Source organism: Mastigoproctus giganteus, chromosome 11 (assembly GCF_048544385.1).
Source record: "Mastigoproctus giganteus isolate SK-2022 chromosome 11, ASM4854438v1, whole genome shotgun sequence".
Taxonomy (NCBI): Eukaryota; Metazoa; Arthropoda; class Arachnida; order Uropygi; family Thelyphonidae; genus Mastigoproctus; species Mastigoproctus giganteus.
The window spans coordinates 46,387,536-46,459,624 of record NC_143585.1 but is presented as its reverse complement, the minus strand read 5'-3'; the positions used below and the strand labels follow the sequence as shown (position 1 = coordinate 46,459,624).

The following is a 72,089-nucleotide window of genomic DNA, read 5'->3' as shown; positions in this document are numbered from 1 at the left end:
ATTATGCTGCAACCACAGCATGGATTTGTTAAGGGGCAGTCTTGTCTAACCAATTTGATAGGTTACTAGGATGCAGCGAACAAGGAACTGGATGGAAAAAAATATTTTGATATCATATACTTGGATTTCAGGAAAGCTTTTGATACTGCTGCACATAAAAGACTGCTGTATAAACTGAAGCGATGTGGCATTAAGGAAAACATACTGCTATGGATAAAGGGATGGCCTAGTGGAAAAAGAGGGAGAGTGGAAGAAGATGGACAGTGGTGGATTAATATTATCAGTGGAGTTCACCAGTCAGTGATGGTCTTATTTTTATTTTCAATATTTATTAATGATATTGATGAAGGTATATCAGGCTTAATTTGAAATTTTGCTGATGACACAAAGGTTGGCAGGGTGTTTAAAAAGAAACAACAGTAATCAACGACAGTAATCAGGGTGAATTACTACAACAATATCTAGGGAAATTGGGTGAATGGCTGAGAAATGGCAATTGAAGTTTAACATTGACAAATTCAAGGTGCGGCAGGGATAGCAGTTATCCCAGAGTAATTCATCAGCTGTGTAATACTACACTCAGGACAGTGAAAAATGAAGATGTCGTGGTAATTGTGCATTCAGATATGAAAATCTCCCGAGCAGTGCAGATAGCAGATATGCCTTCAGGACAGCTCAAAGATTTTGTCAATAATATAAGGAAACTTTGCTAGCAGGAATAAGTAGGTGTTTTATTCGAGTGTATAAGGCCATGTTTAGTCCCCCATCTAGCGTTCTGTACACAGGTCTGGGGGCCTCACTTTTCGAGGTATGTAGATCTGCTGGAATAAGTGCAGAGAATGCCAAACTGGTGCAGGGAGCAAAAGCTCTTACATACAAGACTTAATTTCTGTAAATTTTAGTGGCTGGAGACTAGGCATCTGTGGGGTGATCTGATTGTGGCGTTTAAGGCGTTGAATGAATTGAATAAGTGAATTACTGACACTACACACACATGAGGGGGCATAAATTCAAGTTGAGGAAGGATGATTGCAGAATAGATGTGCAGAAGTTTGCATTCAGCCAGCGGGTTGTAGATCATTGGAATAGGCTTCCATCTTTTGTTGTGAAACTGGATGGTTTTAATAAATTCAAGGAATAACTACATAAAGTGTGAAGTATGTAGGGTGTTTTTGGCTAATGCTATATAGTCTTCCTTTCTTGCATAATTTGCTACTACTACTGCTCTCAAATGTACATAAGTGGCGACATCTTTGACAAAAGATTTAAAAAAAACAAAAAAAAACAATGCATTAATTTTTCTGCATCTATGATTTTATTTATTTTTTAAAGTTTTAATTAATGTAAATTGATTAATTTTTATTTTATTTCATTAAAGACTCTTCTAGAAAGAAGAATAAACTTCTTCTGAGTTTTAACTTTTGCAATCATCAAGGGCCAAGAAAATCCATTTTTAATTTGTAATAAATAATAAAATACGACGTTTACCGTGATAAGGTTAGCAAAAATACAATCTCTGCCGTGACCAGGATTCGAACCTGGGTTATTGCGGCCACAACGCAATGTCCTAACCACTAGACGATCACGGCCCGTGTTAAAACTTACCTACAGGTCTATTTAATCGATACTAAATGGAGCAAAAGCCAAAATCTAGTTCAAAAACCTAGTCAGGGCAGGTTTTCGATTAAGAGGCGTTTTATCTGTAGCCAAGCGTACAGCTCTGACGTGGAAGACAACTTCGTTGACCCTTACAGTAAAGTTGCGCCATCTGTCGTGAAATATGCTCATAATTAACACTAAAATTAAATGAAACGAAGTCATATTATTTTTTGGATTCATTCGAAATGAAAAATTCTGTCCACTTTTCCAACAACAGGTTGAAATTTATTCTCACAGTCTATTAATTGCTGGCTGAGAGTAAGTTTTTGTACTTCTATTCTGCAGGGATCCAATTGAAGATAAAATGTACCCCTTTGTGTGTTGTCAGAGAAGAGTAGGGATGCCATCAGCATGCAGTTTACTCAAATTCCACTCAATATCGAGAATAAACAGGTGTGGTTCTGTAAGAAATTTGTATGTTTGGCCAAAATAGAGAAATCAGATGTGTGATTTTGATTTTTATTTTAAGTTTCAAACAGGAAATGCAAATACCATTCACAAATGCTTCAGAGGATGTAAGGAAGTAATTTTGAGAGAAATTTCTTATTTATCTTGATTGGAAGGGAAAATCTAAACTTGACAAAAGGTAAATTTACAAAACAAACTCAATAAGCGTTAAAATTAACCACGCATAGTTTGTTCGAATTGTGAGAATACTGTTTAGCAGAGCTGCACAAAAAATACAAGGAGTTCATCGCCTTTCCTTTTATTTTATCATAAGACCTTCCGCTACTAGCAAACTGAAACTTTTCTGGGCATATAACAGCGACGTCTATCGTCAGACACGAGAAAAATACACTGAAAGGACAGAATTAATGGGACATCTGGATCCTGGGTAACGCGGCACTCTCACCCCTCTCGCTTTTAGGGTTTACTTCCCATAAATACAGAAAATTTACAATTGTAACAAAGTGCTTTAAATGTCTAGGTCTCTAGGATATGGTCATTATTGTAGTCACAAAGTGGTTGCATATGGTCATTGCGCTGAGGGTAAAGGGGCATGTATACCGACTTTCAGCGTAGGGACCCTGCTGCGTAAATTGTAAGAGAAGAGGTCGTGACGGTGAACATTCTGTGAGAGATATAAACTGCCCAGAGTATGTTAAAGCCTTAGAGTTAGCAGGACCGCGTATCAATTGTGGGTGCCTCCATAGCCAGGTGGGAAGGAGCAGCAGTGCGTAGTACCCCGTTTCTTGATTAGACCTGTGTTCGAGCCCGTGCCCACCAAATACGGAGGATGTAGAAAGGTCAGGGAATGACCGCCGCATATCCCCGGAGCAATATGGCCTTAGTTGCTAATGCTCCTAAACAACAACAACATATCAATCGTGGATGGTGAATTTTTATCCAAACAGTTGTGGGTTTTACACAGAAATGATAATATTCAAGTGTTAAATAAAGTACAATTGGATGGCCAAAGGTCTCGAATGGTTATGGACGAAATAAGAGTGTTTGCAATTGAAAATCCTTGTGATAATCTCTGTTTACAGAAGCCATACACTTTGATGTACGATCAGTAATTTCAAGTTTATGTAATCAAGACATTGTATGTGTATATGTCGCAACACCCCTAATATCTTTTTATTTATTGTCATTATATTGCTCGCCAACAGACAATATTGAACATTTTATTTTGTGTTTCGAAAGTGCTTTGGCACTTGTTGGCCATCGTGATGTAATTCTAGAGTTTGCTTGTGGCATAGCGGAACATTGGATGCAAGGGGTATTTGGTATGTTGGGGGTATAACGGTTCCTGGGATTTCTCCCATCTCCGCGTATGTTCTCTGTATCGGTCAAGCCAGAGATTTAAAAGTGCGTGGGATATGTATTGTATAGTATGTTGTGCCCATTGTTCATCCGGCCTATTAGCCGCCGGGCCCCTAGTGGGGCCCGACGTTACCAATACCAGCCACGGGGAAGCCGGCCGAGTGTTACCAGTGATTGAATCAGTATTCTGGCAGGTCCTGCCTCCTAATTTCCTAGGATTTCAGTGGCTAGGACCAAAATAAATAAAATAAAAATTAGAAAAATAAATAGTCGCGAGGATGTTTTATTGCGAATTTGGGTTTTTGCTTTAGGAGCACTGTTTGGGGTTTTACGCTGAAGGTCTTGATAAAGCCTAATTGGGTCGGGCAAGAATTTTGGTGTGGCTTAGAATTTTGATGTACGGCTAATCGCTGTGTGAGATGACATATTTGGGTAGGGAGGCAAAAGGCTGGGGGGTAAAATAGGAAGCAGAGGGTTCGATAGGGAAGTTAACCGCCCCCCCCCGTTTTTCAGTGGGACATGCCCATGCCTCACCAGAGGGAAATAGGGTTGGCATGGGGGAAGGGAGCGTGTGTCTCCCCCCCCAGGATTAGGGTTTTAAAGAAATCTCGCAGGTTCGAGATTTGATAGCCAGATAAAATAAATAAATTTTCTGTTTATACTCCGGGACGACAAAACGGTCAGAGGAGTTTACAAGATACACAGAATACAAGAAACAGCATCGTATTCAGCAGTCACGGGCTTTAACCCAATCACTCGAGGCACGTAGCACTTTAGTTCTGATGTCATTCCAGTTTTCATCATTTTCAGGAACTTCGTTGTGGCGCGATTGTATCAAGTCAGACATGGTCGGCCGCAGAATTCTTGCTTTGGTCTCTACCAGAAGGAGCAGCCCTGCGCAGTTCTCTTGAGTTTCAAATGGTGGGTCTATTTCTTCATTTTGGAATTTTATTCTTTTGCTCTTGTTTTGACTCTTCTGTGTCTCTCCTTTATTTTTACTTCGTTCATGAAATTTGGTTTGTTGCATTGCGACATATATCTGTTGGGTGTTATTGTCCTCCCGAGGATCAGGTTACATTGCGATAACTGTTTTCCTTCTTGTGAATAATTGTTTTGCGAAGTTAGTTAGTGCTATCTAATCTTCCTGAGTGTCCAATAGTCGGGACTCTTGGTGGATTGGGTTATACTGAATTCTTACAATAAGACTTGCTCTTATATCTTCATAGTTGTCGCAGTCATGCATAACGTGACTCCAAGTCTCTGGTTCTCCACATGGACAATTCTTGTCTTCTATTATGCTCATTGTGTTTAGTTTATCTTTGAACGGGCCGTGACCTGTTAATAAATAGGTAGTGTTGAGGCCCGGGTATATCCATGCTGGTGCTTTTGGGTACATTTTTGTTACAAGGGGAAGAAATTTGTGGGTTATTTCTCCTTGTGTGGTTTCATTCCACCTTGCCTGCCAAATGTGAGTTAGGTGTGCATCAATTCTTTTTTGCTCCTGCTTCCAATCATTGGTAACATTGAGGATTAAGCCGTAAGTTGTGATTGGTATCGCGTTTTTGTAATAATACATTAATCCAGTTCGTACTACCTCTAAGTCAAGGGGCAGTGCATCAGCAATGACCTGAAGCGCTGCCGTACTAATTGTATTGCTTGCCCTAGTGATTGTTAGTAGTATGTTCCTTTGTATTGTTTCTAATATTTTCCTATTTGTTGCTGTGTTGGTCTTCGTCATCCATACAGGTGAGCCGTAGGTAATTGCTGGTATAAATAAGGCTTTATAATATAAGGAGAGGAGAGGGTCCTTTTTAGTACCCAGTCATTTCTCGTTATTCTTAGTATATTTGCAAATATATATCCTGTATATTTGCGTATTTTCTTCCTGAGGTAATTTAGATGGAGTTTAAATGCGAGATTTAAATGCGAGATTGCGGCATGCAAAAAGATCATCTCGGTCAGCCAAGCTGGACTGGAGGCAGCTAATGAATGCTGCCAACAAACAGGCATATCAGATCGCCCTATCCAACCGCTTCGAGATGCTGGCTGTGCCCGAGGATATAAATGAAGAAGAAAAGCAGATCTCTGATGCCATCCTGGAATGTGCCAAGCCCCTATGTCCACCTGCCCGACGTCGAACACAACCATGGATATCAGACGAGTGCCTCGACCTCGTGGACAAACGGAAACAGGCAAAGTTGGTCGACTTTGAACGGTACCGGCAGCTAAACCGAGAAGTCCGACAAAGAATGACAGCAGAAAGAGAAGCATACTGGAACCAAGTGGCAGACGATCTTGAAGTGGCGGCATCCAAAAACGAGTACCGCACTCTCTACCGCACCCTCAGATGTCTGAGTGGAAAGACCAAATTGACTAGTGACAACATCAAGAATGCTGATGGGACCTTCGTGCGATCACCATCCGAACGCCTGCAACGGTGGAGTGAATTCTTCAAAGCTTTGTATAATCACGACCCACCTCAGGGACCGCCAGCAACAGCACTCTCGATCGACCCCCCTGAGGTCTCCATGGTCGATGTTGAGCCTACAGTAGAAGAAGTGAAAGCAGCCATACAATCCCTGAAGAATGGCAGGGCACCAGGAGTGGACCAAGTCACCACAGAAGCGATCAAAGCCGGGGGAGATGTACTGCTTCGCCGACTACACTCACTCCTCAAAACCATCTGGTGCACTGAACAAATTCCGTTAACATGGAGGAAAGCCATTATCGTACCGATCCACAAGAAAGGTGATAACCGGGACTGCAAGAACTACCGTGGCATCAGCCTCCTTTCCATCATCGGAAAGGTCTTTATGAAGATCATCCAGTCAAGACTGCAAAAACATCGCGAGCAAACCAGTCGAGAAGAACAGGCAGGATTTAGACCCGGGCGAGGATGCTGTGATCAAATCTTTGCCATTCGTCAGCTGATGGAGGAGAGGATCCGGTGTGGACAGCGAACCGTCATTGTTTTCATTGACTTTAAGTCTGCTTTCGACTGTGTTCACCGGCCTGCCTTATGGAAACTACTAGAGGTTGAACATGTACCTCGAAAAGTCATCACACTCCTCCAAACTGCATACAACGGTTTAACCAGCCAGGTGCGCATCCAGAACGATTTATCTGAGGAATTTACCATCCAAACTGGAGTCCGCCAAGGGGATGTAGCCTCCCCGTTGCTTTTCGACATCGTGGTCGACGCCATTATGAGGCAAGCATTCAGAAACAGACAGGGCATACAATATGACAAGGATCACTATGTGACTGACCTGATGTTTGCTGATGATAGTGCTATCCTTGCCGGTAACGACGCTGAAGCCACGGACATCCTCTACGACATTGCCCGCATTGCCCGGCCATACGGTTTGAAGATCAATGCTGGTAAGACAAAGGCCCTGACAACAGATGGGTCGCAAGCCACCATCTATCTCGAAGGCGTCCAGATCGAGCAAGTGCAGGACTTTAAATACCTTGGGTCGCTGGTCCAGGAGAAGAAAGTTGCATCCACCATGGAAATCCACAGCAGAATTGGACAGGCGGCCACTGCGTTCGCCTCGCTCAAATGGTGTCTGTGGAAGAGGACCAACATTTCCACAAAGACTAAAATCCGACTCTTCCGGACTTTGATCCTGCCCATTCTTCTTTACGGATCGGAAACATGGATTTGTCTCAAGTTAGATTTGAACAAACTTGAGGTATTCCAAATGCGATGCCTGCGGCAGATCTTGGGCATCTCTCTTCGCGACCGCATCACTAATGATACCATCCGCGCCAGATGCCAACAGCAACCAACCATTGCCGACCAAATCCAGAAGCGAAGGCTCAGATGGTTTGGCCACGTATGTAGAATGGGCACGAACAGAATACCATCCACACTCCTTTGGAGACAACGACCCACCCAATGGAGCATCCAACGGACCGCGCCTAGGAAAACGTGGGCCAAGCAAGTGGAAGATGACTTGAAGAGCCGACGTCTCGACCTTAACCAGGCCAGGACTGAAGCCATGGATCATAAGGTATGGAAGAACATCACAGAGCAAGTCCGAAACCCTGCGGCACCTACAGCAGCATACTGGTTGCGTGGCCAACCGCCTCCCCCAGCTGCCAGCTAAGGACCAAAGAAGAAGAAGAAGAAGAAGAAATGCGAGATTGCTATCTATAATTATCCCTAGGTACTTTATCTGGTTGGTTAGTCTGACAGTGGTACCTTCTATTTTGATTTGTGGCGGCCTGTTTAATTTAAGCTTTCCTCTAAGAACGACGGAGCTGGTCTTTTTCGGTGCTTTTTTTAGATTGTTTATTTTGACCCACTCCTGTAGGGTTTGCAGTGCTTTGTTTGTTTGCTTTTCCAGATTTGCTCTTGAGTCCGCTGCTGTGGATAAGATCAAATCATCAGCAAAGGCCTGTGCCTCCACATCGCCCAGGTCCTTGTAGAGAAAGTCATCTAGAACAATGTTCCACAGGAGTGGCCCCAAGACCGATCCTTGGGGGGCAGCCCCTACGGACAAGACTGGTGAGGCTAGCATAAGGCGTGAGGATCTACACTTCCCTGTTCGTGAGATAGGATTTTAGGCTGTCATAAAGAATTCGTGGCAAAGGTCTTGCCAGGACGCTCGGCCACCAGAGGGTGTCGAACGTCCCAGCACAGTCCACTGCAATCACAAGAAAATATTTGTTGGTGATATATGTATGGAAGATTTTATCATTTCTAACAATTTATTTGTATTCAATAGGCCTCAATATCTTTATACTTTCAGTAATGTCATTGGCCAAAGTAATATAGATGTAATATTGGCCTCATTTCTGATTTGGCAAAAAGGATTTGTAATTGGTGCGTTGACACTGGTGTTATTAATAGTGATCAGAGAACTATACTCTTTCATGTTAATGTGGGGATATTTAATAAGGTATATAATTTGAGAATTAAAGAGCAGATGAGATTTCTGTATAAAAAGATTAATTTGAACTATTTTGATCAGGTGATACATTCGGTATTGTTTAAAGAGAAATACATGGCTCTGAACACCATGAATGCCACTGAATACTCGTTTTATGTACAAAATGTTCTCTGTGAAGCTTAAAAAGTTTCAGCGAAAAGGAGGAAGATAGATAACATATTTCTTCTATGGTGGTCAGAAGAATTGATAGTACAGAGAAAGGAGGTTTTCTTAGTTAAAAAACCAATTCCAAAGAATTAGAGCTCGTGGTTTGGCAGAAGCGAGCTATTATAGAGAATTATACAGATGTAAAAGGAGAATGTATTATAAGGCTATCTACCAACAGAAGTTAAATGCTGGGCCAAATTTAGTGAAAACAGTAAATGATAACCCATCGGGTCTATTGTATAAATTATCCATAAATAAAAACTTGAACAGATGTTTTCCATACAGTTATTGTAGGCATTAATGAAACTGTTAACTGGGAAATTACTATTCAGACTGTTATTGATAAGCTTTTTCCTGATGATAATGTGGAGCTGGTGATAATGTGAAAATCTTTGATCACTAACGAGGACACTAGTGATCAAAGATTAATAAGGGAGGATAACCGAATTTATTTCAGTGAGGTGGATGTTCCCCTATTTACAGTGCATGAATTAATTAAGGTCAGTAAACAGGTTATCACAGATAAAACTCCGGGAATTGATTTTATTGAAAATAATGTTATCTTAAAGTTAATGGACTTATATCCAAATGTAATGGTAAACATGGACAATAAATGTATATTGGAAGGCACCTTCCGGGCAATCTGGAAGTATGCTCTTCTGAAGTTATTACGAAAACCAAGAAAGGAATTAACAAGTTCCCAAAGTTTTAGACCAATTTCATTATTTTCAAACTTGGGAAAAATTTTTGAAAGTATAATTCTTTTACGCTTAAATGATTTGATGGTAGAAAAGTAATTTGTATGAGAGCATTCTTCACTCATTAAGAAAGATGTGCATTATGTAACATGTAAATAGATATTTTATATATTTGAAAATTTACCAATTATATCAGGTTCAAGCTATTACATATTAAATCTATGTTTATTTTATTTTATTTGTCTATCTATTCATAAAATAATCTACCTGTTTTATCATCTGTGGGAACCAATTCAAAGGGTTGTCACACAAGGGCCCGGTGGTCAAATTGGAGTGCATCTGACTCCAAATCAGAAAGTCCGCTTTGGAATCACGCTCTTCTCATCTTTTATCAACTAATTACACTTCTTGTAAATCCTAAAACCATGTTAAGGGACTCTGAAATCGTGCAATCACTATTTTAACCAGTGTTGTTATAAAGATATTTTCATATTTTACAAATTTTGGAAATTAGTTTAGAATTTCCTTCTGGTGGCAAGGCAAAAGATGGCAGCGCAAGATATGAACATTGAGGACTTCCCATTGATTTTAATTTATATTGCATGGTGCAGTATTTGTTTGTGGTCAGCCCCACTGTTCTAAATTCGTTGTAAGATCAAGTACTATTATTTGAATTGTATAAAAGCACGTTGTTAGATTAACTACCAGCTTTCCTATACCTGTCGTAGTTTTATTTACTCCTCGTGGATATTATACTTGTTAACAATAAATATGCAATTAAAATAAGCAGACAATTCTATCAATTTCTGCATGCACTCATAAGTTTAATTTAAATTTTCGATTCAGTAATATTCAATTATTTTCATTAAATAACGCAAGGTTTAAAATCATTGCTAACACTGATTTTTTCCCCCTCTCCAATAATATACATTGCCTTACCATTAATATCCGGACGCTCCTCCATAGATGGGGAAACAGGTCCTATGCATGAAACACGTCACAGAATCTGCTATAAATATGCACAATGGGCTTCGAACAGACAATTGCAAAAGTGTGAATGCAAGATGGCACGTTCAACAGAATTACCTCAACAGTTCAATAGAATTGATCACCTCAACAAATCCCAGATGCCGATTAACAGTTGTAAGAAGCGTGACTCCTGGACTGTAGAGCAGTGGAAAACAGTCCTATGGACAGACGAGTCGAGGTGCGCACTCTCCCAGTCTGATGGCCGTTCCTGGGCGTGGCAAATTCCTGGGGAACAGTTCCTTCCTGATTGTATCCTCCCTACAATGAAGTTTGGTGGAGGCAATGTCATGGTATGGGGCTGCTTTCATGGTATGGCTTGGGCCCATTAATCGTTATCGACAAAACCATGAATGCTGTGCAATATGGGGCCAACCTGGACAATTATGCATTTCCAACATTATGGCAATACTTCGGGGAAAGCCCATACCTGTATCAGCAAGACAACGCGCCATGCCATATTGCTCGGGTCGTAACAGGGTCGTTTGAGGATATGGGAGTGGAAAAGTTTGATTGGCTAGCCCAGAGAGTGTTGATCGGAACCCTATCGAGCATCTTTGGGATGTATTGGATCGTCGGATATTTGCACGTTGAGATCGCCGAAAGAACAAGGCCCAACTAGTGGCTGCGTTAAAGGACGAGTGGAGGAACACATCAACTGACATTTATAAAAAGCTGGTCGAGAATATGCCGTGATGTTTGAAGGCCATCATAAAAGCAAAAGGTTTCAGCACAAAATTTTAAATGACACAATAAAAGCTCTTTTTTTTTTTTTGTCTAAAGGCAGGTGTCCGGATATTACTGGTAGGGCAGTGCATTTCTAAGCGATTTTAGTAAATTTGGTTATGTGTGAATTTTGATATATATATATATATATATATATATTTTTTTTTTTTTTTTTTTCTAATTAACACCGAAGCTTTTGTTGTTGTCCTTGTGTTAGTATCGGAAAATGATGCATGAAAGGATAAGCCAAAAAAAAAAAAAAACTTCCCACATATCTTTGTACATCGCCTGCAATATTATTATTATTTTCGGGTTACCCGTAAATGATTACATTAACCCGTATTCGTGTCTGTAAATTGCGTGTGTTCTCTGGTCGATTTGCCTGTTTTGCTGGAAGAAAAAACCTCAGTTTCTGAGGGAAAAAACCTTGCTATCTACGCTTGAGACCGACTAACTCAGCCACGGAGTGAAAAAAGCCCACTAAAGTTCCTCGCGTCATCGACGGGATTCGAACTGGTGCCATTTCCACCTGGTGTGGGGAGGACGGTGACAATACCACTGTGCTACCCACGCATACACATTGCCTGCAATAGTTAGTATAGTTTTTCCTTGAATTTATTCAAACCACCCACTTCTAAAACAACAGAGAGAGAGAGATGTTTGTTTCAACAATTAACAACTCGCCGGCTGAACACAAATTTTTTCACATCTATTCTGCAACCATCCTTCCTTAATTTGAATTTTATGCTTGCTCTTGTGTGTAGACTGGGCAAGAGGAAGAATTTCATCAGCATCGAGCTTGCATAACCCACTCATAAACTTAAACACCCCAATCAAATCACCTCGCAGTTTCTTAGTCCACAGACCCCTCAATTTGCGAAATTTAAGCCTTTCTTCTAACGAACTCCTCCTTCCTCTCATCAATAATGTTTTCCTCCCTCCACCCGTTCCACCAGCCATATGCCACCCATATGCCATCCAAACGGCTGACTGGAATCACTTCAAAAGAGGTACTGATCATACGAACTGACAACTTCAATTCCAACGGCCTTAGTCCAGATCAACAGCCACAACAGATAGTGAAAATTATAACGGAAGCCGCAAATGCAGCCATTGAAAAGAAAAATCCTGCTTATAAAGCTATCCCCTAGTAGTCCTGAACTTCAAGAACAAAGGCACCAAGTTAATACCAACCGCAAATCTTTTCAGCGGGCCCAAAGATCGTGGCCTCAGGCATAATTTGGTGTCCTGAGACAGCGCTTCCGTGAGGTCAGGAATGAGTACATTGCCAAAATCAAGCTCCGGAAAAGGCACTCCTGGAAAACTCTCGTCTCCAGGGAGAGAAACACTTACCCTTGGGGAGTGGTGTACAAAGTCACCACCAACAAACTCCTCAGGGAGAAGTGGTCTCGGCCACTAAACTGCCACAAGGATCCTATTAAAAAACATGGAAAGAGTCGATTAATAATAACATGTACACTGTCTTTCTTAGTCCAGTTGACTAAAAAAGACAGTGTACCAGTTGACCTTCACACACCGGAACAGCTAAAACTCTGTGAAGAGAAGGAAACGTACCAAATGCAAACCATAGAAGATACCTTTACACTGGACGAGCTCAACACTACAGCATCCAAAATGCGAAACAAGAAAACACCGTTTGAAGATCAAATCGAATCTGAATTAGCCAAAAAAATCTGTTGAAATCATACCACATAGAATACTTCATATATAATAATAATAATAAGATTCTTTATTAACATAAATTTTATACACTAGTGAATCCTTACACAGAAAGCCAGAGGATCCTTACAATTTGTTGTTTATACAAGTGATTTTGATTTATAAAAAAAAATAATCAAATAAAATAAATAAATAAATAAAATAAAATAATAATAATAACTAAATAATAATTAATAGATCAAAGCAAAGATGATAATCAAAATGTAAAAATGAAGAAGCAATTACAGCGAAAAAGCACTACAAGTTGAGCAGAACATGAAATTACATCGGCTAACTAAGATCGGCACTTACATAAATGTCCTTTACAAACAGCAAGATGGGACAAGATGACATCTCGATATGCCTTGTCTATCGTCCACAGATCGATGTCGATGTTGGGTGAGTTGAGAGTGTCCAGAGTCACATTTGGGAAGTGTCTCTTGAAATTCTGTAACCGCTGGAGCCTTGTGCACAAGGAGGGGTTACTACGGAGATGTCTGCCTGGCAAACGCCAACCAACCGTGTTCCAGATGTTGATGTGATCCTGCTTAGCTGAGCACAGATGAAGGAATGACTTTATTTTTAGCACATGGCCTCTGTGGACTATGGGCCTATATTGCAGGTTGCAGCAGAGAGTAGATTTAGATGTTGTGTAGATCTGGTGCGACCACAAGTTGGCCCACTTCAGCACCCAGAATTCGAGGCCCCATAGTTTCCTGAGGCTGGTGGGTGGTGCCGCCGACCAAACTTCCACGGCATAGGAGAGTACACTACAGAAGTAAGTTGTGAGGTACTTCTTGATTATTTTCTTATTGTGCGTTTTGCACAGATCAATTTTCATTCCCCAGAACGCTTTCAGGGCTTTGGAATACTGTGCTTGGATTTGTTTTTTATATGTGAGGTTGGCATCAAGGATTACTCCTAGGAATTTGACACTGTCTGTGGGAGTCAGGACATTTCCTGCCAATTCCGGAAGTAGAGAAGATGCAGTATCAGTAGACGTGATCCGACTTGACGTAAAGATGAGATAGTTTGACTTCTCTGGATTCACTGACAGGCCAAACAATTTAGCATACTTATAGAATGTATTTAGGTAGCTGTTTACAGATTCATAGGCGGGTTGTCTTTCTTGTGAAGGACCAACATGGCGTTTGCATGGCAAATAGCAAACAATATCATTAGCATACGATAGGAAAGCTGGAATTTGATCCATTAGTAGAACGAAGATTGCTGCAAATAACAAGGCTGAGAGACAACTACTTTGTGGGATCCCTACTTCGACGCTTTTAGTGACTTTAACGCCATCGCCTTTGAAGTGAAGAATTCTCCTAGATAGCAAATTATTGAGGATCTCGAGCATATTTCCGGATATCCCGTAGAATCTCACAAGAAAGGCAAGAAGGGGTGTTATTTGGACTGAGTCGAAAGCAGATTTCATGTCCAGAAAAATGGTGTGGAGATCTTCGTTGTCATTCCAGGCTTCAAGTATTTTCTGTGATAATGACTGTAGGTAGGTTAAGGTAGATCTATTAGGCATGGGATAATGGGTATGTTCTGGCCTATGCGCAAGGATTGCGAGTGCTACATCATTATAGATGCACTTCTCGAGGCATTTCAGGATGGGAGAGGCAATTGATATTGCCTGAAGTCAGCCGGTCTTTTCGCATGAGGCTTTTTCGGAACTGCCACGGCTCTGTATGATAACCAGCTTGAAGGCATCTGTGCAAATTTGAGTACTTTGTTGTAGAGTTGAGTGAGCTCTTTGCTGATGAAATGAGAAGCAATTTTTAGACTAAACAGAGGTATTGCGTCAATTCCTATGGTGGTTTTAATTTATTATTTTTATTAGTTGTTCTTCGAAAATTTCTGTATTACTAGTAGGTGAAGAAATGTTAAACGCTTCGTTCCAAGGATATGCTTCGGACACACGGTGATCTCGCTTAAAACGCAGCACATGCTCACACCATTCCAGGACATCTAAAGATAGAGGGGCGAAAGTATGAGTAGTGGACCACACAGGATTTCTCCTGGATAGCAGGCCGTTCATGAAATTGTCAATAGAAAATTGTTTCTTCTGGAAATCCATCCTTGCTTTGGAAAATCTGGCGTATGACTCTTGTGAAGGCGACTTCTTGTAAGAGGCATGGGCTGCCTGTTTTTCCCTAAAGGCCTTGGTCAGGAGGTCATTCCACCATGGCCTTGAGTGGGTTCAGCGCGTGCGCGTGTAGTGTGTTGACAAGTGATTTGTATGCTCTTCAACTTTTTAAAAAATTTAAATAGTTTCTTCCCGTTTATGAAATCTAAACTTATACTAATAGATGCTTTATTGGATGTTCTTCTCGTCCTTCAACTTATATTATGCAGATTGTCATCAGGTAACCTTTTATTTTGAAATTTTCCTATATGATATGTATATGTGTTAAGACACTCTGTCCGCTGCAGTGTGACACAAGGTCAAAGTTCTCAGCTACAAAAGCTTTACAGTCAACGACGGGAAAACACAAGGTCAAACATTCCTATTTTTCCAGGCGTTAAGAGTGCCATCGTACCTCCCTGCTAATAGCCTTACTTGGGACTGTGGTGACCTTCCGATCTGAAGGCGATTAATTAACGGAACACGACAGTTTATTCTGTCAATCGCAGCGGCCTTGTTTCCAATGCATTTTTCGGGAACAATTTCTTATACTCTAGCAGTGATTAACATTTATTAATTTGATTGCTTGCTGAACTATTTACATAGTGAACTAGCTGTGCTGTGTGTTAAATTATGCAAATCTAGATTAGTTATGGTCTTGAACATTAATTTGAATATGCAAAGCTGCTACGCCCCCTTGCGGATTCAATAGGACTTATTGGAAAATTGGTAGATTATGGTATAACAGCCCAAATATACCATTGATTGCTAATCTTTTGGCTATATGCCACGGACTTGTGGTGGGCATCATTTGCCATCATTTTCAGTGGCCTATCTTACTATCCTACCATACACTTGATAATCCGAACTGTACCGGTTATCCGAATTTCGTGAAATGGAAGGAAGAACAGGAAAACACAATAAATCCCCGGGCCAGAGTGACGACCCTGTTATTGTGGAACCCCAGGACGAAGAGGAGGACTCCCGTTCTGGATCGCAACTAACCAAGCGGAAAAATCGAAATCAAGTGATCCCTAGATTGGGGCGGGAAACACGTTCCCATACAGAAACTAAAGAACAGCCAGAAATAGCCACATCACAAAAAGACCAAAAAGAAGACATACAGCAGGACTCACCCCTCGACCCTGCCATACCGGAGGGTACCATATACGAAAAGACGCTCTTTCTGAAAACCGCACTTGAGAACATTTTCAAGGAAAACTCAAATAGAGTGTCAGCAGCACTCAGATCTGAGATTGTCACAATCTTCCACAAGATGGAGACAATCTTACATGATGAACACCTTGACAGAGAGAGAGCTACTATACGGCTACAGGCCTATATGGAATGCGGGGAAAGTCAAATGCCACAGCGCGCCCCGACATATTCTGATGCGCTGAGGAATCAAACTGCGACAACAATGGCTCTCACAAACACCACCAACACCAAGTCTGCACCCAGGAAGACGCTGCTCCCTACACCACATCTTGTGGTTCTTAAACCAACCACTACTGATACTCTTAAAACTAGCGAAGAGGTCAAGAAGAAAGTCATTGACTCTCTGACCCAAGAATTCAAAACAGCCAAGATTAGAACCATCAGGAAAACGCGTAACACCGGGGTAATAATCGAGACAGAAACAAAAGACGATGCCAACTTGATTATAAATAACGCCAAGATACCGACGCTCGGACTCTCTGCTGAGCTGCCTAGAGAAAAAGGCCCCTCAATTGTTATATTCGGCACAGACCCGGATCTGACCCCCACTTCCATCTGCGAGGAGATATACACACGAAACCTCCAACAACATCTACCAGACAGAGACCACACAAGTCTACTGGTACCTAAACACCAAACCAAGAGCGGGAATGGTAGCTCAATAAACTGGGTGGTCGGACTGGCCCCTGAGGCATGGAGGGTGATAACAAAACAAGAGAGGATATATATAAACTGGAGCTCCCACCGCTTCAGGGAACACATCGCAGTCCCAAAGTGCTTCCGGTGTTGCCGATTCGGCCACACCACCCACACGTGTGTCCAGCAGGAGCCAACTTGTGGACACTGTGCTGAGAAGGGGCACAATTATGCAAACTGTCCAAATAAACAAAGTGATCCAGCCTGCGCAAACTGCAAGTGGCAAAAACTCCCCCACACACATTCAGTCAGAGATAACAAATGCCCGGTATATATTAAAGCAAGAAGCGCCCAACAATCAAGAATATATTATGGGGACTCTTCCTAAAAGTTACAACAACAGCTGCATTAAATTCCTCCAACTTAATGCACAACGAGCCATCGCTGTAGCGGGACAGATAAGGAAAAGGGCCGAAGAAGAAAATCTAGACATTCTCCTGCTGCAAGAACCTTATACCTGTGCAGGTGCTGTCCGAGGATACCCACCCAGCTATAAAACTGTCCAAATGGATGGAGCAACCCCATGGGCTGCAGTTGTTGTACGAAACCCCAACATAACTGTCACCAAGATCTCACACCTGTGTCACGAGTGGGCATCCTGTGCACACATCATAACTTCTCTAGGGGAACTCTACATCATTTCCCTGTACTGTCGTCCAGAAGCAGATATCCTCCCGTACATTCAATATCTGCATAAAGTGCAAACCGAACTAGCAGGAGCCAAGATCCTTGTATCCGCTGACTTAAACTGCCGCTCACCTTTGTGGCACAGTAAGACCCCAGAGCGTAGAGGCTCCAGAAATGGGCAACACATGGAGGAGTTCCTGGCCAATAGCAGCTTTGTTGTCATAAATCGCTCTAATAATCTACCAACATTCAGTTCAACTCTCTGGGAGGCCACACTGGATGCCACCATGGCAACTAGATCCCTAGCCGGTCACCTCAATGACTGGAAAGTGCAGGAGGATTGGACCTCCTCCGACCACAGGGCTATCACCTTTACTATGCATAGGTCACTCCACCGTACTCAGACAAACTGTTACAAACAGAATAGATATGCTGTCAACAAAGCAGACTGGGGAAAATTCAAAGAAGCCATCACTAGAAATGCACAAAACTTGCCATCCAACCAGCTCCACAAACAAACTCCGGACCAACACCAACGCGCTGTCACCAATGCCATTGTAAATGCGGCTAATCAAGCAATCAGGAAAAGGACCCCTCAGCCAGGAGCCGTTCCGTGGTGGTCGCAAGAACTTGATATTTTAAGAAGAGAAATGAACCAGAAGAGACGCGCCTTCCAAAGAGCCAGACGGACCTGGCCGGCCCCTGAGGTGGAACCACTCAGGCAACAATACAGGGAGGCCAGGAACACCTATACTGCGACGATCAGGCAGCGGAAAAAGCTGTCCTGGGAGCATCTGGTCTCTACTGTCGGCAACTCTGACCCCTGGAGTATCATCTATCGGATAGTCACAAATAAGCTGCCAAGGGGGGAGGTAACCCCTTCCACCATCACTCCCCAGGGTGATATGACCAACAACTGGCACGATACTGTAAACAATATACTAGACGCCACTTTTAAATCCATTGAAGGAGACAACACTCCTGAACAGCAACTGCTATGCCAAGCCAACAATGCATACAAATCCCCCAGGACGGAGGAGCCCTTCACCCAAGCAGAACTCCAAATTGCTATTAACAAGATAAGAAACAGGAAAACCCCAGGATTAGATATGCTCGAGCCGGAAATAGTAAGGAAAGTGGCTGAGTACACCCCGAATCTGCTCCTGGACCTTTACAACCACTGTCTCCACTCAGGCTGGTTCCCTACGGACTGGAAGGTGGCAAACATTAAATTGATCCTTAAAAACCCTTCAAAACCACAGCACAAGCCGGACTCCTATCGGCCAATAGCACTCCTGACTGTGCTCAGCAAAGTGTTGGAGCAGCTGCTCAGATATAGGATTGAATCACACTACCTCACAGCTAGCTTAACAGCAAACAAACAGTTTGGCTTTAAACCTGGAAACTCAACCCTCGAGGCACTGGAATGTATCCTTAACATGGCGGAGAGCTGCCGACAAAAATACTTTCTCCTCATCTCTATTGACTTTGCAGGGGCGTTCGACGCCCTCTGGTGGCCGAGCATCCTCGCAAGACTCAGGGCAGCCCAACTGCCATCAAATCTATTCAGCTGCATAAGAAGCTACCTAACAAACAGACGGATCCTGGTACAGGCCCCTTACTGCAAGGTAGATCGACAGATACACCGAGGATGCCCCCAGGGCTCAGTATTAGGCCCCCTCCTGTGGAACTATGTACTGGACGAGTTCCTCTCCCTCGACTTAGTGGGTGTACAAGCATTGGCCTATGCAGACGACCTATCCCTAGCCCTTACTGCAGATTCAAGAGCCCAACTAGAAACTCTCGCGAATGCAGCAGTAACCACACTGCAAGAATGGACGGAAAGGCATCGGCTCACCATTTCAGCCACCAAGACTAAATCCATCTTACTTAAGGGCTACCTAACCCCAACTAGACCGCCGCAAATAAGAATCAACAATAGGACAATTAAGCTAGTCACAGAACTAAAGTACCTGGGAGTTATCCTGGACCGTAATCGGTCTTTCACCCCACACCTAAAATATATACAGGCTAAGATGAAAAAATACGCTGGCATGCTTGCCAGAGTCACACGTTGCGAATGGGGCCTGAAAAGGCGCACACTTGCGATCCTTTATAAAGCAGCCATTATCCCGGCAATCGCATACGCCTCTGGTGTCTGGTTCCACAAAGCCTCAACAGTGGTAAACCGCAGACGACTGGATATCATACATAGACCCATCCTATTGACCCTCACCCGAGTATGCAAGACAGTCTCTACTCATGCACTACAAGTGATCACGGGCGCTCTCCCTCTTGATCTTGAGGTGATTCGCAATGGCATGCTTCAGCAACTCAGACGTGGCAAAGTCACAACCTTCCAGGACCACACTACGGACCCGGCTAATAACTGTAAAGTTGAGAAATACAGGCTGCAAATGTACTTGACATCGATATGGCAACAACGCTGGACGATTTCTGACAAAGGAGACATCACGCGAAGGTTCTTTCCGAACTTGCAAAAGGTGTACCCAAAATATCCGACATGGCTCTGCCCTGGTCTCCATGTCACCTACCTTCTCACAGGACATGGAGCTATCCGCCACAAGCTAAACCTCTTTGGACTGACAGATAACCCAGCCTGCGCATGTGGTTCCCTCGAGACCTGGGACCACCTGCTACACGAGTGTGAACTGTACGAAGATCTGCGTGGACACCTCATCACACGAGTCCAGTTCAACCCCAAAAATCAGGAGCACTACCTACTGGAGGACGAGGGAACCTACAATGCCCTAACCAACTTTGCTCAGTGCCTCTTTGTAAGACGCCAGACTCTTCCTCTGCCGAAAAATCTAGGACAACTAGGATAAATACAACAACAATCACAACAAATGATGAACCAAGATAAAACTGGACTGTGCCTGAACTGCATTCTCCCAAATACTGACCGATGGAGGACACCGTTTCCATTTGAGAACTGTTAACCAAACGCATTGACTACAATCGGACCTTCGGGAGTCCAACCTGACTGTGACTGAAGCCTATCCTACTGAATATCCACCAGTGGATGGACCTGGATCCCACGAGTAACTACTTAATAAAAGACCAAGCATGATCTGCACAAATGTCATACAGACCTGGACTGAAAACCTGGACAGAGATATCTTCACTCCACTTCTGGGAATACCAAATGAGGCAGCCCTGACGCCTTGGCGCCCGACTGAAGCCACCCCATATGTATGCCCTGTTGGCGAATAGGCCAGCTCCCTTGCCTGGCCTACTTTCTACCCTTCCCTGGCGGGGGTTGAGGGGACAGCACTGCTGTCACCTCCCCTTCTCGCCACCCCTTCTTTTCCTTCTGGTGGGGCATGGGCATGCCCCACTGTAAACTGGAGTTGTCTTCCCTATCGGCTCCATACTTCTATCTATCTCCCCCCCCAGTCTTCAGTCTCCCTCCCCACTCTACCTGCACGCTAGTGAACGCCCCACACAATCTAAATTCCACAAGTGAAAATCAATTTCACCCATCATTTCTTTTGACCTCCTAGCACTTCCTCCTCAACGTGATCACATTTTTATTTATTTATTTTTATTTATTTTATTTTATTTTATTTTTTTATTATTTTTTTTTTATTATTATTATATATATATTTTTTTTTTTTTTTTTTTTTTTTTTTTAGGTCCTAGCCACTGAAATCTCAGGAAATTAGGTGGCAGGACCTGCCAGAGTGAACTATATTCAAGTGGATACCTGGTCTGCCTCCACGGGGTGAAAGTGGCGCAACGTCGGGCCTCAGTAGAGGTCTGGCGGCTAAATGACCAGATGAACAACGGTACAAGGCATCACACATATACAAAGTCCATACACTTTTAAATCTGGGATCGCCAATATGGCTGCCGTTGTGAACAGACGTGTGTTTCATCGCTCCGCTAATTTCAGTTTAAAATATGTGTTTTACTTCTGTCAGTGCCATGAAATGTATCCTCACTTGAAGACAAACTGGACTGGATTCCTTTGGTGAGAAAATTTTGCCTATATATTGGGAATTTGGTCAGGTTGAAGCGTTATTTATCTGTATCCTTTGTTGCCAGACCGCATGGTCACCATGTCGCTGACAACAGGGCTATAGAGAGGCTGCCGATATAACACGGCGGCCGCGTTTCCACCTGACACCTTGACTGGGGAGGTGCCCCAACTAGTGCAAACTGAGCAGTTGTTGTGCTCTATCAATCTGTGCCTTTACCGAATAATATCACCAAAGAAATATGAATTTAATGTGTCCCCCCCCCACCATAAACTCTCCATGGAGAGAGAGAGAGGCTATCTTCGCACCTGTGCTTCTACCAGAAATCTGACTGCCATGAAATCTGACTGCCATGAACGTCTTCGCCGCTACTAGATATCCCGCTGGGAAAGTAGTCCCGTCCTTTTAGGAGCATTTCTATATCCGGCGTTTCCCCCCCCCCCACCATAAACTCTCCACGGAGAGAGAGAGAGGCTATCTTCGCACCTGTGCTTCTACCAGAAACCTGAATGCCATGAACGTCTTCGCCGCTACTAGATATCACGCTGGGAAAGTAATCCCGTCCTTTTAGGAGAATTTATATATCTGGCGTTCCCCTCCCCCCGCTCAAAGTGCTGTGGGGAGACCCAAAACTTTCACAGTCCATTGTGTGCCTTCAAATACACCCACGAACTTGTGGTTGGCATCAATCGCCATCATTTTTAACAAACCATCTAACCCCAACATTGTGAACCCGATTAACCGAACAGTCCCGGTAATCCGGAATCCACGGATATGGAGGGGAAAGATAAGCACAAACATTCCCTGACAGAGACACAAAATGATGATCCCATCATTATTGATCAACTGGAGGATATAGAGGACACCCGACCTGGGACCCCCCCAACCAAGCGGAAAACCCGCAAGCGATTGGTTCCCGAACCGGAACGCGAAACACGATCTCGGGTTGAAACAAAGGAACAGCCAGAAGCCAATGCATCGCAAAAAGAAAGAAATGATGAAAAACAACAAGAACTATGTCTGGACCATACCATACCAGAAGGCTCCGTATACGAGAAAACTCTCTTTCTGAAAACGGCCCTCGAAACCATTTTTAAGGAGAATCCCAGTAGGATATCGTCTGGCCTGAGATCACAGATTGTCACCATCTTTCACAAGATGGAGACAATCCTGCATGACACATATGTTGAAAACGAGAGAGCCATCACACGGCTACACGCCTACATCGAATGCGGGGCAAGACAAATGCCACAGCGCGCCCCGACATATACAGAAGCGCTGAGGACCCCAACGGAAACGCAACAGACAACAACGCACCAGACAATAACAACGCACCAGAAGAGGAAGACGCTACTACCAACACCAAACCTGGTGATACTTAGACCGAAACAAACAGGGAAAATTCCCACAAGCGAAGACCTCAAAGCAAAAGTAATAAATAACATGAAGGAGGATCTGAAGCTAACACGAATAAAAGGGATGAGAAAGATGAGAGACGTAGGGCTGGTAATAGAGACAGAGACGAGGCAAGAAATCCAGAGCATCATTGAAAACCCCAAGATTGAAGCCCTTGGATTAACGGCCCAGCCGCCCAAAAGGAAGGGACCAAATATAATAATTTATGACGTTAGCCCAGAAATTACAGCCACCCAGATAGCTGAAGAACTTTACCACAGAAACCTCCAACGCGAGATCCCGGACAAGCAGCCACAAGAAGTGATAACACCAAAGTTCCACATAGAGGCGAGAGGAGGCTTAAAAAACAGCTGGAGTGTGGAACTAATCCCGGAAGCGTGGCAAGTCCTAAAGGACCGGACAAGGGTCTACATAGAATGGGGAAGCTATCGTTTTCGTGAGCGGGTGGCAGTACCGAAATGCTTTAGATGCTGTAAGTTCGGCCACTCCAGCCACGTCTGTTCCCAGACAGTCCCAACATGCGGACATTGCACTGAAAAGGGACATGAATATAAAGAATGCCCACACAAAGACAAGGAAGCCACATGCGCAAATTGTAAAACAATGAAACTCGAATATACACACTCAATCAGGGATCCTAACTGCCCAATCTATATAAAAGCCAGGAGCACCTACCAAAACAGAATCGATTATGGGTACAAAAATTAAGAAATATAACACAACCATGATAAAAATAATACAAACAAATGCCCAGCGAGCAAAAGCGGTGGTTGACCAGATTCGGGTCAAGGCCGATGAAGAGAACATAGACGTTATTATATTACAGGAGCCGTATGTCCATGCAAGGCGGGTGGCGGGCTACCCATTACAATATAAAGTGATCCACACAGAAGAAGACACCCCGTGGGCGGCGGTATTGGTCAGAAACAAGAATATTACCGCAACAAGAATAACGCAACTATGCACGGCTTGGGCAGCCTGTGCCCAACTCATCACAGCACTGGGTTCCCTCTACGTGGTGGCTCTATACAGTAGACCGGGACAAGAAATAGAGATCGCCATCAACTACCTACGCTACCTACAGAACATCCTGCCAAACGAAAGAATCATAATAGGCGCGGATGTAAACTGCCGCTCCCCGCTATGGTATAGCGCTACAGATGATAGAAAAGGGACAGCAAACGGACAGCAGCTTGAGAATTACCTGACAGGATCACAGTTAGCGGTCCTAAACCAGCCACACCAGTTACCGACATTCTGTAACACCCTCTGGGAGGCCACAATCGACATATCCTTAGCCACTAGGAACCTGGCGAACCACGTGGCCGACTGGAGGGTGGAGGAAGCCTGGACCACCTCGGATCACCGAGTTATAACTTGCACAATAACAAGAACAATGACAAGAGCAACAACAATCAACCAACGATGCCATAGATATGCAGTTGCCAAAGCGGACTGGCCGCTATTCAAAGAACTACTAACCACAGCGATCAACAGTAACCCACTAACCCTGAACCCATTGAACAGCCCAGACGACCTGCAGAAAGTTACTACGGAACTGATGACAACTATCAGTAACCAAGCAATAAGAAAAAAACACCCCCAACTGGGGGCAGTACCCTGGTGGACTCGAGAAATTGCCATGCTCCGGCGGCAAACGATAAAAGCAAGGAAGGACTTTCAGAGGGCCCGCAGATCATGGCCTGCAAACGAAGTCGAAGTCCTGAGACAACAATATAGGGAGATAAGAAACCGCTATACTGATGCCATTAAGAAGAGCAAAAGACGCTCTTGGGAGCTCTTAGTATCCACAGAAGGAAACACTAACCCCTGGGGCCTAGTCTATAAGGTAACCACCAACAAAATGCCCAGAGGGGAGGTGAATGCCACAACCAGGACCCGGCAGGGAAACCTTACCACGACCTGGGAGCAGTCGATGGACAATATACTGGACACAATCTACCAGAAACCAGCGATGCCGATACTAACAGCACAGAGAGAAATATGCGAGAGCAATGCCAGTTACACCAATCAGGCAATGGAGCCCCCCTTTACCAATGACGAGCTCAGCGTGGCAGCTAGTCGAGTAAGAAGCAAGAAATGCCCAGGTCTCGACATGATTGAGCCGGAAATCTTAAAGAAAACTGTTGAATACGCACCGTACCTATTGCTCACCTTATACAACATATGCCTGGAAGCCGGCCACTTTCCAAAGGCATGGAAAACGGCCAACTTAAAACTAATTCCAAAAAAACCCCAAAAAAACCCAGAAAGCCCAGATGCATATCGACCCATCGCACTGCTCTCGGTGGTAAGTAAAGTATTCGAAAGACTACTTCACAGAAGAATAATTGCTCACTACGGAAAAGCTGGACTCCATGCCGCGAATCAGTATGGCTTCAAGCCAGGGACCTCGACAGTGGACGCACTGGGAAACCTACTCAGGACGGTACAAGAATGTAGAAACAAGTACCTGCTTCTCATCTCGGTTGACTTTGCTGGGGCGTTTGACTCACTTTGGTGGCCAAGCGTCCTGGCGAGGTTGAGGGAGGCACGGGTGCCAACAAACCTATTCAAGGTCATGGAAAACTATTTATCACATAGAAGAGTGGAGATCAATGTAGAATACCATAAGGTCACAAGAGAAGTACACAGAGGCTGTCCGCAGGGGTCGGTGCTGGGACCACTCCTGTGGAATATGGTGTTAGATGAGTTCTTAGTGATGGATCTGGGACCCGTCAGGACACAAGCATTCGCTGATGATCTGATATTGACGTGGGAGCGGATTCCCGGGCCCAGTTGGAAACCCACGCAAACCAAGCACTGCAGCAACTCCAGCAATGGGCCGCAAAACACCAGCTAACAATTTCACCCAAAAGACCTCTTCAATCCTGCTTAAAGGAACCCTGCAATTGCGACGACCACCGCAAATAAAAATTAACAATGTCACCATTAAGTTTGTAAACCAACTTAAGTACCTAGGCGTGGTGCTGGACAACAACCTCTCGTTCCAGCTGCACCTAAAGTACATAAGAAAAAAAATCAGGAGCTATTCTGCACTGGTAGCCAGAGTTACTAGGAAAGATTGGGGACTCAAAAAAAGAGCCCTGACGCTATATTACAGGACAACGTTTCTCCCAGCAATTACTTACGCCTCAGCAATTTGGTTCCCAAAAACTGCACTGGCAGTGAATAGAAGAATTCTGGACATGATCCAAAGGACCATACTCTTAACTACGACGCGTGCGTGTAGTACAGTGAGTACTCCAGCACTACAGGTACTCGCTGGAGCGCTTCCTTTGGACCTGGAGGTCGTTCGCACAGGTCTGCTATACTTGCTATCCAGGGGAGTGGCGGCCACACATCTGGACTACACAACTGACCCAGCGAACAACCTAAAAACGGAAAAAACTAGATTACAGAACCACCTGCTAAAATTATGGCAGAGAAGATGGACGGAGACCACCAAGGGTGAGATAACCAGAAGATATCTACCTGACCTCCAGAAAATCTACCCAAAACAGCCGACCTGGTACTTCCCAGGGTACCATTTGACATCTCTAATAACAGGACACGGACCCTACAATGAGAAGCTGCACGGATTCGGACTCACTGAGGACCCAAACTGTACGTGCGGGGAGACAGAAAGCTGGAATCACATAGTGTACGAGTGCCCACAATATGAAGACCTCAGAGGAGTACTTATAACAAAAATAAGATACCTACCAAAAGGATTGGAATCCCATTTCATAGATACTGAGGATGAATATAGAGCATTATCCCAGTTCGCACAAGACCTCTTCATCAGGAGAAGGACATTAATCACCATCTACAATGACTGACATCAAGTACCACTATTGAGACACCAGCCAGCACAATGTAAAGGCTGCAACTAAAGATGAGGGACACAAGCACAAGGACGGAGCTTGCCCCATGAATAAAGAAACTTGAAACAATAGCTGCCAATAGCCATATGGCGATCTGAAGAGGGCACTCTAGCCTCCTTCACCTTTAAACCTACTTCCCTGGGGGGAGGGGGGACATTTTCGTCCTCCTCTCCTCTCCACCCTACATCTTCTACTCTGGTGGGACATGGGCATGTCCCACTGAAAACTGGGGCTACCTACTCTATTGGCCCCATATTTCTGTCTTTCTCCCCCCAGCCTTCTGCCTCCCCCCCTCTCTATCTATAAGCTAGCGAAAGCCCTACCCAAAAACCTAACATATCTAAATTACCTTACGCCCATAACTTGGCCTAGCAAAACTAAGCGATTCTACCCCTACGTCGACGCGTTTCTGTCTCTTTTTTTTCTTTTTTTTTTTTTTTTTTTTTTTAAGGTCCTAGCCGCCGAAATCTCAGGAAATTAAGTGGCAGGACCTGCCAGAGTGAAACAGACTACTGGGTTCCTGGTCTGCCTCCACGGGGCGTAAGTGGGGCAACGTTGGGCCTCAGTAGGGGCCCAGCGGCTAAATGACCAGATGAACAACGGTACAAGGCATCACACATATACAAAGTCCATACACTTTTAAATCTCTGGCTTTTCCAGTCAACTGGTTCACCCACAATGTAAACTACGCGGAGATGGGGGGAGCCCCTTGTGCCGTTTGACCCTAAATACACTTACACTTACACTTACACTTACACTTTTAAATCTCTGGCTTTTCCAGTAAACTGGTTCACCTACAATGTAACCTACGCGGAGATGGGGGAAACCCCTGGTGCCGCTTGACCCTAAACACACTTTACACTTTACACTTTACATGGCCTTGAGTGGGGGCTAAGGATGCAAGTTTTGGACATATCTTCAATCACTGCCCCTCAGAGGGTACCGTCCACTCTGATCGGAAAACTAACAATATCCGACTCATACCAAAACATCTGACAAAACTTCAAGCCTTCTCAAGGTACTACTGGCCCATTGCCCTGCTGTCAATTCTGAGTAAACACTCGAACGACTTCTTCGCCAGAAAATAGAAACACCCTATCAGGAAGCTGGACTCCCATCACCTAAGCAATATGGATTCCGGAAAGGGCGCTCCACTGTGGATGCACTCTAAAATATCACCGAAGTGGCTACAAATATTTGCAAAAGATATATCCATCGTCTTCGCAGAGCCTTTGACTCCCTATGGTGGCCCACCGCCTTGAGAAGGGCTCCGGAGAGAGCTCACACACCTGGTAACCTCTATCGATATATCAAATACTATTTTAAGGATACAGAAATCACTGTTAGCGCCCCGTACTGCCGTCTTTCCAGGCGGGCCTAAAGGGGTTGCTCTCAGGGGTCTGTCTTCGGGCCTCTCCTCTGCAACCTGGTCCTGGACGATTTTCCTAACCTTGACCTTCAGGGCGTCGGGACCCAGCCCTACGCAGATGACCTAGTCCTAATGCTTGCATCTGAGAGCAGAGCCCAAATGGAAACCACAGCAAACCAAGCTATTGTCACCTTACCAGAATGGGCAAGCCAAAGTTTTCTCAACATCTCGCCAAAAAAATAAGCTCAATTCTCCTAAAAGGCTATCTAGACCTAAGATGGCCGCTACAAATCAAGGCGGAGGGACAATAATAAAGCTCATCATCATCATCATCATCATCCATTTTCAATCCACTGCAGGATGAAGGCCTCTCCAGCAACTTTCCAGTTCCTTCTGTTTTGAGCACTGGCCATCCATTTACTACTCAAAAACTCATGAATTTCATCTATCCATCTCCGCCTTTGTCTTCCAGGTTTTCTTCTAGCTCCTCTTGGGTACCATTCTGTTATTTTCTTAGTCCATCTGTCATCATGTCTTCGAGCTATGTGTCCTGCCCAGGACCATTTTAGTTCTTTAGTTTTGATAAGAATGGCCTTTACTTGAGTTTGTCACCTTACCAGATGATTTCCATTCTTTTGGTGGGTGCCCAAGTTTCACTTCCATAAGTCATGGTGGGGAGTATACATTGGTTCATTATTTTACGTTTCAGACAAACTGGGATATTGCTCTTCAGTATGTCACTATATTTCCTGAATGCTATCCATCCAAAATTTATTCTTCTCTTGACTTCCAGCCATTTATCCTTATTACAGCTAATAACTTGTCCCAGATAAGTATATGACTCCATTTTTTCAATTATTGCTCTTTCAATCATTCTTTCCCTTTCTGTGGCATACTTGTTCATCATTACTTTTGCTTTAGCCATATTCGTCTTTAGTCCAAAATCCTTACTAACTGTGCATAACTGATTCAGATTTTCCTCTAATTATTTGGGATCGTGCTATTTGGGATCGTGGCTTATGACCACAATGTCATCTGCAAATCGTAAATGGTTTAGGTACTCTCCGTTCACATTGACTCCTTTTTGTGACCAGTCTAATCTTCTGAAAGCTTCCTCAAGGGCAGCAATAAACAGCTTAGGAGATATTGTGCCTCCTTGTCGAACTCCTTTCTCAATTTTAAATTATTTACTGTCTTTGTCTAGTCTAATAAAAGAGGTAGCGTTCTCATATACATATTTTCTTCAAAATCATAATATGTGGGGTATCTATGCCTTGTCTTTCCAGTACCCGAAACATTGCCTTATGCTGTATGGAGTCAAATGCCTTTTCATAATCCACAAATGCCAGGCATAATGGTCTTTTATATTCATTTGCTTTCTCCATTAGCTGTGATATTACGTGAAGGTGATCCATAGTTGAGAATCCTGTCCTAAAGCCAGCTTGCTCTTTCGGTTGGTTCTCATCAAGTATTCTTTCTAATCTGTTAGTAATGACCCTTGTGAACAACTTGTAGATGTGGAATAACAAGGTAATTGGTCTGTAACACAAAAACTGGCAAGGTCCCTTTGTGAAGAGCCTTGCCAGTTTTTGTGTTATGTCTCTTCCTCCCAATTTTAACAACTGTACAGTAACTTCATCTTCACCCGGGGCTTTCCAATTCTCCATTTTCTTCAATGCATGTTCTACCTCATCAGGAAGAATATCGGCTATGTCGTATGTGTTGCTACTTTGCAATCCATCTTCCCCGCTGCTGGTATCATTCCCTCGCTCCTTGTATAATTCTCTATAGTAGTCTTCTGCTATTTGAATTATGCCTTCTCTGCTGTTTATAAGTACACCATCGCTATTCTTCAGTTTCAGTATCATTTGTCTTTCTGTATTACTGCTCATGGCTGCTGATTTAAATCCTTTGTTTTCCCTTAATGCTTGTTCTACTTTTCTTGTGTTAAATCTTCTTATGTCCTCTCTGAATCTCTTTCTCAGATGGCTTTGCATAACTCAGTATACTCAATTTTCTCCCTGTCAGTGTTTTTCTTGCTCTTCATTTGTCGTCTTCGGTTCATCATGACAACTGTTTCTTGACTAATTTAGCTAATAATAAAGCTCATTTAAAGCTTAATGCTCTTGATTAATAATAAAGCTCAAAACAACTCAAATATCTCGGACAAGAATCTCTCCTACCTGGCGTACCTCTGCTGTCTTCGAACCAAAATAAGAAAATTTTCAGCACTCATTGCTAGGGTTATCCGGATGGACTGGGGCCTGAAAAGGAAAAAAAGAAAACCTCGTTTACAAGAACGTCTTCGTCCCGGTACTGGCCTATGCAGCTGGTGAATGGTATAAAAAGGCGACTCTGGTAGTGAGTAGATGCTTAAAACAATTCACCGCTCAATTCTGCTAACGATCAATAGAGCGTATTGTTCAGTCAGCACCCACGCGCTCCAGGTCCTCGCACGTACTCTTCCCCTGGACCTGGAAATTGTCCGCTGTTGGCTGCTCTTTCAACTGGCGAAAGAGAGAACAACCACTTGCATTGGCTTCAATACAAAACCAACATTCAACGAGAGCCTGAAAAAGGCAGGACTCTCGAAATTCCTGAAACAAATATGGTTCATCATTATTTATTAATAAAATATTTTGCACATAAATACAAAGTGTGACCTGCATATATACAGCAGAGGAATTGGATAAACATACATCGCAGTACGGCCTCGAATGGACCACCAATGTTATCAAGGTGAACACTAAACCATACATTTTGCACTTCGGCTGCATGTTCGGAAACTGTTGCAGGGGAATTAGACACAGAAGTAAATGGAGACCTCATTATATCGTAGACGAGCAACAAATCATCTGTCTGAAAGTGCAGGCGAAGGAATTATATCCCCATCAATTTGGGACCCTAAGGGTATTGAGAGCTATATCTGGACGGCCATTATCCTGCTGGAAAATCGCATTTGGGTTTGACAGCAAAAGCATTGCTTTTGGAAACGGTTTCAACATATTGTCTTGCCTTGGTTGTTGAAATCTCTACAACCGTACATATAACAGTAAAGCTCGGAAGTGAATGGCTAGTGAATGATCACTCTGCACCATAATTTTAGATGTTGGTCCGGTATGCGGCTCCCTAATGCAGGTTGAATTTCCGCTGTCCGTTCTGTGTCTCAAGACATATATGGTCGTCACTGAATCCAAAACAGAGAAGTAATTCTTCACTAAACACGATGGGATACTCTTCTTTTCCACAAGTCTCTCTCTCTCTCTCTCTCTTTCTCTCTCTCTCTCTCTCTCTCTCTCTCTCTCTCTCTCTCTCTCTCTCTCTCTTTTCCTCCTCCTAGGTCATTGACCTTCCGTCCCACATTCTTATGGTGCCACATCCGCCTCAATTTAGCATGAGGCGGGTGTGGCACCATACTGACTACCTCCTCGGCCCATTGTTTCCATTACTGTCTAACTATCATCCAGCTTCTGAATATCAAAGGATCTAAACTCTGTTCTACTCGATTAACTATATATCATATGGTCTTATTCATGTTACATGCATTGCACACTCTGAGACGGTTATTAGCCCCCTGCTTTATTTGTCAGGTGTAAATTACACACCTCTTGTAGCACCTTCAGATTCGGAAGCCACTTCGGTTCCACAAGTTCGGTAATTGTTTAAGGGGAATTAGACACAGAACACATACTCACATATTATTGGACGTACTGCGGCGTTGATCATCCTGACATGCGAATTGGTTGTCCAAGACCGTCACAGTTATGATGCATATTTCGAGACAACTCAGAAGACAAATTCATTGTGCTGTGTACTACACTGAGTTAGTGTTCTAATGTGTGCTGTCACTCCCTTGAATTATTTGATAATTGATGAAAAGTGTAAATAGATATTTTATATATTTGAAAATGTACCAATTATATCATGTTCGTACTTTTACAGATTAAATCCACTTTTTTATTTCCTTTTATTTGTCTATCGATTCATCTAATATTCTATCTGCTTTATCTTACAGTTACACAAGGGCCGGTGGCGCAATTGTACTACTCTGATTCCAGATCTGAAAGTCCGCTTATTAATCACGTTCAGCTCATTGTTTATCCAACTAATTACAGTAATTCTATATCAAAAAACCATGTTAAGGAACACCAAAATCCTGCAAACACCATTCCAACCAGTGTTGTTATAAAAATATTTTCATATTTTACAAATCTTGGACGTGTTTCAGAATTTCGTTCTGGTGGCAAGACATGGCAGCACGAGATATGAACATTGAGGACTTCCCAATGATTTAAATTTATATAGCAGGGTATTTCTTTGTTGGCAGTCCCAATGTTCTTACTTCTTTGTAAGGACACCTGTTGTAATACAGGAGCAATATGGCTTTAGTTGCTAATGCTCCTAAAAACCAAATAACAAACAACAAACTGTTGTAATATCACCTGTTCTTCTTTGTAGTAAGGAAAGGTGTTTTATTTGAATATTTGTATGAGCACGTTGTTATATTAACAAACAGTTTTCCTACGCCTGTCGTAGTTTTATTTACTCCTAACGTGCACAGCATATGTTATCAATATCGATATACTATTAAAATCGATATATTATTAAAATGGATATATCATTAAAATACTCTACAAATTATTCTATCCTTTTCTGCAAGCAGTCATAAGTTTAATTTAAATTTAAGATTAATATTTAATTATTTCCGTTAAATAACACAAGGTTGTATATTCATTGATAACACTGGACATTTTTTTTCTCTCCTTTAAAAATATCTCTAAGCGATTTTAGTAAATCTGAATGTTCTGAATTTTTATCATGTTTTTAATTTATTAATAAAATCCAAATCTTTTTTCATCATTAGCAGTATTATTAGGGGCAAATGATGCATGAAAGAAAGCTTATACAGCAGCATCAGCCAAAAATAAAACTTTGCACATCACTTGGACATCCTCTGCAATAATGAGTGTAGTTCTTCCTTGAATTTTTTCAAACTTTTGCACAGCTATTCTGCAATCATCCTTCCTCAATTTGAATTTATGCTCTTTCTAGTGTGTAATCGGAACACAAGGAAGAATTCTATCAGCATCGAGTTTGCTCAATCCATTCAAAGCAAGCCTTAAACACCACAATCAAATCACCTTGTTGGTACCTAGTCTCCAGACGCACAATTTGCAAAACTGAAGTATTTTTTGGTAAAAACACTTCTTTCCTCCCCGCATTAATAATGTTCCCTTCTCTGCACCCGTTCCACCAGGTTTACATCCTTCCCACACTGATTTCACCAACAGTTAGCCAGAATATTTAGGTTACCCCTTCTGGTAGGGCTTTACCATATCATATATCTTTTACCATTTTCATCACGCATTAAACCAATTCTGAAGACAAAATTCTGATTGCAAATATAGAAGAACCTATCAAGACATATTGCAGCCATTTTTAAAGAAATCTGACACGTAATTAAAAATTCGTCATACTTTCCTCCTCTTACAATGGTCGAGAAATTGGCAGCAACCCCACAAAAGACAAAATTGATCTAGATTATTAACGCACTTTCAAGGCATCATGATCTACACGAAACAATTGTCTCTTTAGGAAGGCCAACAAAAAGCAAGTAGACAAAGATCAAAATTAGCATACAAGCTGAGGTGGTTTTCGAACAATCAGTAAGGGAAGGATGCCCTGATGACTAGTGGATGAATGACATACTTAATTTCCTTTTATGAATAACTTTATTCCCTAATCTGATAATCTAATAAACATTGCATTGTCTTTAATTTAAAATTTATTTGGAAATATATTTTGCTTAGAAATACCAGTGCAATTTGTAAAAATTTGTAAAATTTGTAAAAGCTAACCGGAGTGATGCACTGTAAGTACGGAATAGCGCTTAAAATACAAGAGTGTTCCTTCCTGAACAAAATTCGCTGACTTATTTAATAATTTTGGAATTTAAATATTCTTTGTTAATGAGAGAGTATTCCAATTACACACCACATTCCGATTAAAACTCCTTTCAAGAGCCAAAGGACAAGACCAACCTGAAAGCGAAATACCGATATCACACGATATAACATAAAAAATCTCCATCATGTCTAACACAATTTTTAAAGCCCTGCGTCATCAAATCTGTAATTATGCGATCTCATGCGCAAGGAGAATTTATACTATTTATATCTATCCTTTATTCCTATAATTCATATTTCTCAGTTTGATTGGAGCCTTAAACACTAGACATTATCTATCTATGGGATAGAGGGCGTTCTGTCTAAATTTGCAGGTATGAGTTGGCAGAGTTCGGTAATGATCCGCCAAGCAGAGTTAGTTCAGAGTGACCTAGATAGACTTTAGGATGGTCAGTAAAGTGGCATCTAAATAAATAAATATTCATTTATTGAAAATACAGCAAGTCCATCACAGCACATGGCTTTAATTCAGCTAATTGCAAGATCTTTCACCTGGGAACAGTGACCAAAGTAATTTATACACTTGGTAGGGTTGAACTAAAGTCAGTTGTGGAGAAAAAGGAGGACTTGCGTGTTACGAAACGGTCAGACTTGAAGTTTTCCGACCCTTGTAGTCTGGTTGCAAGGAAGGTCCTTGGTGTTTTTATCGAAAAATTGCGAGTAGAGATAAGGAGGTCATAATTCCATTATACAAGGCTACTGTTAGTCCACATTTGGAACACTGTGTTCAACTATGGAGATCGCACTTAAAGAAAAACATTGAGCTTCTTGAAAGGGTCCAGAGACGGGTAACTCCCCTGGTGAGATCGGCAAAAGGGTGTCCATATGGCGAAAGATTTAGAATATGTGGGTTGCTCAACTTGGAAACTAGGCACGTTAGAGGAGACTTGATTGAGGTTTATAAGGCTCTGAGAGGCAATAATAAGATGCATGAGGTTGAAAGTTTACGGTTATAAATGACTCTGGAACTAGAGGCCATAAATTAAAGTAACGGTGGGCAGATGTCTAGACTGGATTGCAGAAAGTTTTATTTTTACCCAGCGAGTTATAAATTACTGGAATAAGTTAACGATGTGGGTGTTAGAGACTGACAGTTTGGGGATATTCAAAGGTCAGCTGGATATTTACCTACATGATGAGGGAAATGCAAATGGTGTCTATTACCTTTTCTCTTGTTATTATTTATTTCGTTTAATTTAATTTTTATTTTATTTTATTTTATTTTTGACTGGTGCAGAATATGGCTTATTCTTCCATGCACATTATGTCCATTTTTCTCGTAATACTAATGAGTACGAACTACCATTCGAGCTATTTGCGTTATTTAAATATTGATGCTTTATGACGATTTCCGTCAAGATTTTAACATGAACTTAACTGGCCAACGGGACATAACTCGGGTAGGATTAAGTGGCCATCTGGCCATCTGAACACCATTGACAACTTACATGCAGCTCTCTTGGTGAGTGTCTTATCTATTCTCCCCTACGGGGATCGCCCTTTCGCTTGATAGAGCTTAGTGCTCATCTAATTACCTGGAAAATGCATTTGCTTTCATCCTTCATATTTCTAGCTTGTCTCTGCCTATTTTATGTGCTCGCAGTACTCTATTGAGTTTTTTTTTTTTTTTTCCTTTTCTTTTTTTTTTTTTTTTTTGTCTCCGTCCAAGAAGCACAGGAAACCCTGGCCAAGAAAACAAAAGTATAATGGCTGTCTGGCCAAATCCTAACAGGTTGCGCTGGAAACAAGGGCTACCATCAGGGGCCCTGCAGCCAAATTCCAGAACACAACAGAACCCAACACATTATTACACATCAACATAGACCATTGCCCCCCCCCCCTAACGAAGAGCGATTGTTGCGTCTTCATATTCTCTTGGTAAGACGGCAGAACCGCTGGTTGCTCTCGGATAAAGGAATTACTACCAAAAGAATTATCCCAGATGTTTCTTTTACGGCTAAACTTTTTTGTCATATACAGTGACACTGTTTTTTCTTTAAAGCGTACATATGGAGCAGATGTGGGAAACAACACGTGGAGCCTGGCTATAACAGTATGCCCATTATTTAAGGCGTTTCAGGAGACACAAAACATTACAAGTAGAGCTGTTCAAGTCGCCAAGGGCAACGTCAACTAGAATAGACCTCGGTATGGCTCTAACAGAAAGAGGACCCCTATGATTGTTGTCTTCAACTGTGTTTTAAGGTTGTTGCGGCCACAAGGCAAAGCATTTTTTACAAAGGCTCAATACCCATGGACTGTACGAATGCAGCCACACTTTTGTATCCCATTAATTCCAAACCACCTCAGAGCTTGTCGAAACTGGTGCGATGAATATGCGACTTGCAGCTCTGATAAATGGTATATAGTTCCGTTCTCTGGTTATTCCAGTTTTAGCCTATTAACAGATTTAGAGGTTTTTTCATCTTCATAGAAGGAAGTTTTTGCTGATGTTGTTGTTGTTGTTATTGTTGTTGTAGGGTTTAGGAGCATCAGCGAATTGTAAGATATAAAATCTTACAAGTAAAATATTTTATACACAGGAGAGATTAATTAAAAGTAAAGCTTCTGATATAGCAATATAGGGCGGCAAAACCTTACCAGTCACAAATATTATTTAAGTTAATGGGTCACTCGCTAGGGATTAAATTAGACAAGGTTAGAAGAAGAGAGGGGCAAACAAAGAAAAGACTAGTAGCAGATGGGGTTCACTTCAGCCCCGAGCACAAGGGAATAAACAAAAACAAAGGGAACAAGTAGAAGCGGCTGTTAGTATATAGGTGTGAAAGTAGTAGCTCTGGAAAACAATGTGCGGAAGGCTGAGTTAGTCGGAACATCCCTTTGATCCAAGACAAACAAGAAGTGAGTACGCGACTAATACCGTGTCCAAAACAATAGGGCTAGAGTCTAGTAGTCTGCAATAGCTTGACCCGAAGAAATTTAGGGTAGCTGCGAAGTATTGACAGGTGTCTGTGTCGGCCAATTTCAAAAAGGAAGCTGGCGGCTTGGGAAAGGAATATTGATATTAAAATGGGAGGTTGTATCTAGCGGGGATGGACATAGCATGGGTAACCCACACTAGCGAACCCACACTAGTCGGGATATAAATTTAAATATCGAAGTAAGAGTGGTTAAATTTCTGAGCGAAGGTGGGCCAACAAAAAATTCGAATTAGCGTGAGCCAGTTGAGAAAGTTCTAACGAAGTTAAGATGTAGTAATAAATTGTGTAGGGTTAGATAAAGATGAGCGTCAGCCAGTTGAGAAACTTCTGACGAAGTTAAGATGGAGTAATAAGTTGTGTACGGTTAGATAAGTCCTGTCCTGTCCTGTCCTGTCAGCCAGTTGAGAAAAGTTTGACGAAGTTAAGGTGTAGTAATAAATTGTGTACGGTTATATAAAGATGAGCGTGAGCCAGTTGAGAAAGTTCTGACGAAGTTAAGATGTAGTAATAAATTGTGTAGGGTTAGATAAAGAAACAGGTCAGCCAGTTGAGAAAGTTCTGACAAAGTTAAGATGGAGTAATGAGTTGTGTAGGGTTAAATTAGTCCTGTCCTGTCCTGTCAGCCAGTTGAGAAAGATCTGACAAAGTTAAGATGGAATAGTGAAGGGTTAGATAAGTTTAAGTACAGTCAGTAAATTAAGAAAGGTTAGATTAGTTTCATGATAGAAGAGAACAGTCGAGTAGTCCGTCATCGGAAGGCAAGGGTAGTTGCCCGTATGCTAACGAGTGAAGTGTATGGAGAAATAAGTCTAGTCCGTAATCGTAAGGTAGTTAAAGTGGCCAGCGTGAAAATTAGTGTAAGGAGAGAAATAACCCTAGTCGATCATCTGAAGGCAGTGATAAAAGTCAATGCGCAGATAAGTGAGTGAGAAGGTAAAGTTGTAATCCCGAGCCCGCCAGAATAGCTGAACCGAAGGCTAAGTAGCAGTATCGAAGATCAGCCCATAAATTCCTAAGAGACTCAGTGATGCCCTATCCAGACGAAGACTACAGCCCATTGAGAAACGAAAAGCCCTAAGATGAATGCCCTTGGCAAAAGATGATGTCAGTCCCAAACAAGGAGCTGAAGGCCCCAAAACGGAGAAGTCCGATTCGTAAAATTAAGTAAGTGACTAGGGCGCATTTAGGGCTAGAGCCTCAAGCTGCGAACAAATTTAGACTATGTATATAAAGTGCTTAGCATCATAATACACAGCCATTTCTGAATAAACAGAAAATTTTTAAGGTGGCATCGTTTTAGGTTATATCTCATATTGTGAATGCCTTCACAACGAGTTGCCATGATATTGCACTACTTCGAATAAGTAACGCTTCACCTAAGGAGAAGACAACTCGTTGTGAAGGCATTCGCAACTTCGCAACTCGTTGTGAAGGCATTCACAATATGAGATATAACCTAAAACGATGCCACCTTAAAAATTTTCTGTTTATTCAGAAATGGCTGTGTATTATGATGCTAAGCACTTTATATACATAGTAAGTGACTAGTTATATAGTATTCTCCCTCACAAGTAAAGGACTGTAGGAAACCTTGCATCCAATTAAGTAGAACGTTTAGAAAGATACTGTGAGATATATATATGTACAAAATATATACAAATGTAGAGATAAGATAGATAATAGTTGTAGTTTGACAGGTATAACTACGTAAATTGAGAAAAGAACTAAAGGCGAAAAAACGGGTGCTTAATGATAGTTATGGGTTTTGATTAATGTATAATTAGACATATGTAGAAAGGCAAAGGAGAGAAATTGGATATTTGTTATTAGTTATTGTCCGACATGAATGTATGATAAATTTTGGAAGGGAAGGGTAGGGAATTACTGAGTAAGAAATAGCCTACTGAATGTAGCCATCCCTTGGGACAAGCATTAGTCCAGAAATTGATGTTAAATGTACGATTTATCTAGATTAGAGAAAGTTTGTGAAATTATATTCCCACAAGACAAAAAGGGGCTCTAAACAAATCATAAGTTAAGAGTGAAATTCTTAAATTAGTTTATAAGGTAAGAATAGGATTTTCATAGGAGAAATGGTGTTAACTAACCTCTTAAGTATTTATTGTTCACGAGTGAAGAAACCCTAGCAGTTTTTTGTAAGGATACTGATTATGTTGTGTAGAAAGAAATAACCTTCTAGTGTAAAACAAATGTACTTAATTTCATATATATCTGATGCTACATAAGCAAATTTGAATAATATTAGTATGTGCTTGAGTTTTGATCACTTTATCATGTTGTGTATATATATGTAAATAAACTATGTTATGTTATAAATTAACGTGTGCTTTTGTCATTATTGAACACTCAGCCTTTCCGAAGGAAATTATACGTAATTGAGAAGTTCCCTTGAATCTGGAATTCTCCTGTGAATCCATAGTCAGATGTGTAAGTGGGGGTATAAGAAAAAGGAGGTCTATATATCTATAAGGGAACACAAAATAAGAATATTTAATATTAACATTAAATAAAAACACAAATAAAAAGTAAAGACATTCTCTTCTTCTCCCCCCCCACAGAATATTAGCTGTAAATTGTGTGTTCTGATGTCGAGTTTCTGTTTTTCTGAACGAAAAATCGAGTTTGGGGGAGAAAAAGCCAGGGGACCCTGGCTATAGGCCGATTGCAGCACTCACACTGAGAAAAAGCCCATAAAATATCATTTCTTCATCGACAGGACTCGAACTCAGGTCTTTTCCTACTTTTATTTTTATTTAATATCTTTATTGCAGGAAGTGAATGGTTACATAATTGCCTGATGCATTAATACCCACAACAGCGACAATGCCAGGGGTTTAACAAATAACTAATACAGGAAAAATTACATAAAAGATATTAGAACATAAAACGTATAATTACATATCTTATATTTAAAATTGAAATTAACATGGGAAATGAAAAACGAAGAAATGACGATGGCAGTCACTCGGTTGAAGACAAAGCTGTTCCTTGATGATGCGTCTTCTGTAGGATTTGTCCTCTGTGAACTTTTTGTAGTCCACATCCATCTCCCGGACGTTGTGCAGCATCTCCATGGGCAGGAATCTATCCCCTGTCCTGAGCCTCCACGCCACAGACTGCAGAGGGGGGGGGGGAGGGCTCTTAAGGGTTTCGGGGGAATCCTCCATTTGCACTCTGCCAAAAATTTGGTAGATGTGCAATTGGAGGATTTAATTGACACGAACAAGCGAAGAGCGAATATTCGTTTGGAGACTTTTCTGTAATTTTCAAGTTGGGTGATATCTGAAGTATGTATGAGTGGTGGCAGATAATGCTTGAAGAGGACCCACCGAAGAAGCCAGTACTCATCGGTTGCAATGGTTTTTAGTGTCGTTTTCGTTGCCGATGCCTAGATTTCTGAACCGTAGGTGATGGCTGGACGCAGAAACCGGTATATGTATTGGAGCGTGTACTCAGGGTCTGTGACATGAAGGAGGTGTTCTTTCGCAAGCCATCTTGATCTGCAGACCTTATTGTGAACGTCTGCAACATGGTGAGTGAAACTGAGTTTAGGGTCGAAAATACCAACTGTGCCCACGAGATCGACAATGAGAAATGCGGTTCCACCCGTCCAATATCACAGAAAAAGGACACTTTAAGGTCTTCAAGGTATTTTGTAAGTTACTGGCGGTATCCAGGGTTTCCCCTATGTCCGTCGTCTGTTAGGCAAGTCGCCAAAAGCCAGCTAAGAGAAAAAATAAAAATAAAAAAACTTAGTATTATTAGACAGTTAGCAAAGCAAGATAGATGTGAACTTAGTGTGTGTAACATGTGTTTATGTTGTGTGTTAGCCGGCGCCTGGCATTTAGCTGCAGGAGTTCGCGAGCAAAAGAAACGCCTCAACCTCCCATCCCTAGTCACGTGGAGGCAGCCAGGATCTACTAAGAAACCAATTAGGAGAAGGTAGGTGAACCTTGATTCTCAGAAAAAGGAAGAATCATTTATATACATAGAATCTTTTAAGTAACCGTTGACTTAACTAATTTTCTTATATTTCAATAGAATAGGTAGAAGTATTAAAAGACTAGAGAGAGAGAGAGAGAGAGAGAGAGAGAGAGAGAGAGAGAGAGAGAGAGAAGAAAGCAATAGGAAGAAGTTATATGGATGATTTATATACATTAAATCTATTAAGTAACCGTTCACTTAACTAATTTTATTATATTTAAATAGTATAAGAAGAAGTAAGTATTTAAAGATTAGAGAAAGAAAAGGTAATAGGAAAGAAGAGTAATAGGGATGATGAATTTAAAAATATCGATATTTAAAATTTTAACAGAAAAGGACACTTAAGGTGGCGAAGATGTATTCATGTGGGACAAACAAAAAAAAAACCAAACTATTATATTTAGGCCACCAAAATAATTAAATTCATCCCCTGTGCTATGTCTTATGTCTGATTAATTCCCTGTGCTATGTCTTATGTCTTATGTCGTGATTTGATTAATTTTAGTGTAAATTCTGGTGGGAAATATGTGTTAGCATTATTTATAGATTTTGAAGGAGCATTTGATACTGTATGGTATCAAAGTGTGCTTTTTTTTTTTCATTAAGAGAATTAAATTGTCCCAATTTGTTATACCAAATTATTAAAAGTTATTTAATGGATAGACAGATTATTATAAGATCCCAACATTTAACTTTTAATAGAATTATTGATCGCGGTTGTCCACAAGGATCTGTGTTGGGTTCTATTTTATGGAATCTGGTCTTAAACCAGTGGTTAAGTAGAACAATCCCTAATTGTTATAAGGTGGCTTATGCTGATGATTTGGTTTTGTGCGTGACAGGAAGATTTAGAGTAGTATTAGAAAACAGAATGGAGGTTATTGTTCAGGATTTGACTGATTGGGCTACATTAAATAAACTAAAAATTTCATATACTAAAACTGTCATGATGTTATTAAAAGGACAATTAGACTACAACAGACCACCTCGATTATTAGTAAACAGTAAACAAATTCCTCTTGTTTCCCAGGTAAAATATTTAGGGGTTATCTTGGATGACAAGTTATTATTTTTCTAACATTTGAATTATTTAAGTAGGAAAATAAAAAATTACACTGCTTCTATAGTTAGGGTTACCAGAAAAGATTGGGGATTAGATAAACGCATTTTGTATCTATATTATAAAGCTATTTTTATTCCGATTGTGTCGTATGCTGCATCAATTTGGTATGTTCGTACTGTCAATGTAAAATTTGAACAAAAACTATTATCAATACAAAGAATAATGCTGTTAACTATTTTGCGTGTTTGTAAGACCGTTTCGACTAATGCTCTACAGGTGATTGCGGGGGTATTGCCTTTGGATTTAACAGTCGTGTATAGAGCGTTTTGTTATTTTATAAGAAAAGGAATACAAATTACATTTCTGGGGATTACTAATGAAGTTTCTTCTGCAGTCAGCAAACAGAAGAAAGAAATTTTGGTGAAATTAATTAAATTATGGCAGAACCGTTGGGATTCCAGTAGTATTGGTAGAGTAACTTATTCATTTATACCTAGTGTCGAATTTCATTTTAATAACAAATTGCATCGCTGGTTTTACCCAAGTATGGAATGCTCATATTTGATTACGGGGCATGGTTCCTTAAAAAATAAGTTGCATCAGTTTGGTTTAGTGGAAGATCCTTACTGTGTTTGTGGAAGGTTGGAAACATGGGATCATATCTTATATGAATGCAATTTGTACGATGGATTTAGATTAGACTTATTTAATTTGGTACCTAATTTTATTAGGGGTTCTGAATTAATTTGGCTGTCTAATAAAAGGAATTTTGTTGAATTTCAACGGTTTTGCAGGTTGACATTTAATAAAAGGAGGAGTATACATGTTGTTACTAATACTGACTAAAGACCTGTTTTTTTTTGTTTTTTTTTTCCCCTCCTCTGGATGGATAGGAATTCTGTCTTGGAGGCGGGGAGAATTTTTTTTTTTATTTTTTATTTATTTTTGGCTGGCCTTGTGGAATGACCATGAGGCGGGATTGTTGCACTCACTAGTAAGATGTATTCTCCTAGTTGGTGCATTTTTTTTTTTTTTTTTTTTTTGCTGGCTCTTGGGTGTGGGCACCCCAGGAGCGGGACTGCTGGCACCCACCAGTCTTGCACCCTTACTGGTGGGTGCGGGATTTAGGTGCAATATGCACAGCCAGAGTTAATAGATCCAGGCATAGCTTCTCGTGCCAGGGATGGGTACCAGGTGGTAATTGCCCAATGGACTATCACCTGGTGGCAGAGTAGCCTGTTTGACTTATAACACATTACACACACGTGTACACACACTTACACTAACAGGCCATTATGAGAATATGATATTATATGATAAATTGGTGGAGATGGATGTATGTCCGGGTGCCACCCTTCGACAGTTAAATGCATACATACATACATACATATGTCTTATGTCTGTAAATTACTTGTGTTCCAGGGTCGATTTTTCTGTTTTTCTGATCGGAAAACAGCAGGTTCTGGGGGAAGAAACCTTGCTATCTACGCCTGAGACCGATTAACTCAGTCACGGAGTGAAAAAAAGCCCATTAAAGTTCCTCGCGTCATCGACGGGATTGTGAACCGGGACTTTTCCACCCGGTGTGGGGAGGACGGTGACGATGCCACTGTGCTACCCATGCGGGGCAATCCCCAAACCACACGTGCAATATTTTAGGGGTTCGGTTGGTCCAGATTTTTTTTTTTTTTTTTTTTTTTTTTTATGCATGGCAACGCCGTGCTTGCAAAGCTCAAGTGGGAGAGCAACGTCTTGAAGCTGGATATATCCAACGATTGCCGTGGCGAGAATGATCACCAGACTTTACTCCAATCGAAGATTTGTGGGACGCCCTTCAGCGTGGCATTGCAAGCCGATAGTCAAATCCTCGATCACTTGGTGAGCTAAGATCTGCGTATTTCTAATTACTCTTGCTTACATTCTGTACTCCTCGATTCCGCTTCTTTTTTTTTTTTTTTTTTCTCCGTCCAAGAAGCTCAGGTGGCCATGGCGGAGTTTAGGGACCTCTAGCCAAATTCCAGAACAAACCCAACACACTTTAATCCATTTAACATAGAATATTTTTCTGGCATTTACAGCAATACTGTATTTCCTCCCAACGTACATATGGCAGAGATATGGGAACGACGCCTGAGGCCTAAAATTAACATTATTCACTCAATTGAAACAATTTCAGACGAAAGGAACGATTGAAAAAAAGAGCTGGTCAAGGTCGGCAGGGGGGTATGGCAACCAGAACAGACCGCTATGTGGCTCTAACAGCAAGACCGAACCATACAATATACCATCGTCAACTATCTCTTGAGGTTACTTTTGCCACAGGTGAAAACACTTCCATCCGGTCACTATGTTAAGAAGGTTCAATCACATGAACTTTATGCTAGGCAGCCAGACATTTGAATTCCATTAAATTACCGCAGAGCTCGTTGAAACTGGTGCCATGAACATGTCACTTGGAGCCCTTATAAATAGTGTACAGTTCTGCTCTCTGAGGAGTCCAGTTTTAGCCAACAAACCGATTCTAGAGGCTACTTCTAGAATCGGTTTTTTGGCTAAAGAGGCTACTTCTGAAGACAACGAAATTGTTGTTGTTGTTGAAGTAGGATTTCAGAAGCAACAGCGACTAAGGCCATATTGCTCTATGTATATTGTCTGTAAATTGCGTGCGTTCTGGGGTCAATTTTCTGTTTTGATGGAAGAAAAACCCGAGTTTCCGGGAGAAAATTTATGCACCCTAGCCTGAAACCAACTAACTCAGCGATGCTGTGATAACGACCCACAAAAATTCCTCCTATCATCGACGGGACTCGAACTCAGGTCTTTTCGAGTCGGTGTGGGGAAAACGGCGATCTGTGCTACCCACGAAAGCGACAACGAGAAATTCGCTACAAACCCTCGAACACCAGAGAAAAGGACACTTACGGTGGAGGCGGTGTTATCGTGTGACACGAAATAATGATCAAAGGCCGCACCTCCCTTCAAGTTTTTCATAGGGGTACCGTAACTGCACAGAAGTACCAAAATCAGATCCTTGATCCCCATGTGCAACTGTTCAGGGGTGCGATTGGTCCAGATTTTCTTTTCATGTATAACAATCAGCTTTTACAGGAGTAATAGGTGGAGATGGGCTTATGACTAAGAGTCACCCTTCATATCAGGACACACACAAGCAAACGTACAGAAAGACTACAGCATATAAGAGTATGTATATAAAATCTGTATATAAATCTTGTATATAAATTGATTAATATGTATCTTGAGAATGTATATACAGTTGTGTGTTAATAAATAAATAAAAAAAATAATAATAATAAAAAATCTCATAAACAAGCAATTTTCTTCCACAGGAGTGCCATTGAGAGGATGTTTTCTGTTAGTTGCACCATTCTCGATACACCCTTGAAACTGCGGTGCGTCTAAAGTTCAGGAGAACTGCCGTTTCAGAGATGCTTTGTCCATAACGTCTTGCACCTACTACCATGCCACGTTCGAAGTCCGTTAGATCACTCTTTTTCCCATTCTTGCTACGGTTCGTACGCTTAACTGATACTAGAAAGCTTGTTCTGCTGCATTTATATCCACAACTGTGGTCATGCAACTTGCAACGTTGTGGAATTAACCATTTGTGTGCACAGCAGGGGTGCACACAAATACACGGCATCACTTCAGGAATGAGTTCCTCATATATAGACAATAAAAATATTTTATATCAACATAGTTCCGGATATGCTTGGTTTCCGAGTTTTGAAGGTCTGTCTATGACACTTAACTGTTCACATCACCTTATAGTAATTGTTCAAAATGTCCACCTTCTACCTGAATACAGGCCTCACATCGACGTCTCATGGACTCGCGAAGATGCTGCCAAATTCCTGGCATGTTTCGTATTGTCTCATAATATTTTCCTCAGCCCATACATGCTGATTGTGAAAGTTTTGGATTTCGTCTCATGTGAACTGTGCTTCATCTGTGAGTATCACTAAGGCAGGAAAGTGAGGAGTTGTACCACACTGCTGCAAGAACCACTGGCAGAACATTACTCGCGCAGGGTAATCTGCTGGTGACAAGGCCTGTACCCGTTGAAGATGGTAAGGATACAGTTGGTGTTCTTGCAACACTCTCCAAATAGTCGAACGTTGAACAACCAGTTGCATTGCTATTCTGCGTGTGCTGATTCCAGGAGTGGCATGCACAACATCCAAAATCTCCTCCTCTACTTCAGAAGTAGTAGATCTTGGTCGTGATCTGTCGGCAGCACGAGGTGCAAAGGTCCCATGTTCACAAAGGCGGCGATGGATTCCTTCAAACGTCTTCCTGTCAGGATATCTTCGTTCTGGGAACCTTTCGTGGTACAAACGACGAGCCTCCAGAGCATAACCGTACATAAAGTGCATAGCCGCTTGCTTCTGATTTGAGTACATGGTCGGAATGGAAAACCACTGGATTCTGTCTATCAGTACTTTGTGATGAAGGAAATAAGACATTCCGGTTAATAACACGGGAACCAAGCATTTCCGGAACTATGTTGATATAATAATTTTTATTGTCTACATACGAGGAACTCAATCCTGAAGTTTTGCAGTGTATTTTTGAGACACCCTGTATAATAGTTTGTTTCTTTTTTTTTTTTTTTTTTCTGGGGGGTTATAAGCCGTACTGATGTCATGTGATCATATTTTCGAGCATGTTGTATCGACTTCTCTAATGTGGCCTTTTTGGAAGTTCTTGTATAATCCGTATAAATTTCTTGCTGCTTCTTCATTTCGTTTTTCTATGATACTCCACTATAGCAAATTTTATCTCGCTGCACGAGTTACACCACGTTTTCTACGTGTTCGGCTAATTTTGTTGGGCTATATTGCTATTTGTTTTGATGTGTCCTTATTGAATTGGGCCCCCATTCCTGAGGACCCAGTATAACCGGAGTACTGATTCTGTGCGTCACGAGATAAGAGAAATCCATGATGTTTCTTAAACTATAAATTTTAAACCTTATAAGAAAATAATCTGCTTCTCTTACTGATAAATTGGCGAGTGAGATTAATTTAAAAGTTGTGTACGGGTAATGGGTAACTTTGTTATGGAATTGTAGAACTAATAATCCCTATTGTGGTATTTAGTGAGACACTTCATGGGGCATAACCGCGTGGTCAGGAGAAAAGTGCAGTAGCACGCGCTCTTTGAGTAGTTCAGGGTTCAAGTCCGTGACTGCTAAATACGATTAAAGTCTGTATTGAAGATTTATTGTAAACTCCACTGACTTCGTGGTCTTGCCGGAATATAAACAATATATATTTTTAAGTAACCTTGTCAAGTGGTGTTATGCACTTTGCATGTAATAGGAAATATACTTTGGGTTCTTAATCCCAGTTAATCCCTTGCTTTATACCCCATTTCACTGAAAAGAGAACCAAATACGTTTCGTTTGTGTTTCCACTGAAATGCTGATCCAAGATGAACACTTGATCCCCCATGAGGCGTAAGCCTTTAAGAATTTGAGCATTATGATCATTAGCTATTCGTCCTGTACATTCTAGCGAGCCAAAGTATAAACTGTCTTTATTCTCGCAAACAATATTACCTACTGTATAACTCCAGTGGCAGTTTGCGATTACGCTCTCCACAATCGAATCCACGAGCCGACCTGAAGTTACTAATATTGTTTTTAATTGAATATCATCGCCACTATACACACATCAGTGGTTAATAGTTAGGGTCACTTACTGAATACTTAACCGTGAATAAATTTATAGAATCTAGACGCACATAAAGTAACATATTTTCAATCGGACGTTTTCTTCCACACCGAAAAATGTTGGCTGTTTTTTTAACACAGTGGGAGGACACAACGTAAATAAATTTTTGCATGGAACGTTAAGCTATCAGATTGTGTATACAATACTGAATAAATGAATCCGTTGGATAACAATCCTCCGCATCTAAAATCCGTTCCTCCTCAGGATTTAATAGAATATGAAAAGTTAAACTTTATGACGTTAATAAACGATGGAACAGGTCACCTGCCATTAAAGAAGCCACAAACAAGAAATTCACGACTAATCAGCATTCAATATCACATATCCATTATAAGAGTAGAAATGGGTTTCCATTAAATCTTATATTAGTATAAGATAGATTAAAAGATAGACAAAATAAGATAGACAAAAAGCCCACTGCCCAAATAATGGGCAGTGGGCTTTTTGCTTCAGCCAAAAAAGAGTAATAATATAAAATAAAATATTCAAACAAAACAAAATGTTCATGCAGTTTCCATACCCACAAAATAATTTTTCAACTTTGCTGTCAGTTTAGCCAGACTTACCTCTGCCATCTTGGGAGTCAAATTGTTCCAATGTTCAACGACCTGCCATTGGTGAACTTCATGAGATTTAGTTTTGTAATACTTACTTCCTAAGATTTATATTTCTGTTGCTCTGCTTCTTGTCTTGCCTACGAGAGAGAGAACAGGCCCACCCTCGTTAATTTTCCTCAATTCCTGCAGCGCCTTATACACCTTAAGCAGATCTCTGCAATTGTCACTTTGCAAACTGTTCTTTATATGCAGATAAAATGGTGCTCTTGGTTGCGAACTCGGTGTTATTTATTGCTGAGAGGAAATCAATGATTGTTGTATTCAGTGTTCAAATTAATTTATGTTTCTCTAATTGAATAATTCAGTATTATCGAGTTTCGTAAGAAATTTTAAATATTTACATTGTTTAGGGTCCTACTCTGTGAACCACCTCCAAACTGACAAAAGATATACCGAGAAGTAGAAAAGAACAAAAGAATTCATAATGGAAAAAGAGAAGGCGAAAGTTCCTTAACAGTTGTAAATTTAATAGATATATTTAAGAAAGCACTACTCGAAAACTGGTGGATCATTCCAGTACCAGAAATATTCCACTTATTGAGAAACCTCTTGAAATTTTCCATATTTTTGGTGGGTTGCGTCATTCTACAATATGATTAATTACTCTTTGTTTTGGCCGGTTGACTTACCGTCATTGCATATTACTTAAAGTGTGAAATCAAATCAACACAAACTGATGCTATGTGTAATTTTATTTAATTCTTAATTCATTCTATCCAGATAGAAATCAGAAATTATGAATAAGATTATCAGTGCAGGTACAGCCAATCTTGGAGAGTTTATTTAAATTACAATATTAAAACCCGTGCAAATAAAAAGAAATATGTTTTATCTTCATCAAAATGCACATTAGATCCATTTCTGTATGCCATCCACCGCAGTGCTATAATTAAAAAAAAAAAACACCGAAAAAGATATTCGGGTAAGTATTTAATTTGTCAAGAACCAGTTAAAATAATAAATAAATAATAATCAGCTTACTTGCTGCACGGTTGTAATTTCGTGGTACGCAGTGCCATTGAAATATAATGGACCCATCTAAAGAGCGACTGAGGAGTAACGTTTCCTGTTGTTTTCCAGCAATTACTCAGAAACTGCTGTTGTAACATTTCTTCCTGGGATGCACTGTAGACAGAATATGTCGGCAGGGTATCTCAGAGATATACAGACTATATCTCTGATGTCCGGTTATCTTGTATATTCCATGCTACTGCGTATTCACCCTGTTATTAACTCAAATTTTTGTTCCACCATATCAATATGGTGATGTAGTCAAGCTGGCGTGACTACATCACAAGATTTACCGCCACTGTCAACCCAAAAGACCAGCCCTCACTACCAACATCTGACACCAGCTTTGATCCATTGACAACGATAATAATATCGGAACAAGAGCTAATTACTGCCGTCAGCTCACTGCCAGCAACGTCTACTACTGGACCTGACGGAATTCCGCAATTTATGCTTAAGAGTCTGAGTCCTTACATCCTACAACCTTTGTTACATATCTTTAACTCAGTGGTCTGAAAGCACTGTTTCCCACGCCAATGGAGGGAATACTTTATCAAACCAATGCCAAAAATTCGAGTTCCATCATTTGTGAAACACTACAGAACTACCGAAACTATTAGAAAAAAATACTGCTGCCGATCTACAGCCAGACAACCCACCACAAAACCACTATGCACTCCCACACAGATAAACTGTGATCAACTTTCTTGTAAAAGCTAACAGAATCCTCACACCCTTTGATAACAGAGAAGAGCTGACAGCCACCTATGTATACATTGAATCTGCATTTGATGCCGTGCACATCCCGTCTCTCCCAAAACTACTAGAGAACCACTACCAGATAGGAGGCGACATCTTAGCTTTCCTCACATCTCTGCTGAATAACCGCATAGTCAAATTATCTGTAGATAACTCCCAATATTGCAAAGTAATCTCGGCTGAAGTCCCGAAAAGTGCAGTACTATCTGGCCTCCTCTTCACCGCCCTTATTTCTCCACTGGTAATCCAAAAGTTAGATATTCTGGTATATGCTGACGACCTAAAGGTACTCGCGTTATAATTAAGGCAAACCAAGACCCTCCCCAAATCTCAGAAGAGCTAACATCCACTCACTCCTCAATATGCATCTACCTCAAACAATTTGGTCTGCATATCAATCCTGAGAAGCCAGAAATAATGGTCTTCTCGTTAAAGCAACAGTTAACAAAAATCTATCCAGCCATCAATGGAGACCCCATCCCGCTTGTCCAAAATTGCATCGACCTGGGAATCAGATTTCACCCCAACCTTCTTTTCGGCCAGCATGTAGACATACTCCTCACAAAAGCCGCCAGACTGAGGAGGATATGCAAGCAACATCTGCACCATGTAACAGACAAATCCACCATGGTTAGATACATTTCAACCATAGTGTATCCGCCACTTCTCTATGCTGCAGAGATTTGGGCCTCTGCATCTCCCTCTACAACCAAACCAGTTTTTTCATCCGAGTATTGGCCTTTCAGTTGGGCGTACCAAAAACTTAGCCTGCCTCCCCAGCGCAGCTGGGGACCACCTCTTTGGCCAATGCACTTACATCCCAAGGCTCATGTCGCTCATGAACGAAAGGAGGCTCGTCACAGCAGCCAAACTCATGACCGGTCTCATCTCCTCCCCCTCCTTCTGGGACAACTGTGCATGGAGGATCCCAGTGGCACGTCAACGAGCAAATTCCCAGCTATGCCCTCTGCAAAGACGCCTCGATCTGTCGGACCGGTTTCTTCCTAAACAGATACTATCTCGAGTCCAGAACTTAGATGTCGACTTCAACGAGTTCTGTCGATATCGACAATATAGGAAAAGAATACTCAATGGGATGGCCAAGGCTACAACTATTATAATCTGAGTCCTGAGCAATGTACATTCTTAACCCAACCAACTATTTACCTACTTATGCACTTAAATCCTACAGTATGCATTTTGAAACAAATGGTTGTATCCTCAATTAATGTTCTATATATGTAGTATACTCAAGTAATTTCTCCATTTTCCTGTACTTTATTTTACTTATATATGATGCTATTATTTATTTATATATTATTGCTTATTGAGACTGTTTGTTTGTTTTTTGGAGCATTAGCAACTAAGGCCATATTGTTCTGGGGATATGCGGTGATCATTTCATGACCTTTCCGTATTTAGTGGCCACGGGCTCGAACCCCGGTCTAATCAAGAAGCGTGTGCTACGCACTGCCACTTCTGCCCACCTGGCTACGGAGGCAAAATTTTCCCTTATTGAGGCAAGTAGTACACCGTTAACCCCTGGCCACTGTGCCGTGACGGACTGTTGCAATTACTAATATGTTAAATTATCATTCTAAGCGTTGCAATAAAGATTCTTCTTCAATAGATGGATGGTGATATTTCAATGTCCACTGAGTACAGAATTACTGCGAATCTTTTTATACAAAATGATTATTCTTCTACTCTTTATGGAAATATAAAATACTTGTTACATTACTTACCACTTAAATACAGATCAGTGGAGTTGAAATCGTTTTTAGTGAAACATTTATTCCCAAAATTGGTAAAAATAATTCGATCTCTAACGCCAAATCCTGTAAAAAAAAAATAATTTCTTTAATTGGCCTCAACAAGAATTACAGATGGATAAAATGGTGTATGTTTCGATGGGAAGAAAAATTAAATTCATATCTAATGTAAAAGACATAAAGAAAAAGAGAGAGATAAACAGATAAAGAAAGACATAGAGAGATTAATTAATGACAACTAGCTACTTACATCGCAGTCTTCAGGAATTGTAAGGTCAGTTGATATTGTGCAAGGACAGTCTTTGGAAACACACACATCTACAATATTGGTACTCCCATTTAAAGACACTTTTGCTTTTAGGAGGGTGAGAATTACACGTAAATTCAAAATTTTATAAAGATCTGAAATATAACATTGAATAAATTTGTTATTTCACAAGCAACATCCCCATATACATATGGAAACACAATGTGTGTCCTTATACATATACAGGGTGATTTTATTTTATTTTTATTTTATTTTATTAATAAAAAGATACACAACAGGTAACCATTAACAGTGTATCTGAGATCAGATCAATAAACATAATAACAATAATGTGAAATCCTACAGGACGATAAACATTGATATAGATTCAAACAATAAAAGCATATGTACAAAAGAGGATTGTATTAAGTTACCGGTAAAACAAGTAATAATTAATCCGTTAGAGAATAGAAAAATAATATAACAAATAATAAGCTACAATAATTAGATGTGAGCTAGTCACTTTGCAGTTTAAGTGAAGAGGCAAACTTGTGGATGGAGTTCATCAGTGATTGGGAGTTGTCAAAGAAGTCAATGCGAGAGTCATTTGCTGATTTGCTGATTCTGTTCAGTGGACTGAACTTCATTAAGTCCGTGTTGGCAGAGTCAAGGCGAAACGGTGTAAGGTTCCTGACTTGTCTACAGGGAGCATTGAAGTTTATTTTACTCAGGATATCAGATGCTTCATAAATTCCAGTGATTACTTTGGCTAGGAGGGCGATGTCAGCAGTAACTCTTCTAGTGCACAGAGGCCTTAGATGAAAGTAATCACACAGCGATTCATAATACACTGAGTGATAGAATAGAGGATTGCGGTACGTAAGGTAACGGATAAAGTTTTTTTGGACTGCTTCAATTTTGTTAGTTAAAGTCTTTGTGTGAGGATTCCAGATGGGTGAACTGAATTCAAGGATTGGCAGAACAATAGTTTTATAAAGGATAACCGCATATCTGTAGTTTTTGAACTTGTATGTGTTCCGTTTGATGAATCCCAGTGTTTTGAATGCTTTGCTGGTGATTTTAAGGACATGGGCATCGAATTTAGCACTGCTGGAAAAGAGAGTCCCTAAGTCGTTAACTTGGTCACACCTTTCGATGATCACAGAGTTAATACTATACTCCGTATTCATTAGTTGTGGAGATCTGCAAGATGAGAAAGAGATAACTTTGCACTTCGAGGGGTTAGCAGACAAGCCATTCAGAGATAGCCACAGAGAGAATTTATTGAGAGCACATTGAAGTTGTTGAGAATCGGTAGTCTCCTTCACTGCTGAGTAGATCTTAAGATCATCTGCATAGAGAGCAACTTGAACATTGGAGGTGTAGATGAAAGAAGGAAGATCATTTACGAAAACAATGAAGAGAAGAGGACCTAAGGGAGAGCCTTGTGGTACTCCGCTTAGTGGTATAAAACAGTCTGAGTTCACTTGATCGATGATAACGCTCAAGGAACGATGCGTAATATAGCTGCGTAGCCATGAGAGCAAAGGGTAAAATTCCGATTCGTCCTTGTGCCCCCTACACCTCCTGCAAGTTTGTCGCACTGGTAGTGAATCACCCTGTATGTATGATGACAGCAAAATCGAAAACTGAATTCTTAAAAGTGAATGATATAAATAATATATCATAAATATCGCATTTATATTTAAATGTATAAATAAGAAACTCATAATTGGAAACTAGAATTCTCGCCTAAGCCTACAAACTCAGCGATGTTCTGAAAAAAAGTCTTTCTTAAAGTGTTTGATGGTTAGTTCCTCAAGTTGTCTGTTCAATTAAGACTGAAGAAGCACGACTATGTAAGTAAATTAACTTTTTATCACAGGTCAGCATAGAAAACAGCAACTGCATTTAATTTAACCGGAAGTTCAACTACAACCAGGAGCAGAATTATCTTTTTTTTTTAATTTGGTTTCCTTTCAGTCATGAAAAGTTTTTTTTGCACAGGTATAGTGCCTTTAAACTTACACAATTTTTCATCTGAACTGCTCCAAATTTTTCTCCAGTTTTAATTGCAGCTTTATAACCAAGAAATATGCCTGCTTCTGGACCGCCTCAAACCTGTTAAGGTTGCCATAAGAAGTCTCTGCACACTATTCTTCATAACGGGCCATGTGACACAGACCTTTGCGGCAAATGTAAAAAGTGTGCTTAGGGTCATACGGCACCAGGGGCTTCCCCCATCTCCGCGTAGTGTATTTAAAGATTTAAAAGAGTATGGATATTGTTAAGTGTAGTGTCGTGTACCGTTGTTCATCTGGCCGTTTAGCTGCCGGTCTCCTGTTGTTGCCCACACTTTGCCACGTGGAGGCAAACCAGGTACACCAGTATTTTAAATAGGCACGCTGGCAGGTCCTGCCACTTAGTTTCCTGAGATTTCTGTGGCTATGGCCTAAAAAAAAACAAAGAAACGAAAAAAAGCACATGTTAGGATTGAGCGCTGAAAGGGTTAGAGGCCGAGAGGAACACTGCTACGATGGAATTTGAAAGTTTTAAATTTTGACTGTGTGGGGCTTATGCTGTGCTGTGAAAGTAAACAGAGTAGGGAGAGACTTAAGGCTCGTAAAGGGTCGGGAGGGAGAGACTTAAGTAAAGGGTCGATAGAGGAGGTGACCCCTGTAGTCAATGGGGCGGATCCATGTCCCACCAGGAGGAAAGGTGGGCGAGGAGAGGAGGAGACAGTGAAATAACCTCCTCCAACTCCCCCGGGCGGGAAGTGGATAGAAAGTACCGTGCAAGAGAGCACAGGTATAGGATCGCCTATGGCGTTGACAGCAGAGCTACTTTGAGGTCAAGTCCGATTGAGTCAAGTCAGTGGTAGTTCTTCTATTTATAGGTTGGTCGTTGGCAATGGTTCTCTCCTGCTAGAGTTGTGAGTCACCCCTGAGACAAGTCCCGTCCTTACAGTTCAGGTTATTGACGTTGCGACTAGCAGTCTGTCATCAAGTTTTCGGTTGCTCAGTGCTGAGGATCACTTACTGTCATGTTCCTGTCCAGGGTAGGTTCTTGTATGGTGGTGGATAGAAGAGTGGCCTGTTTCCAACATGCAGTGCTATGCGTTACTCGTAGGACAAAGTCCCGTCCAGGATAATTCTAATCATTGAGTCTCATCAAGGGTAGTTGTGGTCACAACAGGTTTTTAAGTAGTGGTAGGTTGTTTTAGTGGCAGTTTTGACGCTTCTAAGGTTGCGAATAATTTCGTCTCCTGATGAAGAGCTCCTGAGCATATTGAACGAATACTTTGTAGTCGTTCTCCTCCATAAGGATTAGGTGTTCCTGGTTTATTGGTGAGTTTTGGAGTTGGGTCACCAGGCGGTAGCGAAGTCGTCATACAAGCTGCAGTTGTTCCCATGATACGGGTTCACCACAGAAGCAAAGAGGGGTTTCACTGAGCCCAAACCCCGCTAGCTTTACCCTGATAGCACCATTCCCTGTAAGTAAATACGTGACTAGGAGCCCCGGTGAAAGCCAGCTTGGATACGTCATCTGTATGTTGGATAGGAATGTTTTGTGATTGCCCCCTTCGTTGAGGCTTCCAGAGTCTGCCACATGTTTTGGAGATGCTAGATAAGGCGTCTTTTTCACTAGTTTTCGGTCATTTGCAGGATTTGCCGGGAAATCCAGAAAGTTCATTTACCGGCCTCTGGAGAGGCAGAAGAACAGCCCTCGATGGACAATCTCGAGGTCTAGGGGGAGGGCCCCGGCCAGAACCTGGAGTGCATGAGTGATCACAGTTTTGCAGGCTCTTGAGGTTGTTAGGGAAGAATGTAACGCTGGATTGTTTCAAGCTTTGTGCTATTTACAGCGGCGGTGGCCTTTCTGAACCAGACCCCTAGGAATATCACAAATTTTTAAAATGTAGTTTCTCAATATCCCATTATTTTCTTTCTCTCTGCAGTATCGCTAGCACCAAAAGTTCGAAAAAACCCGTCATCACTCTCATCGAAATTTAGTGATAATCAAATAGTTGCATCAAATGGCTCAGAAAAGGTATTTTTCTTGAAGTAACGGGAACTCCAGACCAAAAATTCAAAATAAGTTTGAATTTAATTGCTTTTGCTAGTCAAAGTAATTTTACAACTGGTTGCGATACTCAAGAGAGGTTGCAATTCTCGAGTGTTCAAAAAATAATCGATCATATACGATGGGGTATCAAAAAGTTCGTACCCTTACCTAGAAATAATAGCCCTAGAATGGTGAAATTTCACAAGAAGTTTAATCGTTTTGTATGTACTCTCCATGTTTAATAACGCATTTCTCCCATCTATGGATTAGTTGCTTAGCGCCTTGATCATAGAAATCAGCACTTTTTGCCTGAAACCACGATTCGACTTCTTTGATGACTTCTTGAGACAAATCAAAGCGGCATCCACGCAACGGTTTCTTCATTTCTCGAAACAAGAAATCTGACGGTGCTAGATCAGAAGAATTGGGTGGTTGCTGCAGTAGCACAAATCCTACAGTTGGCGAGAACATTGCATTCGACATTGCTTCTGTAAAGGCGTTAGTAATCTTGGAACCGATCGTGCGGAGACCTTAGACATATGCAGATGGTCATGTAAAATGCGTCTGCGCAGGTAGCACAGTGGTATCGTCACCGTCCTCCACACACCGGGTGGAAAAGGCCCGGGTTCGAATCCCGTCGATGACGCGAGGAACTTTAATAGGCTTTTTTCTTTTCGTGGCTAAGTTAGTCGGTCTCAGGCGTAGATAGCAAGGTTTTTTTTTCCCAGAAACTGGGGTTTTTGTCCAGCAAAACAGAAATATCGATCATAGAACACACGCAATTAACAGACATAAGACACAGCACGGCAGATGAATTTAATTATTCCGGTGGCCTAAATATAATATTTTTTTTTTTTTTTTTGTCCTGTAAAATGCCGTGGGCAAGACCCATAACTAATTCTCACTGCATTTGCGATGAAATGATTTGTCATCTGTCACTCAGCACCAGCTGCTCAACCTTTGCAACTCTCTTACTGCCTGTGGATGTTGATGGCTTTCCTTCTCTTGGCTCGTCAAAGACACTTGTACCACCACACTGTAACTCCCGTTTCCACTTTTTGCAGCGTGATAGGATGGAAAATTCTGCCCATACATAGTTTTCATTTCTTCGTCAATTTCCTGAACTTTCTTGCCCTGCAAATGGGAACTTGATCACTGCTCCTCGATACTTCACTCTACCAACAATAGCTTACTTCCTTAGATTCCGGGCTCCACCTTTGGTTTACGATCATCTACGGAAATTAAATTTCACATGTTAGTTACTGAATATGCAGACTACTTATACTGAAAACAGCATCTTCCTACTGATGCTTTATCTAAGGCAAGGTACGAACTTTATGATACCCCCCTCGTATATTTCCTTCTAGAAGCTCCCCTCCCAAACTCCCGCTTTTCTCTGATATGAATAGGTATAATGTCCGAAAAAGCAACCCGTCAAATGGCATCACTACTCTCCCATCACACAACAATGTGAGCAGAAAACAACACAGAAAACTAGAATCCAGCTTCTCCTCATTGCGAACACGATGGTAGAAATGGTTATTTTATACCCTACTTTCACGTCTGGAAAACATTATTTGCGTTCCAGTTGCTAGCGATCTATTCAGTATCATTTGTACAAAGATAAAATGTAGGAATAATGAAAGATCACATAATCAGAATATTACTTTGAGCTGCCAGGAACAACACGCTTACCACCACAAATCTGGGAAAACGAATTTAGCATGTCTCCTTTCTTGGTAATAAACCAAAAAAGGAGACATACCTCTCCCTCCGGACAGAAATTTCTACTAGTCAGATGTGCTGCTGCCTCCAAGGGCAGGCTACCACCCGCCCACCTTACTAGGACTTCTTCGATCGCGCAACCATGTTTAAGAACGCCATATTTTTTGGAAATGGCGAGTGCTTCCATAATTAGGCCAATAGCCCACCCACACGCTTACCACCACAAATCTGGGAAAACGAATTTAGCGTGTCTCTTTTCTTGGTAATAAACCAAAAAAGGAGACATACCTCTCCCTCCGGACAGAAATTTCTACTAGTCAGATGTGCTGCTGCCTCCAAGGGCAGGCTACCACCCATCTTACTAGGACTTCTTCGATCGCGCAACCATGTTTAAGAACGCCATATTTTTTGGAAATGGCGAGTGCTTCCATAATTAGGCCAATAGCCCACCCAAGGTGAATCATATACTGTATATCTCCCGGTTGGACCTACAGACAACACCCCAAGAAATAACATCAGCCCTCATGCAAGACTTAAATGTTCATGATACAATTTACCAGCTGCCAGATAGAAGCCAGAGATACGCTTCATTCAAACTTGAATGTGATTCTGGATCATATCATATAATAAGCAATCGCGCTTTCTGGCCGTTAGTGGTGATAATCCGTCTGTTACTTCGAAAACCGAAGCCATATTTCACATACAGAATCCACCAACTTTCATGCCTCCCATAAGGGTAGGATTAAACAGCAAACTCCTTCTGGAGTAGGATCCTCCAGTCGCCCCCTGAATACTTAATGTGAGGCAGGGCTTTGGTACCCCTGCTGACTACCAAACGGCGCTTCACTTCACAGGGCAGTCTCCTACTCCTGCATTCTTTCTCTTTCACTGGCTTGGGTGGGTTCCCCAACCCAGGAGTTCCCGAATTATTCGCCCCTTCCCCCTCTACTAGAGGATGCTTTATTCTTCATCTTTCTTTCCCCTAGTATTACTCCCACTCTACTCCTATCTCTTCAGTCATTTTATTTATTTATTTTCTTATTTATTATTAATTTATTTTTATTATTATTTTTTTTAACTTGGCCTCTGTCAGGAAGATCAGACAGAGACCCTGGCAGAGACAAGCCAGAGTACAATGGGCAGCCTCGCTCACTTCCCAGCGGTGTGGCGGACAGTAGGATCTCACTAGGGCCCTGCGGCCAAGCAGCCAGAGACATAGCAACAGAACAAAACACAATACTACATAAACCAAACATGACACTTTTTTCCTGGCTTTTGCAGTTGTTCTGCATTTCATACAGAGCATATGGCGCAGATGTCGGAAACCACCGGTGGCACCTGACCCTAAATACTATGCCACTATGCCTCCAGGTTAGCCCCAGAGGCCCATGTTTCTTCTTATTACAGATATGCACAACAGTCTGAAGCCAGCTAAAGTTCTCAAATAGCTCGTGTTCAATTGTGCGCCTTCATATAATGTCAGCCAGCAGGGAGATAGCGGAATCTCAGTTTCCTTTCCAATTTAAAATCTTATAACCAATGGGCCATGCAGGTTCCCTGAAATGAATGCACGACGATTTCTCTCACGGATTACTTTGCTTTCATGCACCGAAGTGAGAGAATACAAGATTAACACCATTGAGGTGATCCCCTTAGCAAACCAAATCGAAAATCTATTATGACGAAAACATTGTTAGAATTTTCTCAAGAGTGCCTGTTTGTTAGTCTGCCTGCAGGTTTTCAAGTTGCATTTTCCTGCAGAGAGCACAAGTGGGGTGGCATAGTCACAACCTTTTAATCAGACAATGTTCAAATTAATAAATAAGAACTCAATAGAGTCAATTAAGCAGTGACAAATCTCGCCTGCAATACAGACGTTATTGATATCTGCTCAGCATAGATTAAGATGGCCGACCCGGGACTTTATTACTGCAGTTGCTAAATGGATTTTAAATCAACCCCACCCAACTGCATTCCATTTTGTGATTGGTGATTTCAATCTTGTAACTAAGTTTGTAACTAAGCTTGTAACTAAGTTTGTAATCTTGTAACTAAGCTTTATTTAATAAAGCGCTTGACTGAATATATCTAAATCTGCTGAAATCTTTCTGATCAATGACAGGCTCACTAGAGTTACAAATCAGCTTCACTTTATGTTCTCATCCACATTATGCACATTATCGTATCCGTCTGAAACAACTTTTAACTATGATCATGACCAACTAGTTTCCCAGAATTTGCTGTTGGCATGTAAAGAAACTGTCCACAAGTAGTACGAAACTGGTCATAAGTCAATTAAGACGTCTATAATTAGAAGTCTGAATTTTCTCAATAGTGAAAATGCCTTATAGCAGCTACTCTCATACCTTGGCATGTCCTTGATGAACAGGAAGTCAAGCTTGCAACGACCATTTTAACAAGCAGTATTAATTCTTTTTCAAAATTTTTCGGCCTCCAAGACTGTTGAAATCATCGCCCACTCGAACGCATAGTGGAACAAAGAACTAATGCAGCTTTTCAACTAACACAACAAATTCATAAAATATATGGAAGAAGACAAGTTATGTTTATGGTATCTTACTCCAAAGCACTGGTCCATTTTAACAGACAAAATCATCAATCAGCAGTCAAGACTCAGCTACATAAGTGAAAAATTCTTTATAGCAGTAAATGTCTCAGCAATCCAGCCTTCTCTGATCCTGACTAATGGACGGATCATATTACGAGATTCCCATCGTCATCAAATCATTGTTTCCCACCGTTATCGCAGGAACGGATAATGTTCATCAGTTCCATGCCTGAGCCTTTAATTGTTCAATCACTCCTGAAAGATATATTCCTTCCCAAATGAGCGCAACAACTACAGCATTAGGTCTAACCACAAGATCCATCACTAATAAAGCATTACCGCCAAATTTCTAAAGTCGGAACCTTCTGAAATTATTTGAAAAAAAAAATGCTGCTACCAGTTCTCACCAAAGAGATTCTTGAAGATTAACCTTACCGGATTCATTACGCTCTCTCCGAGCGATCTACAACTACAAACCTACTAGCAACCATAAATGACATATTACGAGTATCAGCCTTTGAATGCAATCAAGAACTAGCCATAACTTATTTGGATATAGAGTCCACGTTTGATGCTGTGAAAGTCCTTTCTCTAGCATGGCTATCAGAACTATATTGTCACATGAGGAAGACATTATGTGCCTTCTCTCTGTTCTCCTTGGTAAGAGGTTTTTATAGTTAGACACAGAAGGAAGAGTCTGTAGGAGTACTGTTACTGCTAGAATTCTCCAGGTTGGCATCCTCTCAAAATTGTTATTTACGGCAATTATAGCTCCACATTGGCGCGGAATAACCGACAAATCATCTCGTACGTGATAACCTCAAGATTTGAGTCCTAAATGAGCCCAGTCCCAACCTCGGGCTGAGAAATGGCAGTTGAAGCTTAATATTGACAAATACAAGGTACTGAACATGGGTAGTACTAACCCCAGAATAACTTACCAACTATGTAGTACTACGCACAGAGTAGTGGAGAATGAAACAGGCTTGCGGGTAATTGTAGAGTAAGTCTGAAATTCTCTGAGCAGTTCACACATGTGCCAGGACATCTCATGGGGTTTTATCAATGATATACAGAACTTTGCTAGCAGGGGATTATCCCTTTATATACGGTCATGGGTAGGCCGCATCTTGAGTACTGTGTACAGGTCTGGAGGCCTCATTTTAGGATTCAGATCAGCTGGAAAGGGCGCAGAGAAAGGCAGCAGATTGGTGAAAGGAACAAAAGTGTGCTCTTACCTAGAAACTTAGTTCTGCAAATTTCATCTTCTGGAGACTAAGTTAGGTTAGTGGTGACCTGGTTGAGGTATTTAAATTCTTGATTGGTATGATTAAGCTGAATGTTAATGGCATTCTTCCACTTGCTGAGACTACACACATGAGGGGGCATAAATTCAAGTTGACAAAGGATGGCTGCAGTACAGATTGTGCGGATCTTTGCCTTCAGCTAGCGGGTGGTTGATCGTTGGAACAGACTTCCATATGTTGCTGTTGAAGTGGACAGGTTGAATGAATTCGAGGGAGAAGTAGACAAATTCTTGGAGGGTAAGGATGGTTGAACTATTCTTTTTTTTTTTTTCTATTTTTTTTTTTTTTTTTTTTTTTTTTTTTTGGCTGATACTATGTAAACTTGCTTTCTTGCGTCATTTGTCATTACTACTGCTACTCTACTCATCCTGACTACTAAACACATAAAAATGGTCTTATGAAAATTGCATCCTTTATTCAGTACTTGAAATGGTTGTGAGATTAATATCTAAACGAACCGTATGGAATTCATACTACTGGAGATTCTCTCCCAGCTTTGCGAACTATTCCAAGACTGGACTCTTGAATAATAGGCTATTCCTGACGGATTGTTTCCTTTCCTTTCAAATGTTGTTACAAACTCCATGCTAACCATAGCAAGTTTGCATATGACAATAACTACTGAAAGGAAGCGTTACCCACCAACGGCAACAGTTAGACTAGTCATGCCCTCTCATTTTTTTTTTTTTTTTTTTTTAGAACTGCATATATCTCTGGTATAGGATTATTTTAAGACGATGTTACTACCTAAACAGAATGTTAGTGGTGATGATGTGGAGAGTGTTCATGTTGATTTCATAAAAACAGTCGAGTGAATCACAAACTACAGATGCGGAATTTTTTTAACCTCTTTTTAGTGTCTTGTGAAAAGACACTAAAAAATTGCTCTCGTTACTGGCGGGATTCGAATCCGGGAATTTGACGTAATGTGGGGAGAATGGTGATAATTATTCTGAACGCGAGGGAAAGTTAATTGTAAACGCCTATGGGCTTGATGCCCCCGGGGGAATTTTTATTAAGCGACTACATAAACTCTATCCATCTGTTTTTGTCACAATGTATAATAAATTGTTTGAACGAGACAACTTTTCCTGTCTTTTGGAAAACGGCATTATTAAAATTAATTCCCAAACCTGGTACTCCTATTTCTGCTAAAGCCTATCATCCTATGGCGTTATTGTCCAACTTGGGTAAAAAAGCTCTTGAGCGATTTATTGCTGTCCGTCTAGATTGTCTTTTTACTGAACGCTCGTTAAAGTCCTCTGACCAGTTTGGCTTTCGTCCAGGCCGTGGAACTGAAGAGGCCTTCGTTGAACTTCTCTCCAGAGTAAAGAACTTCGCGTTAAATATGCTATGGCTATCTTCGTAGATTTCTCTGGAACCTTCGACTCCCTTTGGTGGGATTAGATTATAAATTTAATAATTATTGTGAATATAATTCATTCTACCGTATGAATGAAATGTAAATATTGTAACATTTATTATATTTACCCGTTTTTATTGTAAATGTTTTATGTATATATATTTTTAAAATTTGAAATTATATTTTTATACATATTTTAAATTTATAAATAATCCTTGGTAGTAATAAATTTCGCTGGTAGTGATAAATTTTCACCTGTCCATATTACTTGGACCTTCGTCAGCCTCTGTCCGATGTTCATCAACCATTTTCTCCAGTCAATGAGTCGTCTCTCTTGGACTCCAAAGAAAAATTATCTTCTGCAAGATTTTGCACATAAAGCCTTTTCCAGACGTGGACAACTCATCAGTAGTGCCCCGATTTTAAGAACTACTCCTATTACAGCTTCACCTCCAGTCCAGACCAGCATCTCCATCTTCGCAGTCTCGTGATACTGCCGCCATCGTCACTACCATCATTTTATAGCTCAAGTACCATCTTTACTATCGCCTTCGACAGTTGGTAATCATACTTGTATGACGTCGAACGATAGCACTGTGTCTTCTTGAATTCTATCTCCTGCTGGCTCCAGGCTGGTCCTGAGGCGAGATCATCTGCTGGGACCACCTTGCACTGGTGCGGGATTTTTATTAACTTATTTCTATTCTATCTTTATTTTTTCTGAATTTTAGTTTTGGTTTATATAATATCTACTTATTTTTATTATTTTTATTTTTTTTTCAAAAAGTTATTTTTATTAAATAAATATCTTAATTTCTTTAAATATCTTAATCTTTTAAATACTTTTATTTTTATAATTTTATTACTTTACTGTTTTATTTTATTTGCTTATATTCTGAATGGTTTTGATATTCAGTACGTGACGCTCGAGGTTTGCTGCTATTCGCGCTCAGTTGCGGCTCGCCTCCTCGCGGCGTAGACGGGTATCAGGGCGCACCACCCTGGTGCTTGTTGCTTCCTGATAGGAAAACGGCCAGAAACAATTAAACAACATAATAAACACGACACAAGCATAGCATTACACACATTTCTGCAGAGTTCTGTGTTCATCACACTGTAAAAAGACAAAATTCATTTGATGTTATTGTGCCGCCCTACATAAGAAACTGTACACATCCATATGTCTACAAACGCTTACTGTTACTTACCTAATATAACGCAAAGTGTAACGGTACTCCCCGCAGTCACCTCACATTTTAGGTCGTTTATGACTGAGCACTCACCAATCTTGATGTCCACAACCCCTTCTAGATCTATCAGATCTAACTGCGCACCTGAAATCCCAAATAAAGAAAATAAATCCCGAAAAGTTTAAAATCTGATCACTAAATTAAAAACTGAATGAGAGACATTTAAAATAAATAACAAAACAGACTAATTTAGTAAATTATAGTTATTATAAAAAATTAACCCAAAAATTAGTTACAACAGTACAAGAGCTGTGGATCGTTTTGCATTTTTTATGCATAGCAAATTTCATAAGAAATATAAGAAAACGGGTGGGCACAACTTTTGGGGGGACGCTAAAACGGATAACTCGCTGAATGCCTCTAGTGGCATATAATAATGCATTTTTCAAAATAAGACTTATTTTTATTGATCAACCTATGAAGGTTGATCAATAAAATTGATTACACTTAATTATATTTACAGTTTAATGTAATCACAGTTAAAATCGAGAAAGGAGTTCGACAAGGAGACACAATATCTTCGAAGCTGTTTACTGCTGCCCTTGAGGAAGCTTTCAGAAGATTAGCCTGGTCGCAGAAAGGAGTCAATGTGAACGGAGAGTACCTAAACCATTTGCGATTTGCAGATGACATTGTGGTCATAAGCCACGATCCCAAAGAATTAGAGGAAAATCAAATCTTAATCAGTTCTGCACAGTTAGTAAGGATTTTGGACTAAAGATGAATATGGCTGAAACAAAAGTAATGATGAACAAGTATGCCATAGGAAGGGATATAATTATTGAAGGAGCAGTAATTGAAAAGGTGGAGTCATATACTTATCTGGGACAGGTTATTAGCTGTAATAATGATAAATGGCTGGAAGTCAAGAGAAGAATAAATTTTGGATGGATAGCATTCAGGAAATATAGTCACGTACTGAAGAGCAATATCCCAGTTTGTCTGAAACGTAAAATAATGAACCAATGTATACTCCCCACCATGACTTATGGAAGTGAAACTTGGGCACTCACCAAAAGAATGGAAGAGAAGCTAAGAACTACACAGCGAAGAATGGAACGAATTATATTGGGAATCAGACTGTTAGATAAGAAGAGAAACACATGTATTAGGCAGCAAACTCAAGTAAAGGACATTCTTATCAAAACTAAAGAACTAAAATGGTCTTGGGCAGGACACATAGCTCGAAGACATGATGACAGAAGGACTAAGAAAATAACAGAATGGTACCCAAGAGGAACTAGAAGAAAATCTGGAAGGCAAAGGCCGAGATGGATAGATGAAATTCATAAGTTTGGAGGTAGTAAATGGATGGCCAGTGCTCAAAACAGAAGGAACTGGAAAGTTGCTGGAGAGGCCTTCATCCTGCAGTGGATTGAAAATGGCTGATGATGATGACGGTTTAATGTTTCAATTTTTAATTAAATAGGAAAATCCAACCTGCTCTTCGCTAACTCTAATAACATGTAAGATTTGAAATCTTACAAAAATAAATTTTTTTTAAAAAACTTCGGAAGTTAGTTTTCCTTGTGGGATTCTGCCGCTAGTAGGATAAGATGGCAATAGCGTCAGTTTCAGCAATAAGAATTGTTCAGTAAGAATTATAAAATTAGTGGGTAGTAGAAATGAAAACAGAGCCATTGGCATTAACTTCCGTTGTAAGCAGAGAATTGACGGAGAATACTACGGCAAAACCAGCAGGGGGTTTGGTGCGACAAACAAGTTAATGTTTATGCAGGGTCGAAATAGTACTGGCAATTTACCGCAAACCGGAAGTCGGATCTTAAACGGCACACACAAGTTTCCAAAGATAGATGCTGTGGTCACTAATGTCAAGTTTTGTGGTTTTAAAACGCCATGGAGGCAAGTCGTTATATGAGAGGGGAAGGGTTATTTTCTGGATGTTCGGCCACATCAAAGAACACACCGGATGGCAGCAGATCCAGCAGGTTGTAAAAAGGGGAGTATTGATCACGTGCTACTGGGCCGGCAGAATAAGGGGTTTTCCAACAAATAGAATGAGATAGAATCCTAAAGTAAATGTAAGATTGGAAGAAATCACTGAGAATAGGCGTGGCGGACTCCGCAGCAAGATGTGGGTGGAGATTGACAAAAAGGGAAGGAAGCGGTCAGTCAAAGACACTAAGTTGAGATTTTGGCGGTGTGAGTTAAAATGGTTTAGGAGGACACAAAGTTGAGATTTTTGTCTGTGTGAGGGAAATGGTTTAGGAACACATAGTTGAGTTTTGTTTGGTCGGTGCTAGTAAGAATGGGTTAGTCGTTGAGATAGTCAGAGTTTTTTTTTTTTTTGAGTGGAACATAGTCAATGTTGGCTCTTTGGAAAGGTCTAGGAGTTGGGAAGAAATATGTGAAAGATAAACGAGTCTCTCACAAGAAAAAGGTAGAATCAAATCAGCCGTTAAAGACCAAGATTCCTGAAATCTTGGAAAGCAAAGTGCTGGATCGGATGGACTCGGAACTCCGACCGACATCAAGGTAGTCATTCGGGAACAGAGGAAGTGCATCAAGCGGGCTGAATAAATAAAGCCGAAACCTGCCTGGCAGCCCTACTACCCGTGCAAATTTCTTCGAGAATAGTAAGACGCCACCCCAGACCGTGAAGATAAGCTGTACCTGACAGGAAGGACGAAAGATGACGCCCCACCCAGTTCTACAAGTAAGTGGCTAGATTGTAGTAGTACCTTCACACACACCAAGAACTGTAGAAACCCAGTAAATTGGTCAGCAGGATTTTAGAAATACCTAATTGTAAAGATAGTTTAGGGAAGAAAGAATAGGGGAATAAATAAATCAAATCAATTGAAACATATATATAAATCATCATAAATGAATCCCCCCCCCCACAAACATTCTTCTTATACAGGGTGTCTGAAAAATATTGGTACAAACGTTTAGGGGAGGTAGGTAACATCTAAATGAATGTGAATCGCATAGGAACCCATAACCGGAAACGTCACCGTAAGTCACATGGCGCTTTTCATCAGTTCGCGGGAGGGAAAATTTCTGGTTTACTCATACAAGCAGTAGCCGCCGCACGAATAGCATGCATTGATATACGAACTGTGAGCTGGCAGACATGCACCTAGTGTATGGATTAGCAGAGGGCAATGGACGAGCCGCTCAACGAATTTATGGAGAACGCTTCCCAGACAGACATGTACCGGACAACCGTTTGTTTGCGCGTGTGCATCAAAATTTGTGCGATTATTGGTCATTTAGAGGTAACAGGAGTAGTGCGGGCAGACTACGTTTGACGCGAACTCCCGCCATGGAAAAAAGTGTGTTGAATGCCATCCAGAATAATCCTACTACCAGCACACGTGCCGTTGCCTCTGCCTTAGGAGTGTCTCGTTGCAGTGTACAGCGTGTCTGGCACGACGATTCCTTACACCGCTTTCATCTCCAAAGGGTTCAGTTACTACTCCCCCAAGATCATCCTGCACGTGTGGCTTTTGCGCAGTGGTTTCTCCAAGAAAGTGTTCAAGACTTCAATTTTCCAGCCTATATTTTGGTCATGGATGAGGCTTATTTCACTCAGGGAGGCTTATTCAATCAGCACAATGCTCATGTGTGGCCTCACGACAACCCACACGGTGTGCACCCCCATGCGGCTCAACATCGCTTCGAAATAAATGTGTGGGCAGGTATGGTCGGTGATTGCTTAGTCGGCGCATACCTGTTACCATCCCGCATGAACTCCGCTAAATATCGGATCTTTCTTGAACAAGTTCTACCAGGGTTACTTGACGATGTTCCAGCAAATGTGAGACGCAACATTTGGTTTCAACATGACGGGGCGCCTGCGCATTATGGAAGGTGTGTTCGTGACCATTTGAACAGGCGTTTTGGGCGTCGATGAATTGGCTGTGGTGGACCCGTTGCCGCACGCTCACCTGATTTATCAAGCCTTGATTTCTTTCTGTGGGGGCCCTCCAATCTATCGTGTATTAATCGCCTGTGGAGACAGACATGGATCTCGTGGCGAGACTCGTCTGCGCTGTTGCTACTGTCAAAGAAACTCCAGGGGTGTTCGACCGTGTCCGCCAATCCATGCTGCGTCGGTGTCATCGCGTCTCATGGTGGAACCTTTGAGCATCTGTCGTAATATCATGAAATGCATCCATCTCGTACTCCATTATTAATATTATGTCAAATAAATGTTTGCCAATAATTACTGTCTTGTGTCATTTCTGCTTCTTGTGCCTCTGCTACTACTTTCCCGTGATGTTTCCGGTTATGGGTTCCTATGCGATTCACATTCCTTTAGATGTTACCTGCCTCCTCTAAACGTTTGTACCAATATTTTTGAGACCCTGTATAGTTGAAGTAACAAAATTATAAATATTGATGGAACCTACTTAACATTACAAAAAATGCAAAAAATTAAAGAACGAATATTACTTAAAAGGCATATTTTTAAAATAGAAAAATGCATTTTAGTGCACGCTGGTTAGATCTCGAAGAAGGACAAACAAGAAAGTCAAAATGGCGTATTGCTTGCTATATGGACATGAGCAGCATTGTATTAATGAATGGCTACCAAAGGGGATAAAGTATCAAACACTTTACTGAAGCAACGATTCATCTTACAGTTGGTGCCATCACTTATTGTGTGCTGCTAACACAGTGGTTAGAAACACCGACCTCACCACACCAGGTGAAAAAGACCGAAGTTTGAATCTCATCAATGATACGAGGAACTTTTATACGCTTTTATCAGTTGTTGAGATATCTCGTTTTAGACATAGAGCGCAACTTTTTTCAATGGAAACTGAGGTTTTTCGTCATACAAAAGAGGCAAATCGACCAGAAAATACACGCAGTTTACGGACATAATACAGATGGGATAACTCCCTTGGTATCTAAAAATTAATATACTTTTATTGTTATTAGGTCCATCACTTACCGGCAGGAGTGCATCCCACAGCAAGCATCATGGCCAGGACAACGGAAACAACGACTGCATTCATAGCTGGTAGTTTAGTCAGGGAAACGTCAAATTTCTGAACTTCCGAAGGTATGTCAGTCAACATTTATAGCTATTATGATCGCACATTGTCCAATACGATCGGCTGGTACGTTTTGGATGCTTACGTCAAGAATTTGATATCATCATCAACGTTGAACTACTGCATAATTAAGAAGATTCGCTGAATAATTCAAACACCGTGACAGACATTTGCATTAAGTTGGGGGAGGAGGAAAGAAATTTCTCAACATCCGGTTGCGTCTCTCGTGGAATCTTAGACACATTTCCATGTCCAACAAAAGAATAAATATGAATACTAATATCTCGCAGATAAATTAGCAATAATAAAATATATGTCAAATGGTTAAGTAGTCCAGAAATTAAAATTCTTCGACGGTTGTTTGGACTGGAAATACGAAAATGAAACGACCATCTTTCACGTTCCACGTTCAGCAATCGAAAATATCAAAAAGAAGGATGATGTCTTCTGTTGTCCCGATTGCCTGAATCTGATGCTGAGGCAGAGGGTTCCTTAATTTCGACATACCATTATTTTAATATTAGCATCAGATTCTTTAGACTCTAATAGCAAATAATCGGTGGTGGTAGAAGGAACGCTTATACTTTTTCTTTTCCTTCCAGAAATTTCTTTTCATCTCTTTGGAACAGAAGATGTTGAAACTTCCGCTTTCTGCTTTTCAAAATCTCTACAACAGTGGATTTTGAGTGTCAACCTTTATTATATTACACATTGTTTTTAAAATTATGTTATATTACATTAAACATTAATTATTAAATTTATTACTAATAAAAATTCTTTTTCTTTTGACTGTTTCCAGGAAGAATTTACTCCAGCATTTTGTTCCTTAATTTTGTTCTTCCTGCTGTTTTTGTTTTTGATTAAGCTGAATATTTCTTCTTTTTTTTTTTGTTTATACAAAATATTTATTTACTGTATATCCTTATGCTTAGTGATGAAGAAGATGTCGGTTTTAATTTTCCTTTTGTTTCTTTTTATATTATATTTCTTGACATTCTGCACAAGGGTAATGCAAATAACTTTTTTTATGGAGGTATTTGGGACACAAATCTCGCCATTATTTTTTCAATGGGAGCTGTTACTGTAGATGTAAGGCTGCAGTAGAAAATAAAGCATATTGCAGTCATAATAGGAAAACAGAAACTGCTGCCATAGTATTCATGTACATGTTTCCGGTGTGTCTATGCGGATGGCTGTTATCTCTCTACGTTCATGGAAAACAAATACATCAATCATTACGATAAATCCTGATAAACGTACAGTTACTAGCAACTCTCAAACAACCTTCTCCTATAGTCGACATAATTCTAACCAGGATCCTTGCGATACGCAGTAAAATATTTATTTTCTCAAGTTGTGTACATTCGTCCCGATACGGGAGTATATTAGTGGATAGCAAACACAAAAAAAAACATGAAATAACCTTTAAATAGAAGTGTGTAATATAGAGTAAATATACAATATAAATTAAAATTGAAGGAGTGGCGGCACTCGAGGTTATTCAGGACTACAGGCTCGATCATAACTGGCAAATATGCTGAAAAATGCAAGGGATATAGCTACTATTTTAAGGTGAATCGTTTAATAAAATGATTTCCAATTAAAATTTGTGCTGTATTTGTCTTTCTACTACTACTCCACACAGTTTTTTTCTCTTTCTACAACTACTCCACACAGTTTTTTTTCTCTAGATCAGAAAGAATTATGATATGGAGACTGTCGAACAAAAAAAAAAAAAAACGCTGGTACTAATTACACTTGAGGAGAACTAGAGAATATACAGAGTATCATCTGATATTTTAAATCATGTGAATTTATTTTAAACATAAAAGCAACACATTTAGATTAAAAAACGTGTATGTATTTATCTGATTGACTTGTTTGCAGACTGGAAAAAAATTTTGTTTTTAAAAGTGTTTATAATTTTATTGAAGTAACATGTGATAATGATGTATAACCTTACTAAATTTCTGAATGCATGTAGCTATTCACACTGTATTATTATTATTATTATTATTATTATTATTATTGCTCTTATATTATTTCTCCCTGATTGGGGGGAGGAGGAGTTCCCACTCCGTGGTAGGTATTTCTACCAAGTACACATGGTGGCTTTTGTTATGTCTGGTGTTACTGTTGGTCGAGGAAATCTCTGACTACCCCACAGGGGTTCAGGATTGCTACATAATGGAGTTCCATGTAGGTGTCCTCTGGGAGACCTATTGCTGGTAGGCTGTTATGTAGGGTCTTTGGCACCATACCTGTGGTTGACACGATGATCGGAGTGGTTATTATTTGATGCACATGCCACATCTCTTCTCTCTTAGATTCGTGTACTTCCTGATTTTGACTCATTGGTTTTTGAGGAGGTTGCCAGTGTTGGGTACCGGTATGTCAATCAGATAGGCAGACTTTTCCTTCTTATCCACAAGGGTTATGTCGGTGTGTTGTGCGGGACTGTCCTATCTGTTATTATGGTGCAGTCCCAGTACAACTTGTGGGTTCGGGTATCTAGTATTAGGGTTCGTACTTGTAGTACGGTACACTTTCTTCGATCACTGGTATTTCCTTGCTAGCTTCTGATGTATTAT

The 72,089-nt window shown here is 40.9% G+C and overlaps 1 protein-coding gene and 1 non-coding gene across 2 annotated transcripts; both read right to left on the bottom strand.

The window, feature by feature from the left end:
• Positions 1–1,517: 1,517 nt before the first annotated feature.
• Positions 1,518–1,589, bottom strand: TRNAH-GUG (transfer RNA histidin (anticodon GUG)). The gene has a single exon. It is a non-coding gene; the product is annotated as a tRNA-His (tRNA).
• Positions 1,590–49,243: 47,654 nt separating this feature from the next.
• LOC150077966 (uncharacterized) lies at positions 49,244–69,488 on the bottom strand. Its single transcript, XM_090384953.1, has 5 exons — positions 69,396–69,488; positions 64,427–64,552; positions 52,193–52,344; positions 51,916–52,008; positions 49,244–49,283 (listed from the first exon to the last, which is right to left on the bottom strand). Exons 1-4 carry the CDS (start codon positions 69,457–69,459, stop codon positions 51,919–51,921), a joined length of 432 nt encoding a protein of 143 aa, XP_090241079.1. The 5' UTR covers positions 69,460–69,488; the 3' UTR covers positions 49,244–49,283; positions 51,916–51,918.
• Positions 69,489–72,089: the final 2,601 nt, after the last annotated feature.

Coding starts and splice junctions, on each gene's coding strand:
- LOC150077966 (XM_090384953.1), bottom strand. CDS start 69,459: ATGAATGCAGTCGTTGTTTCCGTTGTCCTGGCCATGATGCTTGCTGTG. Junction 64,553..69,395: donor TGTGGGATGCACTCCTGCCG/GTAAGTGATGGA, acceptor TTGGGATTTCAG/GTGCGCAGTTAGATCTGATA. Junction 52,345..64,426: donor TACACTTTGCGTTATATTAG/GTAAGTAACAGT, acceptor GTTATATTTCAG/ATCTTTATAAAATTTTGAAT.